We start from the raw sequence: 72,089 nt of genomic DNA, 5'->3' as shown, positions 1-72,089 counted from the left end.
CAAGTTCAATAATTTGAGGCTAAAGAAAGACAAAAACATCACATTAAGTAATTTAAAGTTGATTACTAATTTTTTTAAAATGGTAATGTTTAAGTCAAGTGAAAATATTTATAACTAATAAATAAAATCTATGTGGCTTCATTTATAAAGGTACGTGTGCACAAAAAGGTAATTTATTAATAGAAGGAAAGGAATGCATATGCTATATGTGCATGTGCTGAAAATGTATGATATCCATGCCATTTTAAAAAATATATATGAAATTAATTAATCAATTTATATTTCCAAGATGATTAAAACTAATCATTTAGGTATTAAGCCTTCATGATTTTGAAATCTGAGAGTTTTTAATTTATACATACATGCATTTTAATACTCAATAATCTTAGATTAAGGAGTTAAGAATGAGTTGTTTGGGTAAATTCTTGTAGAGGTATTCATGAACTAGATATAAGTGATTTTGTAATGTGGTATCTTCTAAGAGAATGTTCATAGATAAAACATCATAATATAAATAAAAATGGTTAAAATAAAATAAATAAAGGCATAATCTCTCATCATTATAAATGAAATTGTCAAAAAGGAGTTAATTTACTAGTCATATATATGTTTGATATATGACAATTCAATAGATTACAATAAGTATTAGGGTTGATGCATTGATTCTTAAATTTATCCTTTCTTACATCGCACATATATAAAATAAGGATTAAATATATTATTGTAATATGGAGCAAGGTAAACACTTTGGATTTGTTATAAGCATATTTATTTAATAAATTTTCATGTCACTTTACTATACCAACATTTAAAATTACTAAATCTTGTAAGTGTAAAATCAATGTCTTCCATACTGTAAACTATTAATATAATTATACAACACAAATGGAAGTTAGATAAGTACCTCATGTCTTCCATACTATAAACTATTAATATAATTATACAACATAAATGGAAGTTAGATAAGTACCTCATGAGAATAACTAAATCTTATTAAATACTCATCAATGATAAAATTGGTTAAGACCAAAGTTTAAAATTAAGATATGAATTAGTGAAATTGATTTAGTTGTTGTCTTTAAAATTAAGTTAAATAGAAGGAAATTTTATAATATGTTAAATGAAAAGTTTAAAATCAAATGTTTGGATTAGATTTCATTAATATTTAAGACTGCCTACTTTTGAGTATTAAATTGTTTATATTTTTCATAAGTAGTTTCTATTTCTTGATCAAGCATTAAGTGCTTAGTAAGGTGTGTTTGTTTCAAACATGATTTTTAAGTCTGTGTTGGACTTTTTAGTTTCAAGATAATTATAATGTATTGAATTAATGTTAAAGTTGGACAAGAGTTATCAATTCAATCCAGCAAGGATTTATGGTGTGCATGAAAGTGATCTCACTCTCGTTTGCACTTATCTTAGTACCTTTTCTTTGAGTGTTATGTTTAGGTCGAGACATTTTATGAGAGATCATATGTAGTATATTTAGTGTATTACTACATCTTGTATGGTAGTAACTCAACTATATGATCTAAAAAAATTATTTCTTTTTTTGTCCAAGTGGGTAAACTTTTGGGCATGAAATTTGGTGTTAGAGCTAAAGTTGCAATATTGGGAACTTTGGTCTTGTGTGACCATGTACGTTGGATCTTATGTTGGTAATGTATGGTTAAGGGTGGGTTACTAAAAACTTTCTATGTAGAATCTCTAGATTATCATTAGTTGTACCCTATAAAAATGAGGAGATCCAAATATCATACAAACCTTCTTCTTAAGATACGAGTAATTCTTAAGGTGATATCTTTAAACACATTGGTAATAAAGAAGAGAATTATAGTTGTGGTTTTGAGAAGACCTACCTTAATTCCTAGTTACAACATATATGTAATTTATGATAGGATTCCCTACCAACCTCAATATTGAATCCTTGAAAATAAAGGCATGTAGAGTGACACAAGTTGGTAGAACATAAATTAGCTAAGGTATTTGAATGTATGTTTTTCTATATTACCTAGTGAACTCTACCATAATCTCATATTTTGGTTTGTTGGGTAGGTAATATTATACCATGCAAAAATAAATACACTAAAAAGGTATCACTAGTTGCGTAATAACTTTAATACTAGTCATACTTCTTTTAAACCCAATGAGGTCATGAGTTAATCTTTACAAGTGGTATTAATCATTTTCTAACTTTTAGAGGCTCCCTTCTTGTAATTCCCAAAAATGTGTGAAAGTTCCTTAAGTAATATGTTGTCATAAGTGATATTTTTCTGACTAAGTGAATTGTTTCTTAAGAAAGAGAATTAGAATATGATCCACTTTAGTGAGCATAGTGATCATACAACCCTAGATTAGGAGTTGTGTTAGTGATTGTAATAATAATATAAGCGTTTCATTGAATAATGGTTCTATTATTTTATACAATTTTTTAATTGTGTGAAATATTAATAGGAGTGAGAAGACCCACTTCTTATAATAGATGCTTGATGGTGCACTTTATATGTCACTATTAAGAACCTTCTAATATCTTGTTTAGGACTCGTGGATGAGAAGTTTCAAATTTATCTTAATGTATTGTAATGAATTTCCTTGTATTCAACTATAGTGGGCTAGAGGACCTCTAATAAGAATAAAGGTGTTTGAGACATCACTCAGGAAATAGAAATAGAGAACTTATCTCTTTCATTCTCTAAAATGAAGAATTCCTCTATGGAAACTAAATTAGATTAAAATAATATTATTAACTGGCTAAAGGTTCAAGTTGGGTGTCCTAGTGTTGGGTAAGGATTTTCCTAAGGATCTCATGTGATAGTTGAATTAAGACTTGGTGGGTAACCTAAATGCTTCTCAAACCTAGAGTAGTTGTATTAGAGTAAGTGACTACTTTTAACATATAACAAGTGAATGGAATGATAAGAATATTTTATGTCTATGAGATAAATGAATATCAATAAAATACAAATTTTCATATGTAAAATAGATAGATAAGATATATAAATAAATTGCTTATTAGAAAGTAAATGTTAATACTTAATATAAGAGGTCAAATTGAAAATAAGCTTGATACTTAATATTGACAATTTTTACTTGCATTTTAAAAAATGTCAGAGGATTAATAGAAGGAAAAAAAATAAAAATAAAAATTAATTAATTAATTTAAAAATATAAAATATAAAATATAAAATATAAAAATATAAAAATAAATTAAAAAAAATCAAGGACTTTCCTATAATTGGGCTCAAAATTATTAGAGGTCGTGGCAGTGACTATGGAGCAACTAAAACAAAAAAATATCAAAGCAAGCAAGAGTAAAGACCAACTCACAAAAAACCTCTAATCAACCTATACAAACGAGTGAGGCACATCCTTCCTAGATATGGAGCCATCTTTTAGAAAAATAAAATATTAGGAAATGTTATAGCAAGACTTTTGGATTACTGAAATTAATTTTAACATAGACATAATTGCTTCCCACCTTTCCTTGAACCTCATGCTAAATTATATATTACTTATCTACTTTATATAAGATGTTCATTTGGATATATATCTAAATTGGAAATGATTCAAGGCTGTTGTATAATTCCCTTTTGTAATGGAAGGGATTATAATGAAAACTCGTGATTTCTGTGGGAAGATCTATATAGGTTAAGTATTTATATATCTTAAACATCCTTTTTACTCCCAATGATATATATATAAAGAAAATTAATGACACTCAAAACATAGTTTAACCTCTTAAACCTTAGTTAAAGGTGACATATATGTACTAGTGAATTTAGTTATAGAATTACAATATGAAAACCATGATGATCATTTGTCATCTATTATGTTTGTAATTGAAGATTATTTATAACTTAAAGATGCATAAATAGTGTGAGTCCAAAGATTGTCATCTTTGTTTGGGTACCACCCTAAGTCATGTATGTCGAATGGCTTTTATAATCAAGAGTTAATCCTATATTGTATCCTATTAATGACCATCTATTGTTCTTAGTATTTTTATTGAGCCAAGGTGCATTGGGGAGCAATTTTCTCTTAAATTTGATTTGGTTAGTTATTTGAATTGTGGTTCTTGGTTTAACTTGTTTGTATTTAAAAATTATATATTTTTTAAAATTATACTAGTGATGATAAAATTTTAGTTTGGGCTACTTGGAAAAATAGTTTTCACATGGTCCCTTGCTACAAGGATCATTTTGGCTCCAATATTGAAGTAATATTTAAATTTTGTTTCTTTAGTGGCTAAATTTGCATTTTGGTTACTTTTGCTTTTTTATTTATGATGAAATTTACTTAATAATCCTTTAATCATATGAGATTTACATTTCTAGAGGCTTGGTCTTCTTTCCTCTTATTAGTAAATGTGAAAATTTATCATATTTCAAGATCTTTAAATGCACCAAAGTAGCATGCAGAAGAAAGGAAGAAGGTGGTTGGAGGACTCCCTAGGGAATTGTGATTTACAAAACCATTATCCAAGAGTGAAATTGGGATTCTCTTACCCTCAGCTAATAGGACCTTTTCCCAACTTATCTATGATGTGTGAAAGGGTAGTAACACTCCTTAGGAAGAATAAAATTGTTTGGCACCAACAAGAGCATAAATATTAATTTTATGACTAGAAAACGATAGAATTGTCATGTATGGCCCTAAGTCTTAGAAGGTTACATTTAATATATAGGAAATAAAACCCTTGATAAACCTTGAGTGGAATTATAATTGTGATAATATATTTTTAAGATAATATAATAAGTTTATAAGCCTAAAGAAGTGTAGTCTTGTAAATTGTACACCCTTGCTAGGGTGGTACAATTTCACACTTAGGTTAGCACCCGCCTTAGTGTGTCTTGCATCTTGCATTTCTAATTCCTTCTTAAACATTTAATTAATTAATTTAATTAAATCTAAGGTCTTGTCTCGTCACTTTACACATTACAAAGTTGGGCCCTTTACCCTAAGTGTGCCCCTTTTCATATTGTTTCTCCAATGAATCATTTAATCATAAACCCTAATTATGTCTTATTTTGACCGTTTAGGTGGGCAATTTTGCATATCAAAACATCTTGAAATCATATGTAACTTTGGGATGCACTCTAATATCATCATATCTAACGGCCCTTAAAATTTCATGAAAAGTTGGTTGGACCGTGGCGGGAATGCACATGGTCCATGGATTTTTTCCTGAAATTTTGAGAGCACAATCCTATGATATGATAATTCTTAACCTCAAAATATCAGTGGGAAATTCAAATCCTAGGTCAGCCTAAACATGAAATTAAGATCCAGGGTTTCATACTTAAGAGCTCTCTTTCTTCTTTTGAAGGGGTCTTCTTTGAATAATTTAAGAGAAGGTTTTTGGAGTGTTAGAGCTTTCTTTGCAGCGAAAGAGTAGATCTTTGGAGTCTTCAACAACATTCAACATTCATCAAGCATCATTTTATCAATTGGGGGCTTTTGAAGATGTAGAAGAACAATAGGAGATCACCGACACAATAGGAGATCATCGACTGACAATTGGCTTGTACCTCTCCCTTGGGGTTGGGTATGGTTTCATGTTGTTTTCATATCTTTTCATAAGCTTCATTTTGATTCATATTCATGCTTTAGATTACTTTGCATTATGGATTTAAAGCATTTACTTTGTCAATTATAAGAAATTAGGGTTTACTCTTTAGGGTTGCTCTAGGTTGTTTACTTTCATTCTTAGGATCTTGCATATACACAAGGTTCTTGCACACACATTTTCAGTACATTATCAGCTATTCATGGAGGTGGAAATCATCAACATGGTGGTTTGACTATGGAAAAACCCTATATAGCCACCCCAAACCTTCCTTTTCAATTGTAGGTACAGAAATAGGAATCTAGAAGCTGGTATAGGTCTGGAACAGGCATCTACACCACCCAAAAACCTTAGAAAGTGAATAAATTTGTCAAGGGTAGGGGAGTGGCACCTTGGTCCTACCCTCTCTTAGCAAGACTTGGCAAAATAGTAGCTTATAGATCTCAAAATCCTTCCTCTTAGTTGTAGCTCCAAAATTGCAGAATCAGGACAATGGCGTGGCACCCTGGTCCCAGACATTTCTACTCTGATTTCAAACACAAATGCACCTCTTATTTTTCCTTCTGATCTGTACTTTTCAGCAGTGTATCAGTTATTCTTTGATTTGCATTCTCATATTAGGATTAGCTTGCTTACTTGCTTTCTACGTTAGATTGCATTTTGCATCATTCCTCTCTCTCATTTACAACAAAGGAATAGACAACCTAAGAGGTAATCCATGACTCTCTATTTCTCATAAGAAGTAGCCGATGTGCGTTACCTCCCTGAGAAATTTGGTATTCCATGAGTGTGTATGAGAGTGGGATTAGGGTTTCCATACATAGTCTCACTTTTTCCCCTACACATCTTTGGTGAGCCCGACATGGATCCAACTTTATTTACATTACATTGCATTGTTAGATCTAGATCTAGTTTATTTCATTTTCTTTCAAAACATTAAAAAAAAAGAGAGAAAAAGAGAAAAATAAATAAATATATATATATATATATATATATATATATATATATGTTTCTTTCATTTTCCTTGCTTTGTGTGTTATAGTTTCGTACAATTTCTATTTCAAAATGTCATATTTATATTTGCAAGAAGTTCATGATTTTGATGATGTATGCAATTTTTTTTATTATAATTTTAGTAAGGATGAATTAGATGAATCTCTAGATGAGTTGTTGAACCCTAAGCCTTTTAAACCTCCATTTTGTCAAAAGTTAATCAGCCTTGTTACTATGCCATTTCATGGTGATGAGAAAGATAAGTTGAATGATCCCTCTCATGGGTATATTCCTATCAATTCCTCCACTAGATCTAGCAACATAGTAGATTCCCGTGATTCCCTCTATGATGTTTTGTCTCCTTTTGAATCCAAGGATAATCCTTTCAATCACTATGACTATGCTTTATTAGATGATTCCATTGATTACTTTATGTCTTTGCCTAAACTTTAAAACAAGAACAATGCATCTAAAAAGTTAATCAACATGATCAATGTGAATGAACATAGAGAAACACTTTTTGTTGTTCAAGGTGCCTGTCCTTCTCCAACTTCACCTCTTCCTAATCAACCTCTTTTCATGGTTCAAGGTGGATATGGTCATGATTCCTTTAGCACTCCAAAAAATCCCATCATTACGGTTCAAGGAAGGAATCCCACTAAGAGTCCTTATAGCTATGCTAGACAACTTACTAAGGAGAGTTATAATGCAGTTTCCGATACCTATAACACAAGAAATAATAGGCAACCTAACCCTCCTCTGATTGTTCCAACTCCTCTACCTGATCCACAAGAGCCTCGTATTTCACAAACCCTTGGTAAGGAATATGATCGTGTCGAACAACTTAAAGCTACTCCTGCCAAGATATCTATTTGGGATTTACTTCAAACTTCCTCAACTCATCATGCAATGCTACAAGGTGCCTTGAAAACATTGAATGTCCCACCCATAGTGACATCCAATAATATGGCTTCCTTGATTCACTCTATTACATCACCTAAGGCTCAGATTGTGTTTACACAAGATGAGTTGCCTTCTAGTGAAATTCAACAATATTATGATCCCTTAATGATTGTGGTTATCATAAATGATAGCGTGATAAGATGAACATTAGTGGACAATGGTTCTAGCCTTAATGTTTGTAGCATTAATTTGTTTCAGAAGATTAATGTTGATACATCTCTTATCAAGCCTAACTCTCTCACTATCCATGGCTTTGATAATGTTTCTAAATCTTCACTAGGTATCATCACCTTGCCTGTTAAGGTAGGTCATGTTTCTTTAACTACTCCTATCCATTTATGTCTGGAGAGTTGACATACAACTTGTTACTAGGAACACCTTGGATTCATAGCATGCAAGTTGTTCCCTCTACATTGCATAGGCAAATCAAATTCATTCACAACAATACAACATATACCCTGTTAGGAGACACAAGATTTCAGGCTTGTTTACAAACATCAAGTTCAAAATCCTCTTCAATAAATTATTCCCCAATTGTCTTACACCATCCCTCTAAAGCTTCTACTCTAGTTAATGTGACTAATTCATCAAACCTATCTCCTATATCAGGATCGGTCCCCGATGCTTTCTCAAGTGGACCTAAACTTCTTGAGGAAGAATATTCTCAACTTGACTCTACGATTGAGAACACTTTCTCTCCTGAATGGATTCTTGTAGAAGATGATTGGGGATCCCTTGATTTAAATCCTACTTTCATAGGGGAATATCGAATTCCTCCTAGAGAACATAAGGTCAAAAAGAAGAAAGAAGAAGAAGAACCTAACAAGAAATCTACTTTATCTAGGCCATTGAGTAATAACTTTGTGGCAGCTTCTCAGATTTCATATCCCTTAGTTTCTGGTTTAGAGGATTTTGATTCTTCGCTTTTTGAAAATCCTCCTTCTTCTTCAGAAATGACTAACCTTTATGGTCCTAGTTTTCACATCTTAGCTAGGTGTGGATATAATGGAAATGGATGTGGTGCTCAAGAACAAGGGATTAAAGTTCCCTTAGAAAACAAAATTTCATGATATGACATTTGGGCTTGGTTATGATCCTTTCAAGCGTACTAAATACTCTAAGAGACCATCTATTAGTGTTAATATCATTTATGCTTCTCTCTCATTAAAATATCTAGAATATATTGGCTTTGACCCTTCTTGTGTCTTTGCTTTGGATGTTTTTCTACCGATGATTCCTTAGCTGAATTCTTGGGAGCTTATGACAACCTTCCTTGTTATCACCATAATCGTAGTTTTCCTTATTGTTTAAATGTGAAAGCTTACTTTGGGAAGGAAAGAAATAATGATGAGATAGTTAAAGAATTTCCTCAATTGAGAGATTCCCCTCAACAAACAAATCTCCCAATAAATGACACCATTGATATCAAGATGGATCCTTTTGTTGAAGATAAGATCATCAAAATAGGGAAATGCCTTGACAAAGTAGAGCAAAAGCAATATGCTGAGTTGATACATGAATTTCCTAAGATCTTTTCTTGGATATATTTTAACATTCCTAGTGTAGATCCTAAGATTGTCACTCATAACATTGTCCTAGTTCCTGATGCTAAACCTATGAAGAAAAAGATTCAAAAGATTCACCCCAAAGTGGCATTACTTGTTATAGATGAGATTGAAAAATTGTTGGATGTTGGATTCATTCACCCTATCAATTATTCCCCATGGATTTCAGATATTGTGGCAGTGGCTAAAGCTAGAAACAAGATTAGGATGTGTACTAATTTTTTGTGATTTGAACAAGGCCTCTTTAAAAGATGATTTTCCCCTCTCGAATATTGATATGATAGTGGATTCGGTAGCAGGGCATGCTTTACTATCCTTTATGGATGATTTCTTAGGATATAATCAAATTTTCATCAATCCCCAAGATCAATATAAAATTGCTTTCACAACTCCCTGGGGTACATTTTGTTGGATTATGATGCTTTTTGGATTGAAAAACGCAGGCGCAACCTATCAGCATGCTATGACACTCATTTTCCATGATTATATGCATAAGACCTTAGAAGATTACGTTGATGATATCTTAGCCAAATCTGTCCTTCATACAGATCATTTAAGATCCTTCATCAAATATTTGAGAGAATTCAAAAGTATAACATGCATTTTTGGTGTAGATAGTGGAAAGCTATTAGGATTCATAGTTTCACATCGTGGCGTTGAGGTGGATACAAAAAAGATACATGTTATTGTTAATATGCCACCTCCTAAGAATATTTCTCAAATAAAAATTTTGCAAGGAAAGATCCAAGCTATTCGTAGGTTCATCTCTCAACTTGCGGATCGTACCTTTCCTTTCACACAATTGCTTAAGAAGAATATCACTTTCCAATGGAATGAGGATTGTCATCAAGCATTTCGAGACATAAAAATTTATTTGGCCAATCCTCCCATTCTTCAACATGTTGATCCTACTAGGCCTTTCCTTCTATACACCGCTTCTTCCCCTCAAGCTCTTATAGCCTTATTGGCACAATGTGATAAGTGTTGGTATTGTCAAAACTGGTTAATCTAGAGAACCGGTATATTTGTTGTGATTTGTCATTGATTTCTAACACTAACAGGTGGAGTGGTGTATCTCAGTAGAAAAGGTGATGACTTGTAAATAACATGGAAGCAGCATAAGAGACAAATGATCAAGGTTCAATCAGCTCAAGGGAAGACATACTAAGCTAACCGGTATGTCACTGAATAAGATCGGTGTTGAGGTCAAATCTTCAGGTTGGTCATTTTGATGATAATGAAGTCATCGAAGGTGACTTAGGCAAGAAGGCTTGAGGTTGTATGAAAACTGGAACCTCATTGGCAAATAGGAGAAAAGACTTGATAGAAGCACTACAAATCGGCATCAAAGGATGAACCGACAATGAAGAGAGCAGTGGTATATCGGTAGACCGTTGAAGTAGAAGGAACATAGGTGTTTGCCTAAAATCTCGTAATGATGATCGATTATTCAGTTATGGTGGCAAAAGGTGAGTTGGTGAGTTTGTGTCTACACCAAACTAAAGGTTGGTGAAGTCAACTTTAATTATCATGTAGTTAGGCCATGATTACTTGTGGAAATTTTTGGTTCACATTTAAAAGACTGGACTCAACCAGAAGTCACTATTTTTGGGGGATGCATTGGCAAATTTGGTTGAGTAGCTAGAGGAATTATTGTAGGGCATACAGAGAAAGAGCGGGAGAGTTTGAATTCAAAATCCATCAAAGTCTATGATTGCATTGATTGAGGAAACATCTGAAGATGACGACATAGAGTGTATAAAGTATTTTTTTCATTCAAAAATTCTTGATCATAAAATTTGCAAAGAGAAGATCTTGTGAAAGGAGAACCAAATTGCAGAGTAGAGTGAGAGGAAGTGCTAAAAGATTTAGCAGAGTAGAGAGTGTATGAAGCAAACTGACAGAGTGCAGAGCCAAGGGTCAGAGGACCAGAAAAGTGCAGAGCCAAGGGTCAGAAGACTGATATAGTGCAGAGCTCAAGGTCAGAGGACCGACAGAGTGCAAAGTTAAGGGTCAGAGGACTGACAGAGTGCAGAGATGAAGGTATAAGCAAAAAACCAGTGTTGTGTAGAGCAGACACAACCAGTACAGATAGAGTATGATTTTCATTGTGATCTAATTAATCTATCAGTAGATACTCCAGCAGATCATCTTTATGTTGCTTTATAATCATTGCAACTCAAATCCCTTAACCGGGTGGACTCTTACATGTCCCTTTGTAAAATCCCTTAACCAAGTGGCATCTTAATTGATGTTCCAAAGTCCTTTAACCAGGCTACCTTTTGTAGGGTAAAGGCACTGACAAGCCTTAAATAAAAATCTCTTAACTGGGTGGCACCTAACAATGTCTTTGTAATCTCCTAACAAGGATGGCTCTTCACTAGGCATACTCCAGAAGAGTGCAAATTTTGTGAGTTCCTACTCACACCATGGTTTTCTCCCATTTGGGTTTCCACGAGATAAAACTTGGTGTCACTTTGTATCTTTTCATGCATGCATATTCTTCTGCAATAATTTTTTGTATTGATGATTATTAAGTTAGTTCAGACTTGAGTCAAAAAAAATTACTTGTGTAAACTTGGTAAAGTGATGATTCACCCCTCCCCTCTCAGCACCAGTTGGGACTAACAATTGGTATCAAAGCTTTGGTCCTTAGATTTAGAAGATCTTAACAACTTAAGGAAAGATCCATGATGATGTGAAAGGAGGGTCCTAAGTTCTCTGAGGAGAATTACACCTTATGGTGTGGCAGAATGAACCTCTATCTAAGAACCTTATGAGATCGATACTAGAATCATGTAATCATAGAATACAATGAACCTACAAGGGTTCTCACTACAGATCAGACAAAAGAAAGGCAAGACAACACCGCAACTATGGATCTGATTGCTAGCACTTTGTCTGATAATGAGTATGCAGAGGTTCAAGATCCGAAAATAGCCTATCAGATGTGGAATAAACTGAAGACTATTTATAGAGGATATCCTCATGTTCAAAAGGCTAAGGTGGACATCTTAAGAGGCAAATTTGATTAGATGAGGATGCAGGAATGAGAAAATATAGAGTAGTATAGCAAAAGAATAAAGGATGTAGTAAATTCCATCAAAAGTGTTGGAGGAAAGATTGAAGAGGATGATGTGGTCAGCAAAATCCTGAGAACCTTGCTACAACAATATGCCATAAGGGTTTATGTAATTCAGGAACTCAAATCCTTGGGAACAGTTAGTGTTTCACTTGATTCACTGATTGGAATATTGACTTCCTTTGAACTGAGCAACTATGATAACAATGTACCAAAGATTGATGTTGCCTTCAAATCTTCCATGATACATGCACCAACAAGGAGAAGAAGAGAAACTGTAAATGGTTCTACTACAAGAACCGATCATTCTCATGAATGTGACAACCTGTTATCTGAAGAACGGGAACAAGATGAGATTGAATCTCTGTTAGCAAGAAGGCTGCCAAGAGGAAAAGGAAAGTATAAAGGTAAACTTCCCTTGAAGTGTTCTCTTGCAATAAAATAGGTTAGATTGCATCCAAATGTTTTGAAAATGATAGGAAGGACAATTTTAGAAGCTACAAAGACAAAAGCAAGAAGGAGTGCTATCTTGCAGAAGGAGTTACTGATGAAGAATCAAAAGGATTTGATGGAGATGGAATTGCATTTATGGTGGTAAAGGAAGATAGCATAGAGGAAGGTGATATGGAACTGATTTCTTGTTCACACCAGTGTGGAGATTGGGTAATTGATAGTGGTTTCACTCACCACATGATTGGTGACAGAAAAAATTCCTCGACATGGAGGATTGCAATGGAGGAACGATGAGATTCGGCAATGATGCTCCTTGTGCAGTAAAAGGTAAGGAATCTATAGTCCTAAATGATAAAACAAATTGTGAAGATGTTTATTGGGTAGAAGGGATAAAATATAGTCTGTTAAGTGTTGCACAACTTAACAATAAGGGTTATCGGTTAGAATTCAATGGAGGAATATGCAAAATAAATGACAAATCAAGAAATGTGATTGCTACCGGTAAATAGTCTAGAGGTAATTTGTTTTATCTAGACACCACCATAGGTAGTTGTCTAATGGAAAAGGTAGAGGATAGTTGGTTGTGGCACAAAAGACTATGTCATGTTAACTTTAATAGCATAGAAAAAGTCAGTAAAATGAAGTCTGTTAGAGGTATGCCTAATATTGTGAAACCTGAAAAATACTATGTGTAAAGAATGCCAACTAGGAAAGTTGATCGGGTCTAGTTTCAGCAGCAAATCTTTTTCATCTGAAAATGTGTTGGACTTAGTTCATACAGAATTGTGTGGTCCTATGAGAACCAAGAGTTTCTATGGGGACTGACCTATTTCATGTTGTTTGTAGATGACTTCTCAAGAATGATGTGGGTTGGATTCTTGAAAGAAAAATATGAAGCCTTTCACACATTTAAGGTCTTCAAGGCTCGAGTAGAGAGAGAAACCAGTAAGAATCTGAAATGTCTGAGATCAAATAGAGGAGAGTTCAACTCTCAAGAGTTTATGAATTACTGTGAAGATCAGGGGATTATGAGACAGATGTCTTTACCCAGAACACCTCAGCAAAATAGGGTGGCTAAAAGAAGGAACATAACTCTAATTGATTATGCAAGGACTTTGATGATATAGAAGGATATTCTACATATCTTCTGGAGAGAAGCAGTAAGCACTGTTGTGTACACCTTGAACTGGATATAGGTGAAGAAGGGGACAAATAAAACTCCCTATGAATTATGGTGTGGATACTCACCCAATGTCTGCTATTTCAAAGTATTTGGAAACAGGTGGTATATCAAGAGGGATGAGTACTCTGGAAATTTTGATCCCAAGAGTGATGAAGGAACATTCTTAGGTTACTCTGGAAAGAGTAAAGCATATCGGTTTTTGAACAAAAGGACCGGTAAGATTGTGGAAAGTGCCAATGTCAGAGTAGATGAGTTCTCTAAGAAAAATGAACAGGATAGAAAAAGTGAAACAGGGGATTATCAAGGATTCAAGTATATTGTACCAGTTGAACCTGTTAAAGAAAATCCTATTGTAGCAGCAAATGAAGAAGCATGTGAAGTACAACCTGCACAACCTGTAGAAGAATAATCTCCAAGAAATGAATCAGTACTAGCAAGGTATGTCAGAAATAATCACTTAGCTGGAAATATCATTGGTGACAAAGATGTAGGAGTATTAACTAGAAGAAGATCAAGAGAGAATGTTTGTCTGCTCTCCAAAATTGAGCCCAAAATAGAAAAGGAGGCTCTAAAAGATGAAGATTGGATCAAAACCATGGAGGAGTAACTGGAACAGATTGAAAAAAATGAAACTTGGACTCTAGTACCCAGACCGGAGAACAAAAATGTGATAGGCACCAAATGGGTGTTTAGAAACAAAATGGATGAAACTGATCAATTAGTAAGAAATAAAGCAAGGTTAGTCTACAAAGGGTATTCTGAGGAAGAGGGCTTGGACTATGAAAAAACTTTTGCACCAGTGGCCAGGCTAGAAGGGGTCAGAATCTTGCTTGTTTATGTTGCTTACAAGAAGTTCAAAGTTTATCAAATGGATGTCAAATCAACATCCTTGAATGGTGTTTTAGAGGAAGAAGTGTACATAGAACAACCAAAAGGGTTTGTATCAAAAGATGGAAGAGATATGGTATGCAGACTTAAGAAGGCTCTATATGAGCTAAAACAAGCACCAAGAGCTTGGTATGAGAGGTTACATTCATATCTGTTAAGCATAGGATTCCTGAGAACCAGTGACAACAACAACTTGTATTTGAAGACTGGAGTAGAAGGAAAACATCTGATTGCAAAAAATTTTGTAGATGACATCATCTTTGGAGGAGATGGTGAGATGAGCAGAAGATTTGCAAAACAAATGAAGCAAGAGTTTGAAATGTCCATGATCGGTGAAATAAAATTCTTTATTGGCCTTCAAGTGTCTCAACTAAAGAATGGTATATTCATTAGCCAGAACAAGTACATAAGGGAAATTTTGAAGACATTTGGTATGGAAGATTGCAAACCTGTTGGAACTCCAATGCTTACTGTAGACACCTAAAAATGTCTCATTAATTTTACACTAATTATTCATCTAATTAATTAAGTAATTCTTTAATTATTTGCTTAAACTAACTATTTCTTTTAATCATCACCCTTCAACAATTCTAATTATTCTATTTCTATTCTCAAATAATTTTAATCAGCTAATCATATCTCAATTATTAATTAAATATCAATTATTTAATTAATTACAACCTTTTCTTTAATTAAATAATCTTTATTATTTAATTAATTCTATCTCCTAAGTTTAAATAATTTTATTTAAATTATTTAATTAATTAACTTACTCCTCCAATTCCTGAGATTATAATTCCAATTAATTTCATCTAATTTCATCTCATTTCTTCCAAATTTGAATTTCAATGCATTTCATCTAATTTCATATCACCAAATTCACATTTTCCCCACATTTGAATTTCAGTTAATTTCATGTGCATTTCAACATTCGAATGACCAAATTCAAATCCAAAAATTAAAATCAAATTCAATTTCAAATTCCTACAACACATGTTGAAATCATAATTGAATGATCAAATCAGTTGTCTAATTAGTTAACTCAATTAACTCTTCAATCACCCCTTTCCACTCCAAATCATATTTTTCTAACTAGTCAATCAATTTAATCATCTCCCTAGTCTATTCAGTTCACTTATCAATCAAATGAGTTTACTAATCCATCTATTCAGTTCACTCTCCAATCAATCTAGTTGACTACTCAATCAAATGAGTTAACAAATAAATCAACTCTATTAACTGATCAATAAATTTCAGTTGTCTATCAATCAACACTTGAGTTCTATTTCTCATCCCCTTTGTGTTGAAAATCTATAAATTCAACATCATTGCAGCATCCTAAAATTGTGACACTTGCAATTTCGACTGCATTTGGGTCTTCACGATGGCGATGCAACACTGAACCTGAATGGAGACCCCGAAACTTGTCCACGACATCAAAAACTGCATTTTTCCAGCACCCTGGCCTGATCCTCCTTGCACCCTGCTGTCTCGGGAGGTAGGACCAGAGCGCCCAGCGCCCTGGTCCTTCAGGACCAGGGCACCCAGCACCCTGGTCCCCCAGGACCATGGCGCCCAGCGCCCTTGTCCCTGGCCCTTTTTTGGGCCCGGTCTCCTATGGGACTTCGGGTCTTTTTGTTTGCAAAATGGAAAATAACATTTCCTGGTCGGCCTAAGGTCGGGAAAATCAGTCTATCAACCCTAATTGACAAGTATATAAACTACATTTTCCTCTCTCATTTGGGAGGAGGGAAAAAGGTGGAAACGATATTCAAACATTCAAACATTCAAGCATTCAAGCATTCCTTCAAGCAATTGATCATTCCAAGTCTCCATTCAAGGCTAGGTGTTGCATTCAAGACAAGGATTCAACCATTGAAGAGGAGATCACATACTACAACATACAATATACAACATACAATGACATCTATACCTTCGCATATAAGGATACAAACATCCTTACAACAAGGTATTAGGTCTTGTTTTACATTACATTTACAGCATTTCTCATTTCTTGGTTAATTCCAAAACTGGGGTTTGACCTAAGGGAAAACCCCTAATCCCTAACCCCCCAATCGTCTTCGCTTTTCTGTGTGTAGGTTGCAGGTACGCGGCTGAAATTGAAGATCTGGAATCCTTGTGCAAAGACAAACAGATCCCCCTTCGTTTCGCGGATTTTTCAGAGACCGTGTGCACGTTGGGCGCCATCGTCCCGTCAACTTTTACTCAAATTTGCAGGACAGCGCTGTCTCGACATTTTACTGCTAATTCAAGGTCCGCAGCTTCATCCTGTATCCCTATCTCAGTTTATAAGCGAATCTTTCTCACTTTCTATGCATTCCTAGCTTGATCTTTCTATCCACAATCTTTACAAAAGAGGGTAGCCTTGCTGTCTTAACCCTTGAAACTCATCTAGAATCCAATCTTGCATTGTGTGGGATTGGATCTTGTGGGTTTCAACCCCTCTTTTGAATGTAAAGTCTCCCCTAAGTGAAAACCGTCAACCCTAGTGACCTCCCTTCTCTCTCCTTGGAGTTGGAAGAGGGGAGAGCAACTAGGGTTCGATTATTTTCTGCTTTACATTTTGGTGAACCTGACGTGAACATCCTTTCTGATTATTCATGGTTAGATCTGAAAATTGGCTTCCTTGATTATATTTCCATGTTTGATCTTTTACAAATTTTAGAGGTTGATTGCATGAAAACCCTAAATTTTCTTTTTAGTAATTGAACTTGCGAAATGTCTAAATGTTAATGCTTGTTTCAGATCTACCCTTCTATTACAAATTATCAATTCATATTTGTGCTTTAATTCTGAAAATTAAGTGGTTAAGTGTCAAAACCCTAATTTTTAAAACCCTCTTGATTCAACCTTTGTCCGACAATTTCACTGATCAAAACATCTCCAAATCAGTTGTAACTTTGGATTCTGCAATAAAATCATAATATCTTTCATCCCTAAAAATTTGGAAAAAAGTTGCGAGGACCGTGTGCACTCCGAGCGCCATCGTCCCCGACATTTTTTTTGAAATTTCGGGAGCTAGATCTTACTGTATTTTCCTGCTAAAATCCAGAATTTTGGCTGATTTTATCAATTATAACACTTTCAAAATTAAAATCAAAGTTGGTCTTGTGGTTGCTTGGATTAAGGCTTCTAAACATTCAAAAATTGTTGAAACTGAAATTCATGTCAAAATTGTGTTTGTTACTATCCTAAATCTGAAAAGTGTGTTGGCATTCATTCAAAATTTGAGTGCTTTATTCAAATTCTTGCAATTTGTGACTTTTGAAATTAAGTGCTTAATTACAACAACTTTGATTTCTGCTTTCAAAATTGAATTTTGCGTGAAATTGAGTCAACTTTTAAATTTCAAAACTTGCATTGCTTTTGGTATTCCCTCTAAAATCATAAAATTCAAAATTTTAGTTGCCCTCTCTTTTTCAAAATTCAAATTTTGCATTTTTCGACAATCTTGGTAGGGTTCAATTTTGAGATTGCAACTTTAATTTGGCCTGTCTACAGATCATAAAATCACTCAATTTTTTCAGGTTAGCTTTAAAATCATCATAACTTTCATCCTTGAAAATTTCGAAAAAAGTTGCGAGGACCGTGTGCACTCCGTTTGCCACGGTCCCGGACATTTTTTTCGAAATTTCGGGAGATTGTCCTGATTGCATTTAACAGCTTAAATCTAGGAGATTGGCTGATTTTACTGAAATTTGCTACCTCTAAAATTCAAAATCTTCTCTCCCTCTCTAGTGCATGAGTTTTACAACAATAAGCCCTACTTACACTATTCCCATTAGACGAAGCCTTAGAATTAAGTCTTTCCGAGGTTTAATTACCGAGGAGATGGAACCTAATTTGAAAAGCCTTTTTAACGAGGACATGGGTAATTCCTCTAATCCTCCTAATGATGAAGAAGCTCTCCATGAGGTTTCTGAAGAACAACTTTCGAAATTGGATAACCAATTTGACGATTTTCGACAATGGATGTCTCAAGAATACCCCGATAGTCAAGCTCTTCCTTTAATTGAGGGTCTAAAACGTATGCTTCGAAGTGATAAGAATGGAATTGATATTTTGCGTGGTATTGCACACATTGTGGATTCGAATGTGATGCCTATAAAGAGTTGTGCCGAAACTTTAGGTTATACACAACCTCCCACTCAAGTCAATCATTCTATTCCTTTGACAACTTCTATTGCTAGCATACCTACCTTTACATCAAACATAATGACTACTCCTCCTATGATCACCAGTCACGGGGGCAATCCTTCCTCTTCAATTAACCCTATTCCTTCATTCCTTCATTCAATCCGACTTCTTCATTCATTCCTTCAATGAGTGTTCCTGTTACATCTCCACAAATGAACCTAGCGCAAGGGGGCAATTCGTTTAACCATTCCATTCCTCCTTGTAGTGTTCCTCCTTTCCAATCCTCTCCTATGACTAATTATCATAGTGTCCCGCCACCTTACTCTTTACCTTCTTTCAATAACAATACACCTCCATCTCAATCTAACACATCTAATATGAATTCTTCGACTGAAGCGACCATTAACAATCTTGCACAAACTGTCTCTTCTTTACAGCAACACATTGCCTCTATGAATCAATCTAAGTTTAGTGTGCCCACATTTGATGTTGCGAGCCCACTTTCTCTTGACATTGTTCGAGCTATCCCTCCTAAACATGTTGAAATCCCGCATTTGGAGCTTTATAATGGTAAAGGAGATCCTCTAACACATGTTAAGACTTTTCAAACAATATGTACTGATTTTGCTTATGACCAAAGGTTGCTTGCAAAACTATTTACTAGAACATTAAGAGACAAAGCCTTACAATGGTATTGCTCGTTGCCTTCTTATTCTATTACTTCTTTCGAACAACTTGCAAATGCTTTCATTCAACAATTTCAAAACAATATAAGTCCTAAAGTTACTTTGATTGATTTAATGCATTGTAAACAAGGTGTTAAAGAAAAAGTGACTGATTTCATTGGTAGATATAAGCATTTGTATGCTCAAATTTCTTTTCCAGTGCCTGACAATGATATTCAAAGAATCTTTATTTCTAATTTACAAAAAGATATTCGAGACAAACTTCTATTTTCTGAGTTTACTTCTTTCCAACAGTTGTGTGCAACTCTTCACAATTATCAACTGACTGTGAGTCAAATGGAACAATCACATCCTATGGCTCCGAGTGATAAGGGTGATAGCAGTCAACAACCATTTGGAAAGTTTAAACCGAACAGAGATTCCATCAAATTCAATGAAAACATCATCAACAACAATGTGAATGCAGCATCAGGTGTGCCTCCTATTTCTAAGTTTTTCAAGAAAGAAAGAAAGTATACTCCTTTGAATGAATCATTGCATAGTATTATGAATAAGCTATTGGAACAAAATGTGCTTACTCTTCCTCCTATAAGGCAAATTGATCCTGCAAAGATTAATTCACCTTATTTTGATAACAAATCTTTTTGTCAATTTCATCGTCAACCTGGGCATGATACTGAAAAATGTTTTGCTTTAAAGGGTAAAATTCAAGATTTGATTGATAATAATACTATCTCTGTTTCTGGAGTGAATGATAAAGGCAATACATCTGTAGCTCCTCCTAACCAAAATCTTCAGATTTTCACTGATCCATTACCTTCTCATACCTCTAATGCGATTGAGACTAATGATTCCTCTTTCTCATCTGATGGTCTTCTGTCTATGACTCCGAATGTGATTAACTTTGTAGAGCAGCAAGAAAACCCTAAAGAACCTTCCATCACATTTGATTCTAGTGAAACTATCAGGGCACCTGATGGTCCTTTATACATAGTTGCAAAAGTCAAGAATACACCTTGCCGTGGAGTGCTTATTGATCCTTCGTGCATGGTTAATGTTATTACTGAGGAATTTCTTTTTACTTTGCAATTGAATCAAGTGATCTATGACAATACAAGATGTGGTTGTGAAATTATTTGATGCATTTTCTTCTCCTGCAATTGGTTCTATTACATTACCTATTGAGGTCCATAACAAATCCCTTGATGTGAACTTTGCTATTATTCCTTCATCCGAACAATTTCGTGTGAAGCTTGGCTATCCTTGGCTATCTTCCATGAAAGCTATTGCTTCTCCTATTCACAAGTGTTTGAAATTTCCCCATAATGGTGAACTTGTTACTGTCAATCATAGTCTCTTTAAACCAGCTGAAAGAACTTCTAGCGTTCCTATTGATTATTTTTGGCCTAAACAATTCCAATCTCTTCCTCCGTGAAGTGATCATCTTTTCAAATCTTATCAAAAGTGGAAAACAGATATGATCCTATCTCTAAGTGAACCTAGAACACCCAAACTTGATATTCCTATCATTCTTGAGAAGGAAGTACTTCCTTTGAAAGATAAAACTAATGTCTTTCCTCAAGAAGATTCCCAACCCATCCCTATGGATGTGACTATGTATATGCCTAATAAACTTCCTAAAAGTAGACCTATACCTCCTCGTCATGATGGACTTGGTCTCCTTCCTAAACCAAATATTCCTCCTTTATATGGAGCAATTCCTCCTCCTTCTTTTTATAGAGAGAAGAGACCTTCTTCTTCTCCTATTATCCAACCTAAGAGACCGCAACCTAAACACCCAAGTGATAAGGATGAGAACATTCCTCCTCCTCAATCTTCTCCACTTCCTACTAAGACTAGACGAAATCGTTCTGCACGTGAACGTCGACGGAAGCGTCGTCTTAGGGCTCAGGCAGCTGCTTCTCAAACTTTACAATCTCCAAAAACACCTTCAACAAGCATTATTCCATTTTCTCCAAAATCTCCTAAACATAAGATACATGATGATCTTGATCCTGTGCGAGTTAAAGATCCTATTTTTATAAATCTTGATGATGATATAGATGAAAATGTTATTCATGATGAAAATGTTACTTCTCTTGCTTCTGATAGTGAATATGAACTTGTTGATATTGATAACCATCTATCTAACAAATTTTCTAAAGCACTTATCCTAGCTCCTAGACAAGAACAACATGGCTTGGAACATGAACATAGCCCTTGTTTGGATCTTGTGATAGCTCCATCTGCTGTGTTAGATGTTCCTCCTCTAGCGTGTTCCCTACCTTCTCGAAACATTGATCAGCAAGATCGGGGGGTGGATGACGTGCTAGACTAGTTTCATTAGCATAGCAGATTCTCTCCTCCTCTCTCTCTTTTGTTACTTCTTCTATGTGTTATTCTCATTCTTCTATTTGTTGTCCTTAGTGTGGTCTACTTGAGGATGATGCAAAGCATTGAGATCTCTTTCGGTCTCTCTCATGTTGACTCAAAAGACACATGTGTTCCCTTCTTCTAGGTGACCTTCCTTGATTGGGGAATGAAGAACAATTATGCATACATACATATGATATACATGACTTATCATACAGCATACTGACCCCGAGGAAAGCAAAGTCACCTTGTGCTTTGTGTTTTGTGTCTGTTATCCTTGGGCTTATCTCACACTTGGGGGCTAAATCCTTGTGATAACGTGCTCCTTTCCTTCTCATTTCTTATATGTATCACTACGTTAAAACAATCACCCCCGTTGAGGCGTGTGCGATCGCTTTAACGTAGGGGGGCATACATCCCGTCTATCCCTTTAGGATACTTGAAAATTTCTTGGCGAACTTAGCTTTGCCTTGAAAATTTTCGGTATTTCTCTTGCATGACTCATAGTGAGGGAACCTTACTAATGACAGTCATGGTTCTCCCTCGTGATCTTCCCTTTTACTTTGTCAATCGAAGTCGTAAGATCCTTAGTCCACTGGGGGCTTGGTGTGTCTTGCCTCCTTGACGTAGTGAAAGTTTTTTAATGTTGTTTCCTTGTACTTTACCGGAAGTATGAGCGTACGCTTATACTCCCGCTAAAGTGGGGGCTAAATGTAGCGTCCTAAAATTGTGACACTTGCAATTTCGACTACATTTGGGTCTTCACGATGGTGACGCAACACTGAACCTGAATGGAGACCCCGAAACTTGTCCACGACATCAAAAACTGCATTTTTCCAGCACCCTGGCCTGATCCTCCTTGCACCCTGCTGTCTCGGGAGGTGGGACCAGAGCGCCCAGCGCCTTGGTCCTTCAGGACCAGGGCGCCCAGCGCCCTAGTCCCTGGCCCTATTTTGGGCCCGGTCTCCTATGGGACTTCGAGTCTTTTTGTTTGCAAAATGGAAAATAACATTTCCTGGTCGGCCTAAGGTCAGGAAAATCAGTCTATCAACCCTAATTGACAAGTATATAAACTACATTTTCCTCTCTCATTTGGGAGGAGGGAAAAAGGTGGAAACGATATTCAAACATTCAAACATTCAAGCATTCAAGCATTCAAGCATTCCTTCAAGCAATTGATCATTCCAAGTCTCCATTCAAGGCTAGGTGTTGCATTCAAGACAAGGATTCAACCATTGAAGAGGAGATCACATACTACAACATACAATATACAACATACAACATACAACAACATCTATACCTTCACATATAAGGATACAAACATCCTTACAACAAGGTATTAGTACTTGTTTTACATTACATTTACAGCATTTCTCATTTCTTGGTTAATTCCAAAACCGGGGTTTGACCTAAGGGCAAACCCCTATTCCCTAACCCCCCAATCGTCTTCGCTTTTCTGTGTGTAGGTTGTAGGTACGCGGCTGAAATTGAAGATCTGGAATCCTTGTGCAAAGATGAACAGATCCCCCTTCGTTTCGCGGATTTTTCGGAGGACCGTGTGCACGCCGGGCGCCATCGTCCTGTCAACTTTTGCTCAAATTTGCAGGACAGCGCCGTCTTGACATTTTACTGCTAATTCCAGGTCCGTGGCTTCATCCTGTATCCCTATCTCATTTTATAAGCGAATCTTTCTCACTTTCTATGCATTCCTAGCTTGATCTTTCTATCCACAATCTTTACAAAAGAGGGTAGCCTTGCTGTCATAACCCTTGAAACTCATCTAGAATCCAATCTTGCATTGTGTGGGATTGGATCTTGTGGGTTTCAACCCCTCTTTTGAATGTAAAGTCTCCCCTAAGTGAAAACCGTCAACCCTAGTGACCTCCCTTCTCTCTCCTTGGAGTTGGAAGAGGGGAGAGCAACTAGGGTTCGATTATTTTCCGCTTTACAATCATTTTTGCATTTCAATCTAGATTTTGAGAATCAAAAAGAATCAAAATCTTTAATATTGTTGTCTATCTTATGTAGGAAATCAATGGCAATACCTGAGAGCCACCTACATAAACAACAATGGAGAAGAGCAATGGAAGCCTTGCTATGTCAATTGAGGGAGTCTTAGATAGATTATTCTTTCAATTTAATTGATATTAGCTTTATTTCATTGTAATTTAGGAGTAATATTGATTAGATTAGAGTTGTGATTCTCTCTTTGATATCTGATTATTCAATTTACACTTATTTACTGCCTAAAAACATTTGGTGAACCCAACGTGAAACACTCTAACCTTCATTTTCTATTTTGACAAATTTTGCAAATCCCTACATGCACAGGAAACTAGATCTCACAATTCCATACGCAAAAATTCGCAATTGCCTATAACATGTTGCAATTTATATGATATCATATCGCAATTGCTCAGACATAATATCGCAATTGCTTAAATAGATCACAATTGATTTAAAGGATTACAAATTCAAAAAAAAAATGTGTCGTTTCTGCATTATGTTATCTTGTGCATCTAACCCTGAAATTTCATTAAATTCTGGAAAAATTGATTTCTGCATATAAAATGTATTTAATCCAATCGCAGGAAAGGTGACTTTCAAAATTTCAGGTGCAAGGAAGGAAAAACAACATAGGAGACAACAAAAGGATTATCAAAGGATTTTAAAGGCAGAAAGGGATCTTTGTGAGATCGAAGAAAAAGAGGAGATTGCTCAATATCACACAACCATCCACCATTTTTTAACCAAGTAACAATTCTTTGACAAAATTGATATGATGGATCGTGTGGTGTGGGAAAATATAATTGCAGAATAACCCTTCTATCTTTTGTCTTTTTCTTCTGTTTTTCTTTTAAAAATTCAAAAAAAAAAAAATCGCAATTGCTATCATATCATATCGCAATTGAACAGTCATCGTGTCGCAATTGCTTACATAGTAATTTGCAATTGATGATATATCATATCATAATTGATGTGATATCAGTTCGCATTTTCTTTGTAGGTAAGTCGCATTTGATAGATTCAGTTTTTCATTTTCTGTTCTATTGCAGTTCTAGTTTTTACCAGGATATCTTTCTATCTATAAAAAGATAGAACTCTGTAACTGGAAAATTAGGCTGGATAGCCCACCATATGTTGACTAACGTTATTTTCTTTGCAGAGTTAGAGTAGAAATATTACTTTTTGGTGCTTTTAATAAATAACAATACAACTTTCATCATTGCTATGATGGTTAAAATGAACACCATGTCTGTGTGGAGCAACATCTCCACTTAGAATAGAAAATCATTGCAATGGAAGGGTAAAAAGAATTTTGTTTTTTGTGTCTTCGAAGGGATAGGTATTATGCTCTCCCCATCAATAGGTGATCAAAAAACTAGACTCTCTTCTTTCATGTTTTCCTTTATTTTTTGCAATTAATAGTTGATCAAGACTAATATGGCATAATTCAAGCTATCATAGATGAAGAAGTTCAAAAATCGGTACAGATAGACAAAGACCTCAAAAATCAAATTAAAGAAGGGGCAGAATTTGAATCTTTTCGGCAATACACTAAAAATCTTGTGTTCAAATTTCAGAATCCTAGATAGCAAGTCATCATTCATAGATCACATTGTCTGCACTTTAGGAAGGCATAGAAGCATATTTAGTTGCATTTAACTGAGTCTTACATACACATTTTAGAGAGTCAAGATCACTTCGAAGCAATATTCATGCCATTAACGCATGCTCAAAAGGAAAAAAAAACAAATGGATCCTAACAACGACCCCCTGGTTAACCCAACATGGAATATGGATCCATCCACACAACAACAAACACAAGGTTACACACCCACAAAAATGTCAACAAACATGAACAATATGCCTTCCATTGATGAAATACGACATAATTTGAGAAAGCAAGAGTTGGAAGCAGCCCAACAAGATCCCACAACATTAATGATTCTCAATGCTCTCATTAATAGTGATAGAGATATATCTCTCTCTCTTAGTCCAAAATGGGACCAAGTTGTTGCTAGGGGTATATATTTCAACAATATTACCACAAAGTGTGACATTAAACCAGAATATACCTGAAATGCCAGATACAATGCAGACACAAGCAACAGTTGCTACATCAACACAAGGTATATCTCAAAATGCCAATATGGCTACAACCTTAGCACAATCAATAGTGGCACCAGCAAGTACCAATCTTACAACATTGACAATACCAAATATGGTGTTGCAAGCTCCAACAAATTACACCACTACCTTGGAAAATATAACTCAACCAGCAGTTTCGGTCGGTTCCACCCACAATGGTCAAAATGTGAATCAAGGGACAACTAGATTGCCTTAGCCAAATACCACTCTACAATTTGCATACTTTAGACCACCTACTAGGACTTATGGCACACATTTACCTATTTTGTCTACATTTCAACAAGCTCAAAGGTACTCAAACACTATGCCTTTTATGGGAAACATTCATCGAGTCAGAACACCAATAACCCAAATAGAAATTCTGACTAAATATATGGAGAACCTTCAAAAGAAAATGGCTAGTATGCAAGCGGGGAATGATAAAAAGAGATATACCATGGAAGATCTTTGTCTGTATCCTTTTGACAGAAAATTATACATGCCACCATTTCCCCCACATTTCAAAAATCCAAAGTTTGACAAATATAGAGGGAAAGGAGATCCTTGAGATCATATAAGAGAATTATTCACAGCATGTATTGAAGTAGCTCACAATGATACATACTTGATGAGATTATTTTCCAAGAGCCTAAGAGAGACAGCATTAGAATGGTTTTCACATCTTCTACCAAAAATTACTTCATGGGGAGAATTGGCTGAGTTATTTATATCCAACTTTACCTTCAACATAGATAGTCTGATTACCTTAATGGATTTATGTGCAACAAAGAAAAAAGAAGGTGAGACTTTTGCCACATTCTTACAAAGATGGAGAGGTCTATATCATAGATGTCTTAGTCACATCCCTGAAGCAGAGCAAGTAGACATCTTCAATGAAAATCTTGTGCCTCCGATTAAATAACCATTATAAATGCAATGCCTAAATAATTTTAAATACATAATAGAAAAAAGGTATCAAATGTGAGAAAGGCCTGTTAGAACAAGGGATATTGAAAGACCACAAGGATAGTGGACCAACCGCCAACACAAACAATGAAAGAACAAAATTTTGGTCTAGAAACAAAAATGTCACAAATGATGGAGTTGTTGATGCACGTGTTGTAAACAGAGTGCAACCAGTAGTATCTCTACAAGGACCAACTGATAAGAACCCATCTTAGATAAACAACACCAATGCACTACAGTCAAATAATCCAAGGCTTCCAAGGCCAGGCGCACCTAGAAGGAACTTTACACCCTTCGGAGAACCTATTGAATCAGCACTGAAGAAGTTGATACAAAGCAATGCTATAACTTTACCAAAAGCTAGGCCATATGAAACAGGTCCATTTAAGCCCGCTTGGTGGAATGACAATGACTTCTGTGAATATCACCGTAATAAGGGTCACAAGACAACATGTTGCTATAAATTGAAGAACCTCATCCAAGATCTCATTGATCAAGGTGACATTATAGTGGATAATAATAAAGCACCGAACACAGATCATACCATTTTCAAAGATCCTTTTGTTAAACATGACAAAGGAAAGGCTTCTAGTTCTAATGCACAAAACAATATGACCAATTATACCAATGTAGCATTTGACTATGTCATTAACACACTAAGTGAAGGACATGAAATGGTAGCTACAATCACAGTGAACCCTAAAAGAAAAGATTGTGTCGTTGTCACTAGAAGAACAAAAGTCACATTAAAAGTACCTTCAAACATGCCTTCAATAACTAGAAATTACAATATGGTAGATCAGTTGAAGTGAACTCCAGCCCAAATTTCACTATTTGAGTTATTGCACATATCACCAGCTCATAAAGTAGTCCTAGATAAAACCTTACAAGATTCAGTTGTTGCTACAGATATTGATGAGAACACATCTCAATCTATGGTTGGAAACTTAGCATCTTCAAAGGTTGCATTCACTGAATAGGATATCCCTACAAATAGACCCATGCATAATGATCCCTTGCACTTGGAAGCTTTTTTTATTGAAAAAAAGTTTGAAGAGTACTTATAGATGGTGGCACTAGCCTCAACATATGCACTCTACATTTGATCAAAGCTTTAGGATATTTTGAACATTATATTGATCCTACCAAGAGAATCAATATCAAAGCCTATGATGAAGAGGAACACCCTTCTAAGGGTGTGGTGACTTTACCAGTACAAGTGGGACTAGCTACAACAAATATCACCTTTCAAGTCCTAGACAGAGAATTGGGGTACAATATGTTGTTAGGTCACCCATGGATACATACAATGCAAGCAGTACCATCAACTTTTTACCAATGTGTAAAGTTCCCATACAATGGTATAGAGATCACTGTTCATGGTGACCCAAACCCTTTTCAACATTATAATTATTTAAGGGAAAGCTCATAAAATCAAATACAAAACAATCAGGAAGCTCATATTCACCTACAAATGGAAGCATTATCAATTAAAGAAAAAGAGAACAATACACCAACCAAATATTCTTTGCATATTAAATAAGTTGGTTGTGGAGAATATACCATTTCAAGTACATCAGGTGCAAACAATCATCATTTTCTCCCAGGTCTTTTGGGAAGCCTCAGAATACACAAGTGAAACAAGCTAAAGGAAAAGGAATAGTAAAGTATTCATATTCTTGTTCTTTCATTAGATGGGGAGACTTACAAGAAGAATCTCTAAATGAAGATATCAATCACTGGATATATAGAGAAGAAGATGACATAATAGTACCTAGGATACCTCTGCATAAATATGAAAATGGCTTCAAGATGTTACAAAAACATGGGTATGATGGAACCACAGGGTTAGGACTACAAAGATAAGAAATATTAGAACCTGTTTTACCCTATGAAAACCCAAAGAATCAAGGCTTCGTATATAAATATGTGCCACAAATAACAGAATCCAAACAATGTACATTGGATATATTGAACAGGCCAAGGTTACCCTCAGAATTCATACCTATAAACCAATCATCACCAAATATAGATTTCTCTCCACCTCAAAAAGAAAGAGACTACCAACATCTCCTATCACAGAATCAGATGGTGAATACATGAGGCAACTTCTACAAGAACCTAACACAGAGACATCTAGCAGTATAGTACCTGAATCATCTGCACAAGCAAACATAGCAACAGATACAGGGTTAGTACCAGTAGATGAACCAAATCCTTGGTTATTATTAATACTTTTACCAAGAGAAAAGGCTTCAGCACCTCCATTTGAATCAGATGAAGAAAGGCTACAAAGACTAATACCAGGCTTAAGAAGGGTATCCACAATATAAAGGACATCCACTCAAATTCAATTACCAGAGCAAGAGAAGATAAGTGATACAGAATCAAAAAGAGAAACATACATAGAAAGTGTCATAGATTCTCATGACTATGAATTTCCATCTGACAATGAATACAAACCATCACCAATTTATGATGAAGAAACAACATATCATAATCAAGTATGCATGATATCAAGATCCTCTAAGATGACAAGAGACAAAGACTTTCTCCCCATGCATCCATTTTTTACTGACTGGGGGCAAGAGCAAAAGCCACAATTATATTGGTTTCAAAATGATGAAGCCATAGCAGAATTCTTGGGTGCAAGGGATGGATTCCCTTATGATGATCACAAAGTTGGTTATGCAATAAATTTGGACAGAACTGCATATTTCGAAGAAGAAAGCTCCTCTCTTAATCATGATAGTGATAATATAGATGAACACATAATAGATGCCCTACCTATTGATAAAGAATGGTCAACATTATTGGTAGAATAAACTCAGGAAATCAACATCGGTGATGTTGAAAAAGTTCATAACATTCACCTATTAGAATCCCTTAATCCAGTGAAAAAAAAAAGAAATTTATCAAATTCTTTAAGAAAAGACCCATCAATTTTTCATGGTCTTATGCAGATATGCCTGGATTAGACCTAAAATTGGTCCTACATCACTTGCCTTTACTTCCAAGGGTAAAACCATACAAACAAAAGCTCAGAAAGATGCACCCTTACATAGCCTTGTTAGTCAAAATTGAGCTACAAAAATTATTAGATGTGGGTTTCATCAAACCTATAGACTATGTTGAATGGATTTCAAATCTAGTCCTGGTATCCAAGCATACTGGAGGTATCAGGATCTGCACCAACTTCAGAGAACTTAACAAGGCTTGCCCCAAAGATGACTTTCTACTCCCTAACATAGACATCATAGTAGACTTGACAGTTGGAATTGAAATTCTATCACTCATGGATGGTTATTTTGGTTATAATCAAATAAAAATTACACTAGAAGACCAACCTAAGACAATGTTCACTTGTCCATGGGGAACCTATTGCTAGAATGTGATGCAATTTGGCCTTAAGAATGTAGATGCCTCTTATCAAAGGGCAATGACTACCTTGTTTCATGACATGATACACACAATCACGGAAGATTATGTAGATGACTTGCTAGAAAAGTCCAAAATAAGGGATAGTCACTTAAACATATTGGCTAAGATATTTGATAGACTTGAGCAATACAATGTAAGACTAAATCCAAAAAAATGTGTCTTCGGGGTAACATTTGGTAAACTCTTGGGCTTCATTGTATCCAATCGCGGAATCAAGATAAATATAGAGAAAGTGAAATCTATTTTAAACATGTCATCCCTTTCTACACTCAAACAACTCAGAAGTCTACAAGGGAGATTACTATCCATAAGGTGCTTCATCACCCAATTGGCAGAAAAGTGCCAACCATTTTAACATCTTTTAAAGAAAGGTGTTAAATTTAAATGGACATAAAAATTCCAGGAGGCATTCAAAATAATAAAATAATATCTATTGTCCACTCTGATATTGGTTCAACCCATACATGGGAAACCATTACTCCTATATATAGCTACAACAAATTCCTCTTTAGGTGCTCTCCTAGCACAGCAAGATGAACAAGGAAAAGAGAGAGTTGTCTACTACATCAGTAGAACACTCATTCAGTATGAGCTCAAATACACATAGATAGAAAGAGCATGTCTTGCAGTAGTCTTTGCATCACAAAAACTAAGACATTATATGTTGAGTCATAAAGTACAGCTTGTTGCACAATTCGATCCACTCAAATACCCAATCAATAGAGCAGCACTAACCAGAAGACTTTCAAAATGTGTCATGATACTTAGTGAATTCAACATCGAATACATCAGTAGAAAAGCTATAAAAGGACAAATCATAGCAGACCAACTTGCATAAGCACCTTACAAGATAATCATCCAATGGTGATAGATTTTTGAGGTGAATCAATATTTACACTATCGACATAAACACACTAAAAACTATTCTTTGATGGTTCACATACAAATCATGGAGTACGAGTAGGAATTATGTTCATAACTCCTCAAGGAGATTCAATTCCCAAATCATTCATGATTAGCTTCCCTTGCACCAGTAACATTGCCGAATACGAAGCCCTGATGGTAGGACTGTGCACTGCACTACAATGGAAGATCAAAGACCTACAGGTCTTTGGAGACTCGCAACTCATCATTAATCAAGTCAATGATGATTGTAATACAAAAGATGATAATTTATAACCATACAAACAATTAGTGGAAGAATACAAGCAACACTTCACCAAGGTCACATTTGAACAGATACCGAGAGTGCAAAACAAGGTAGTAGATGCAATGGCAACAGTGGAATATCTCTTGGATATGCCAAATGATGGAACTAACTTTGAATTTCAAGTGGAACAACTTATTGTCCCATCTTATGAAATATCATCCACTGAATATGTTTGTATGATAGTAGGACCTCTGTCTCCATGGTACAGAGATATATACGCATACCTGCCTGATCAATATATACCTCTCGATCTTTCACAGAATCAAAGGAAGGAACTCATCCGACAATCATAAAAACATGCAATTATTTTTGATACTTTATACAGAAAAAGTGTAGACAACACCTCACTTAGATGCCTTGATATTCAAGAAGCACAAATTGCCTTAAAAGAAGTTCATGATGGAATATGTGGCGCACATTCTTCTAGACCTTCTCTAGCAAAAACACTGTTGCGAATAGGTTATTATTGGCCTACAATGGAAAAGGAGGCTTACAAGTATGTCCAAAGATGCAACCAATGACAAATACATGGGAACCTCATTCATGCACCTGCTCAAGATCTTCAGCCAATAACATCACCATGGTCATTTTCATAATGGGAATTAGATCTTGCAGGGAAAATAAATCCTACCTCCTCCAACGAGCATAATTTTATTCTCACAGCTACAAAATATTTCATGAAATGGGTTGAGAAATCTCAATGACTTTCACAACAAGAAAAAAAATAGCTAAATTAATCTTGAATTATATCATTTGAAGGTATGGGGTACCCATGTGCATTGTGACTGATAATGGCCGACCCTTTAAAAATCAAGAATTGAGTGAGCTTTGTGCACAATTTAACATCCAACAACATTTTGCAACACCCTGATATCCCCAAAGCAATGGTCAAGCTGAGGCAACAAACAAAAATATTTTGAAAATTTTAAAGAAATTTGTCAATGACAGTAGATGAGATTGGTATCTCCAACTAAATCCAGCTCTATAGGCTTACCAAACTAGTATACACACGACAACCGGTACAACACCATTCTCTTTGCTTTATGGAATAGAAGCCATTTTACCTATCAAAGTAGAATTTCCATCCCTAAGAGTCTCTCTAAAAAACATCATCTCAGAATAAAACTATAGAGTAGAACATTTGCAAGAATCAAAATTCCTAGATGAAAAATGACAAAGTGCTCTAAACCATTTACAAGGCTACCAAAACAAAATGAGAAGAAGCTACAAAAAATGATTCAACCCACATTTCTTCGAAATAGGAGATATCATTCTTAAATAAAATCAAAGGAACCTTATTGAAAGTGAAAAACTAGGAAAGTTCGAACCTAACTAGTTAGGTGCTTTTGTCATCATGAAAGTAATTGGAAATGGAGATTATCATTTGCAAACAATGGAGTGAGTGTTGGAAATATGGAAGGATTAATTATATGTTGCATTGATGTTTTGTCATTGATGTAAACACTAGCTGTTATGATTGGTTACCGACAGACAAGTTATCGGCAGACAGGTTTTGGTTACCGGCAGAAGATCTAGTGTTACCAGCAAAAGGGACTATCTGTTGGACACTTCTGGCATGTTTGGATCGATGTAATATGTTTGGTTGTATGTGTTACATGCTTCTAGAGCATGTTTTGGTCAGATGGTCTTGACTTGGTGATAGGATGCTATCATACACTCTAGTAAACCCTTACCGGCATAGGTTTCAAGTTTTACCGGCAGGGCTTTTATTGAAAATCATTGATAGTATACATAAGTGGTGTTGGTGCGGTTTCTAGGATGTAGAAGGTGATCTTTGATCGTTCCTTAAACTAGGTGGAGACATCTCTTTGGCATGGTGGACCCTAAATAGGTTTGGTGCCTATCTAAGTTATGGACCAGTATCATGTTAACGTGTTCTCTACATGTTACCAGGATGATTTATGGATTGGTTAATATTGTTTTGATCTAAAGATGACATGTTATATCATTGTAATATGAATGTATGTAATGATCTTATTGTACTATCTTTTAGGTGGTGGACCTAATTGGTTTAGGCCTTAGGGTTTGTATAATTAATGTTGATAACTCAATGATGAACAGTGAGTACCAAACCGGTACTGAGAGGGGGGGTGAATCAGTACAGGCACAAAAACTTTTCCCTAACCGGTTTGATTGCAAATAGTGAACTTGACTGCCAATCACTAACACCAGTTAGAAAAAGATTACTATTGGTTAAAGACAATGCTACTGGGAAAGACATAAACCGGCAACACTTAGCTTTCCATACAACCTACTCCCTCATTTCCACTTTATCCTTATGCATAAACAGATAATCTATCATCAAAGATACAATAATTTACTAGCATAACATTATTCACCGCTTGAAAGAGCATCACACATGACACATAGATTTTTCACATGGAAACTCAACTGGGAAAATCCACGGTGTGGATGACTACCCATAAGTTGTTTTTGAACTCTTTAGAAGTCTGCTTTGTTAGGAGCCTAGTCCGGTTAAAGACTGTTACAACAGGTTCTGTTAGGAACCAATCCTGTTAGGGATCACTCGGTTAAGGAATGGCTAGACTACCTGGTTAAGGGTTAAACCCTATTAGAGGTTACCTTGTTAGAGGATTTTATGAACTCAATTTCTTTGAGTCACCCTATTAAAGGATTTACAGCAAGTTGGTTAAAGCTACCCAGTTAAGGGATTTTCCATCTATTGAAGTAGTTAAAGATCAACAGGTATGCACTCAATACCAATGCAGATCTGCATTAGTTCTTTCCTTCTACACTCACACTATGTAGGCATCAATCCTCTTATCTAGTCTGGCAAGAATCACGTATCTTTGCACTTAGATACACACACAACATTTGCCAACAACCTCAACATGCAACACAACATCGACCTTATATAAAATAGATAGGTCGGCGGCATAAACCCTAAACCCTAAACATTTAGGTTTACCAATACAGTCGGTTCAATCCTGACCATTAATCACATTTCACTGAATACAACGGTCTTGAACATATCTCAAGATGTTCTCCATCATTCATTCTTTGTCGCTTCAGGAAGTTGATAACCCATCACGCACTCTCCACCATTTATAGAGACTTCACACATTCCCAAGGTGGATAGGATCCATCTCCTTCATGCAAGATCCTTCACGTGCTCAAGCTGACGTAGCAACATGATTTGATCTCATTACAATGCTAACTCATCACACAAGCTTGGAACACTACAACCAAAAATCCTGAAGTTGAGACTACCAACCGATAGTCATGCAAAACCTTCATATATCGGTTCTCATACCAAAATACCAATTTACCTTTTCACATATACCGATTCACAATGTTATACCGGTTCTCACATATACTGGTTCTCGGTATCATACCGGTTCTCTTGGCTATTGCAAACTTCAATATACTGGTTCACTCTTCAGCATATTGACATCAATGACAACATACAATATCATCATGTCATCATACTCTACATATATGCCAACAATCTCCTCCTTTGGCATTGATGGCAATATACAAAGATATCTCTTTGCTTCACATCTTCTCCCCCAAATTTGCAGATATCTTCTCCGCTTCACATCTTCTCCCCCTTTGACAACAATGCCAAAGTGGAGGCACAAGCTTATCACGTTCCACTATGTTGCTCCCCCTGAGTAGTGGCATCCTTCAACACATAAATCCTAAAAATATTTGACAATGCAATACCTGACTGATGTGGAGCACATAACTTTAGTTCACCTCTTGAAGGGGTAGCACCCCTAATTCACCTCTCAAATAGGTAAATGTAGCCTTCGGTAGAGGCTTGGTGAATATGTCTACTAACTACTCCTTACTGGAGAAATGTTCCAATATAACATCTTTATTCTGAACCTTTTCCCTCAAGAAATGATACTTGAGTTCAAAGTGCTTGGTTCTAGCATGTAAAACCGGATTCTTGGAAATGTTAATTGCACTTGTATTGTCATAGAATATACTTACCAATTCAGATATAGGAAATTTGAAGCCATTCAATACATGCTTCATCCAAATAGTCTAGGTGCAGTTCATAAAAGCTGCAACATACTTCACTTCTGATGTAGATTGAGAGATACAACTCTGCTTTTTACTCATCCATGAGACTAGTCTACCACAGAGAAAGAATGCACCACCGGTTGTGCTCTTCTAGTCATCTACATTACCAGCCCAATCAGCATCTGTGAACACTTTTAGGTTGAAATCATTATTGTATGGATACCATAACCCATAGTCAATAGTTCCCTTTAGATATCTAAGAATCCGCTTGACTGCTACCAAGCAGGATTCTCTTGGGCTTTGTTGAAACCGAGCGGTAATACCCACTGCATGTGTAATGTTTGGTCTGCTATGCACTACATAATGCAACTTACCAATCATTGATCCATAATCCTTCTCATTTACCAGTGCCAAGTCATCCTCTTTTGATAGCTTACAACCAATCACCATTGGTGTACCAACCGGTTTACTGTCTTCCATGCCAAAGGTCTTCAACACCTCTTTGACATACTTGGACTGAGTAATAAAGATTCCATCTTTCATTTGTTGAATCTGCAGTCCCATGAAGAACTTAATCTCCCCTATGAGTGACATCTCAAATTCCTTCTTCATCTCATTTACAAAATCATGACTCATCTTGTCATCTCCTCCAAAGATGATGTCATCAACAAATACTTCACATATCAGAATATGATCTCCTTCTGATTTCAAGTAGATATTGCTATCTTTGCTTGTTCTTTTAAATCCAATCTTCACAAGATTGGAGTGCAAGTGTTCATACCATGCTCTAGGTGCGTGCTTTAGTCCATACAAGGCTTTATGTAGCCTACACACCATGTCATTGTCTTCAGATAGGGCAAACCCATCCGGTTGCTCTATATACACCTCCTCTTCAAGTATTCCATTTAGAAATGCAGATGTTACATCCATTTGGTATATCTTAAATCCTTTAAAAGTTGCATATGCAAGAAGCATATGAACTCCTTCCAATCTGGCTACTGGGGCAAAGGTTTCTCCATAGTCTTCTCCTTCTTCTTGAGCATACCCCTTACACACCAATCTGGCTTTATTTCTTATCACTATCCCATCTTCATTCAACTTATTTCTGAAAACCCATTTGGTACCAATGACATTTTTATGCTCTGGTCTAGGTACCAAGGACCATGTACCATTCTTTTCTATCTGATCAAGTTCTTCTTCCATTGCCTTGATCTAATCTTCATCTTTATGTGCCTCTTTGAATGATTTAGGCTCAAATTTAGAGATCATACATGAGTTTTCTCTGACCTTTCTTCTTGTAAGGATTCCTGCATCTTTGTCTCCTATGATTTGCTTTGGATCATGATTGAGTTTGACATACCTAGGTATGTTCTTAACAAATTCCTCTTGCTTTTCTTCTTCATCCTCATCTTCATCAACATCAGCATCCACCGGTGTAGGAGCACAATTACTGGTACTAGGCTAATTTGCAACCGGCTCCTAGAAGGTTACTACTGGTTCATCTCTTACATGCTCTCTATCAATTTCCTCTAATGTTTCAGAGTTTTCATCAACCCTAACATTGATGCTTTCAACAATTCTCTGAGTCCTATTGTTGAAACATTTGAGAGCTTTGCTCTTAGTGGAATACCCTAGGAATATTCCCTCATCACATTTACATCGAACTTGCTCTGATGTTCACTCCTCTTGATATAATATTTGCTACCAAATACTCATACCAGTCCAGTACTGATAAGGAGACGTATCCTTACCTTTCTTGATGAGTACCCAGTTCATTGTGTAATGCTCACCGCTTCTCTCCAAAAGGTGTGAGCAACTTTTCCTTGGATCAACATAGTTCTAGCCGCTTCAACCACAGACCGGTTGTTTCTCTCTACTAGGTCATTCTACTGTGGAGTTCAAGGGGAAAATAGTTGCCTCTTGATGCCATTCTCTTCACAATATTTGTTGAGTTCACTGGAAGTGAATTCCCCTCCTTGATTAGTTATAAGGCATTTGATTCTTCTATGACTTTCCTTTTCTACAAGTGCTCTGAAAGCTTTGAACTTTCCAAAGGCTTCAGACTTATCCTTCAAGAATGTGACCCACATCATTCTTGAGAAATCATCTGTAAGAATCATAAAATACCTATCTCCCTACACACTCCTGGTTTTCATATGACCACACAAATCAGTATGCACAATATCAAGTAAGTTGTCTATTGTGAAAGATTTACCTTTGAAAGTTGAGGAAGACATTTTCCCCAGTTGACATTCTCTGCACAAAGGATTTTCTGGTTTGCTCAGCACCGGAAATCCTCTAACTGCCTTGATCTTACTGGCCTTCACAATGTTATCAAAGTTTACATGACAGAGTCTCCTATGCCATATCCAGCTATCATCAAACTTAGCCATAAGACATGTACTTATATTTGCATTTAGCTAAAATAAGTTACCTTTGGTCTGCATACCGGTGGCCATCAATTCACCATTCTTTCCTTTGATTTTGCACACTCCATTTTTGAATTATAGAGTGAGTTTATTGTCATTCAGCTGGGCAACACTCAATAGATTGTGTCTGAGATCTTCCACCCAATACACATTGTCAGCACTGCTCTTTCCATTTAGAGAGATGGACCCTCTGCCTTTGACCATACATGGTGCATCTTTACCAAAGTGAACCACACCACCATCATACTATTCTAGAGATATAAACTTGCTCCGGTCACTAGTCATATGGTGAGAACAACCACTGTCAATAATCCACTCATTTGAATTATCAAAGCGGGAGACAAGAGCCTTTTTGCATGACACATCTTCCTTGACTGCAACAAACACAATATCTTCATTTTCTTCATCTTCTGATTCCTCTTCAGTGACACCTTCATCAACTACTATAAAACAGTTCCTCCAGTTTCCTCCTTTGAACTTCTTGAACCTTTCTAGTTTGTCCTTTCTATCACCATTAGGATAGTTTATAGCAATGTGTCCTATCCAGTTACAAGAAAAACATTTCAAAGGAAGCTTACCTCTGTATTTGTCGGTTCCCTTAGGAAGTCTCTTGGCAAGAAGGGCCTCAAATTCCATCAGAATCTCCTCATCATCCATTTCTCTGCTCTGTCTTGGTTCACCATTGGTGCTTGCTTCTTTTCCTTTTCTGGATGGTGCAGCAGATGCTCTAAAAGTTGATTCAGTCTTCTGAACACTGCCATCAAAACTATTTAGCTCATAGGCTATTAATTTTACAAAGATGGAGTCTAAGGATACCTTAGTCTTGTCTATTGATCTCAACTCCTGAATAGCAGCAACCCTTATTGCATAGACTGGTAATGAGGATCTCAAAACTTTGCTAAGAATAGTGGAATCTTCCATTTTACCACTTGCACTCTTGATATCTCCAACAACAATTTTGATTCTTATTCCATATTGTTGAATGGTCTCACCTTCAACCATCTACATGTCTTCAAACTTCCCTCTAAGGCTTTCTTCCTTATCTTGTTTTACATGCTCATCACCGCCATAGATATTCTCAAGAGTATCCCATACTTCTTTAGGATTTTCTTTATCCTAAACATCAATAAACTCAATGTCAGATAAACTACTGATTAGGGCTTCCATGACTTGCCCATTCTCCTGAATCTCTCTCTTTTGATCATCGGTGAGAATACTGGTAGAGATAACATAAGCATTCTCAAAATAGCTCTAGTGTTGAGCACCCATGCTTCTGATGTATATCTTCATTATGTCCTTCCATATTTTAAAGTTATCTATGTTAAACTTTGGACCTTCCCTCTTCATCATTAGTGTAGGATCTTTGCCTCAAGCGGTTAAGCTTACAACATAGAGGACCTAGAAGAGGATCTGATACCAATTGATAACTCAATGATGAATGGTGAGTACCAAACCAGTACTGAGAGGGGGGGTGAATCAGTATAGGAACAAAAACTTTTCCCTAACCAGTTTGACTGCAAACAGTGAACTTGATTGCCAATCACTAACACCGGTCATAAACAGATTACTACTGGTTAAAGACAATGCTACTAGGAAAGACATAAACTAGCAACACTTATCTTTCCATACAACCCACTCCCTCATTTCCACTTTATCCTTATGCATAAATAGATAATCTATCATCAGAGATACAATAATTTACTAGCATAACATGATTCACCGCTTGACAGAAAGTAACAAAGCATCACATGAAAGAGCATCACACATGACACACAGATTTTTCACGTGGAAACCCAACTAGGAAAAATCATGGTGGGTATGAATACCCACAAGCTATTTTTGAACTCTTTAGAAGTCCATTCTGTTAGGAGCCTAGTCCGATTAAAGACTGTTACAACAGGTTCTGTTAGGAATCAATCTTGTTAGGGATCACACGGTTAAGGAATGGCTAGAATACCTAGTTAAGGGTTAAACACTGTTAGAAGTTACCTTGTTAGAGGATTTTATGAACTTAATGGCTTTGAGTCACCCTGTTAAAGGATTTATAGCAAGTTGGTTAAAGCTACCCGGTTAAGGGATTTTCCATCTGTTGAAGTAGTTAAAGATCAACAGGCATTACAATGATTTGGTAATAGCACTCAATACCAATGTAGATCCACTTTAGTTCCTTCCTTCTACACTCACACTATGCAGGCATCAATCCTCTTATCTGGTCTGGCAATAATCACGTACCTCTGCACTTAGATACACACACAACATTTTCCAACAACCTCAACATGCAACACAACATCGACCTTATAGAAAACAGATAGGTCGGTAGCATAAACCCTAAACCCTAAACATTTAGGTTTCCCAATACAGTCAGTTCAATCCTGACCATTAATCACATTTCATTGAATACAACGGTCTTCAACATATCTCAAGACTTTCTCCATCATTCATTCTTTTCCACTTCAGGAAGTTGATAACCCATCATGCGCTCTCCACTGTTTACAGAGACTTTGCACATTCTCGAGGTGGATAGGATCGATCTCCTTCATGCAAGATCCTTCACATGCTCAAGCTGACGTGGCAACACGATCTGATCTTCATTATAATGCTAACTCATCACACAAGCTTGGAACACTACAACCGGAAATCCTGAAGTTGAGACTACCAACCGGTAGTCATCCAAAACCTTCATATATCGGTTCTCTTAACTGTTGCAAAGTTCAATATATCAGTTCTCTTCAGCATATTGAAATCAATGACAACATACAACATCATCATGTCATCATACTCTGCACATATGCCAATAGATGTAAGATCTCATTCTAGATCATGGACATGGCATGGTAATGGACAAGGCAAGGGAGTGTAATGTGCAAAAATTCTAATATCATTCAGGCAGAGGATTAGGTTGATCATTGAAGATAAAATTGGGTTTATGTAAGAGGTCAAAGGCCTTCGGTAGTGATCTTAAATGGGACTATAATCAGGCATGGTAGATTCTATCTCTAGCAGTTCATTCTATTGGATTATTGTCCAATTATCTTGAGGTGGTTTAAACCTCTCTGTAGTCAGTGGGACTCTTTTGCAATAAGTAGTGTGCTCTAGGCAGTGTATCTTCCTACATGTGCAGGCCCCTCATTGTATCACATACTTTCTACAAAAGTATCATCTGAATGTGGGTAGGCTTCCCACCATGGTTTTTCCCTTTACCAAGTTTTCCACATACAAATCATGGTGCTATGTGGTATGGTTGAATTGTGTTGATTATCTATTTCATTGTTGAGTAGCATTGTTTATCAGTAATTGTTTCTGCTATTCTGGTATTTAATGTTTATGTGCTCTATTTTAAGGTTGTAAAGTGTATTAATTGAAATAATCTGTTAACAACTGATTTAGCGCCCCCCCCCCCCCCCCCCTCTCAGTTGTTCACCGGTTATACTTACAATCGGTATCAAAGCTTTGGTCATCTTTTGCAGAAGCTTAACCGCTTGAGGTAGATCCTATGGCAACTATCTTTAGAAGAGAAATCCCTAAGCTTGATGGAACAAATTATGGGATATGGAAAATCTGAATGGAGACTCATCTTAGATGTCTTGGCAAGGATATTTGGGAGATCACTGAGAAAGGTTACACACCTTATGATCCGTTATCTGGAAATCCTACTCCTGCAAACTTGGATAAAAATATTGAGAATTATTTTAGAGCTAGAGAAGCCCTCTTGTGTGTGCTTACTGATCAAAAAATCATGGGATTGACTGATAAATCATCTGCAAAGGTTATGTGGGATAAATTGCAAACTCTTAATGAAGGTGACCCTACTATCAAAATTGCAAAACTTATGGTTACTGGGTGAGAAATGAGAACCTGAACATGGATGACAATGAAAGAATTGCTACATTTATGGAAAGAGTAAATGAGATTGTCATGGGAATTAAATGTTGTGGAGGATCTCTAGGTGAATATGAAATAGTTTCCAAAGTCTTGAGTGCCCTTCCACTGGCTTACAAGATGAAGGCAGCTGCAATTAATTAATTGAGAACAATGGAAAACACCTCAGTTAATAGAGACATTCTGATTGGAAAGTTATCTTCTTTTGAGCTTGAAGAATTTGGACCTTCTAGAGCTGCAAAATCTGAACCTTCTTTTCATGCATCATCATCATCATCTACCAGAAAGAATGATTGGAAAGTGCTATATGTAAAAGAACTAGAAGATATGTGGAAAGAGGATGAAGAATTTCAGCAACTTGAAGCCTTATTTGCTGGAAGAGTACCTAAAGGACCAACAGGAAGTAAGTATGAAGGAAAAGCACCTTTTAAATGTTTTGCATGTAATAAGATTGGTCATTTTGCATCTAGATGTCCTGAAAGGAATGCAAGATTTGAAAAAATAGTTAAAAAATCATATAAGCCTAATCACAATAGATATAGATTCAAGAGAAATAAACAATGCTACATAGCAGATGGGGAAGGAGTAACTGATGACTGTGAGGATAAACCAGCAGAAGACTCGGCTAGTGGATCCGGTAATGGAAAGGAATGGGTGTTCTATGCCCTAAAGGAAGATGAACCGGAACCGGCTATCAAGAATGAAGAAAAGGCCTTGGCAAAAAAAGTTGAATACAAGGATAAATGGGCAATTGATAGTGGATGCTCACATCATATGACTGGAGATAAAAGAAAAATTTTGTCCCTGCATGAATACAATGGTGGTCAAGTAAGATTTGGAGATAACAAAGCATGTATGATCAGAGGTAGAGGTACTATTTCTCTAGATGGTAAGCATAATAGTGACAATGTCTATTATGTAGAAGGTTTAAAGCATAATCTTTTGAGTGTTGGTCAATTGGTGGACAAAGGATTCCAACTTCATTTTAAGGATAGGAAATGCAAAATCATTAACAAGATTGGTTTGGAGATTGCTACCGGTACTCAGACTGGAGGTAATATCTTTCACCTGAACACCGGTAATAAGACATGTCTGATTGCTCATATTGATGAGAGTTGGTTATGGCATAAAAGGTTGTGTCATGTTAATTTTGATTGCATTGTCAAGATTAGTTCAACAAAGGCAGTTAGAGATATACCTAAGATTATGAAGCCTCATAATCCGGTATGTAAGGAATGTCAATTGGGAAAGCAAGTTAGAACTGATTTTAAGAGCATACAAGATAAATCTAATGATGTTCTTGATTTGATTCATACTGACTTATATGGTCCAGCAAGGACTAGAAGATTTCAAGGTGATAGGTACTTCATGCTAATAATTGATGATTATTCTAGAATAATGTGGGTGACTTTTCTTAGGGATAATTCTAAAGCTTTTAAGAAATTCAAGTTATTTAAAGAAAAAGTAGAAACTGAAACTGGACTGAAAATAAAATGTCTAAGATCAGATCAAGGTGGTGAGTTCACTTCTCATGAATTTAATAGTTATTGTGAGATAAATGGAATTAGGAAATAGTTATCTACACCTAGGACTCCTTAGCAGAATGGAGTAGTGGAAAAAAAGAACCGAACCATTTTGGATGCAACAAGAACCATGATGATGGAAGCCAAATTGCCTCACATCTACTGGAGAGAAGTCGTAAGTACAATAGTTTACACATTCAACAGAGTTCACATCAAAGGTGAAACCGGTAAGACTCCTTATGAATTATGGTTTGGACATACACCTACTGTTAAATATTTCAGAATTTTTGGAAGTAAATGCTATATCAAAAAGGATGATTCATTTGGGAAGTTTGATCCTAGATGTGATGAAGGAATATTTCTTGGTTATTCTAATCAAAGCAAAGCATATAGATGTTATAACAAAAGATTGCAAAAAATTGTGGAAAGCACAAATGTGAAAGTGGATGAGCAATACAAAAATCAACCTATATCATATGACAGGGAACCGGCGGTGAAAATGATCATAACTAAACCGACAATACCTCAACCAATATAGGACACTGAGATGGTTACACTGACAAATTCTAAAAACTTAACTATGACTGATTATCAGATCAGTGAGCTTGAAGTTCAGAAGACTCCAAGGTATGTAAGATTAAATCATTTTGAATATCAAATCATTGGATATGGTAACAAGGGAGTTATGTCAAGAAGATTGGCAAATGAAGAGGTATATTTCATTTCTCAAGTTGAATCAGCATCTATTATTGAAGCTTGTAAAGATAAACATTGGTTAAAGGCTATGGAAGATGAAATAGATCCGATAGAGAAGAATGAGACTTGGACTTTAGTTCCCCGGCCTAAAAATAAAAATGTTATTGGAACTAAATGGGTTTTTAGAAATAAACTAAATGAGGATGGTCAAGTTATAAGAAACAAGGCTAGACTGGTTTGTAAAGGATATTCTCAAAAGGAAGGAATTTGTTATGGTGAGACATTTGCACCTATAGCTAGAATTGAAGTTGTTAGACTATTGCCTATGCAGCTTATAAGAACTATAAGGTTTATCAAATGGATGTTAAATGTGCATTTTTAAATCGTGAACTTGAAGAAGAGGTATACATTGAGCAGCCTGATGGTTTTTCACTAACTGATGATAAGGATATGGTTTGTAGGTTAAAGAAAGCATTATATGGATTGAAACAAGCTCCTAAAGCTTGGTATGCAAGGTTGGATAAATATATTTTGAAGCTTGGTTTTACTAAAGGTAGTGCTGACACTAATTTATATTACAAGATTACTAATGATGATGTTCTGATTATTGAAGTACTTGTTGATGATATCATTTTTGGATGAGAAGATAAATTGTGCATGGAATTTGCTAACAACATGAAGAATGAATTTGAAATGTCCATGATTGGTGAAATGAAATTTTTCTTAGGTTTGTTGATTACCCAAACTGACAAAGGCATCTTTATCTGTCAAACAAAGTATCTAAGGGAATTTTTGAAGAAGTTTGGTATGGATAATTCCAAATCGGTAAGTACTCCTATGGTGACAAGTGAGAAATTATCTATCAAAGATACATCTGCACCAGTAAATTCAATAAGGTATAAGTCTATGATTGGTGGCTTGTCATATCTAACTCAAACTAGACCAGATATTATGAATGCAGTAAGTATTGTTTCAAGATATCAAAGTAATCCTAGAGAAAATCATGAATGCGCAGTAAAGAGGATATTCCAGGATCTACAAGGAACAACTGAATATGGCTTATGGTATGCTAGAGATGATAACTTCACTTTATGTGCATATACAGATTCAGATTGGGTAGAAGATACTGATGACAGGAAGAGAACTTCCGGTGGAGATTTTTTTCTTGGAAAGAAACTAGTTTCATGGATCAGGAAAAAAAAGTCATGCATTTCTTTATCTATTGCAGAAGTTGAATATGTTGCAGCAACAACTAAATGTACACAAGTTCTATGGATGAAGCAAATGTTGAAGGATATCAAGGTAAAGTGTAGTGAAATAGTAGTTATCTACTGTGATAACTCTGTAGCTATTGACATGTCTAAGAATCTGGTATTTCAATCTAAGACTAAGCACATATCAATAAAGTATAACTTTTTGAAGGACAAGGAAATCAAATTGGTTTATGTGAACAATAAAGAGTAGATTGCAGATATATTCACTAAACCGTTGTCTAAAAAATCATTTGAGTATTTGAGAGACACGTTAGGAGTTTCTGCCCCTCTGGTAGAGACTTGATTGATGTAGTTTGGCATCAGTCCAACATGCATTATCAGAGATACTATTCATTTCAGCACTGATGAGTGGTGCTACTACTCAGGGGGAGTAGTCAAATTTGAGATTCACAGAATTTTGATATCTATGTCATATCTCTGGCATTGATGTCAAAGGGGGAGAGATATTGATGTGAAAAAGAAAACTTAAGGAGTTTTTTTTTAAAGCTATACAAAGATATTATTCATAGGGGGATTTTTTTGGTTATCTTCCATTGGGGGAGACTTGTTTGGCATTTCTTGGTACTTAGATATTTTTCACATCTAGTGTTGCCATCAATGCCAAAGGGGGAGATTGTTGGCAATATGGAAGGATTGATTATGTGTTGCATTGATATTTTGTCATTGATGTCAACACTAGTTGTTATGGTTGGTTACCGGTAGACAAGTTTTGGTTACCTGCAGAAGATCTAGTGTTACTAGCAGCAGGGACTATCTGTTGCACACTTTCGACATGTTTGGATCAATGGAATATGTTTTCTTATATGTGTTACATGCTTCTAGAGAATGTCTTGGTCAGATGGTATTGACTTGGTGATTGAATGCTATCATACGCTCTAGTAAACCCTTACCGACATAGGTTTAAGGTTTTACCAGCAAAGCTTTAATTAAGAATCTTTGACAGGATGCATAAGTGGTGTTGGTGTATTTTCTAGGATGCAGAAGGTGATCTTTGATCATGCCTTAAACCAGGTCGAGACATTGCTTTTGTGTGGTGGACCTTGAATAGGTCGTATGCCTATCTAGGTTATACACCGATATCATGTTAATCTCTATACGTCACTGGGATGATTTATGAATTGGTTAATGTTGTTTTGATCTAAAGCTGACATGGAATATCATTGTAATATGAATGTAATGATCTTATTTTAATATCTTTTAGGTGACCGACCTAATTGGTTTAGGCCTTAGGCTTTGTATAAATTGATGTAAGATCTCATTGTAGATCATGGACATGGCATGGTAACGGACAAGTCATGGGAGTGTAATGTGTAAATATTATAATATCATTCAAGCATAGGATTAGGTCGATTGTTTAAGATCAAATTGGGTTTATGTAAGAGGTCAAAGGCCTCCAGTAGTGAGCTTAACCAAGATTGTAATCAGGCATGGTAGATTCTATCTCTGACAAATCATTTTATTGGATTGTTGTCCAATTATCTTGAGGTGGTTTTAACCTCTCTGTAGTCAGTGAGACTCTTTTGTGATGAGCAACACACTCTAGGCAGTGTGCCTTCCTGCATGTGCGGGCCCCTCATTGTATCACATACTTTCTGCAGAAGTATCATCTAGCTGTGGGTAGGCTTCCCACCATGGTTTTTCACTTTATCGAGTTTTCCACATACAAATCATGGTATTATGTGGTATGGTTGCATTGTTTACCGGTATCTGTTTCTACCAGTACCTATTTCTGCTATTCCAATATTTAATGTTTATGTGCTCCGATTTAAGGTTGTAAAGTGGATTAATTGATATAATCTGTTAACAACTGATTCACCACCCCCCCACCTCTCAGTTGTTCACTAGTTATCCTAATAGGGAGATCCACTCCCTAATCCCATCTACAACATGCACCTAAAAATATATTACATCTAAGGGTGGGTTCATTTCAATTTTTAGTACTACATTTGCATATTTCTTTATCGCATTGCATTATCCCTTTCTCATATAGTTGCATCAATAAAACATGGTGATTGTCTGAGTCATTCACCTGCTTGCAATAAAAGGAATGAAGGTTGTCTCATTTCCTAGATATCTATTCATGAAGTCTTTAGGAAGTCTTCAAGTCATTCATCTTCAATGTCATGTTGAGATTATGCTTTATCCTTGGGTGGGTAGAGGTTTCCTTCTCTAGTCTTGTCAACCAAAATTTATCAATTGTTATATCTCACACATTAATCAAAAAACTCTAAGTCATTACTGATACCTAGTTGGTCATGTGGCTAGTGAAAAATCCAATGTTCTACTTTAGTGCCATTGTAATTGTCATACCCAAGTAGGTTTCATTACTGACAAGTCAAGGCAAGAAAATAAAAGAAAAAAGTGTTATGTCAATCTCAAGGCAAAAATAAATAAAAAATGAATGATATATTATTGAAATAGCACGCATATAAGTGCGACAAAAAGAAGCTTGACTATGGGAACATGCAAATAACTCCATCAAGGCTATGGATGCCTACTGGAAATGGAGCAATGTCTGAGAGATTATAGTGCATAACCTCGACGAAGCCCTAAAAGCTTGTTGGTAGGGAGGCTCTATCCAGGTTGCTTTTGCAATCAGAATAACTCATGTAGATAGCAACATAGGATTCCAAGGGTCTTTGATGGTTATAAGAGTTAGAATAAACTAAATTGCACACACATGGGCAAAAGAAAGATCAAAGTTTCAAGAATTGATGGAGTAGTTTTTCGTGCCTCCATTCATAAATCTTGGTTACAAGGTGTGTTAAATTGGATGGCCAAAGTCTTTTTGAGAATGGATTGAACTCCTGTCTCTGAAATGTTTCTCACCTTTTAATCCAATTAGTGCATTTCAGAATGAAAGATACACACTCATACTTGTTCAAATAAGAACTGCATGTTGTTCATACATCCTACAAAATTCATATTGAAAATTCATTGTCCCCACATACATATTGCATATCATTATCATAGGTCTACACTTGGGGGCATAACTAAAAAAATCCTAAAAATAAAAAATGATCTTGATAAAATTCAAAATATTCAGATAAAAGTCCTAAAATAATTCAAAAAATTCAGATAAAAGTCCTGAAAAAATTCAAAACATTCAAACAAAAGTCTTGAAAAAACTCTAAACATTCAGATAAAAGTCCTGAAAAAATTCTAAACATTCAGATAAAAGTCTTGAAAAAATTCAAAACATTCAAATAAAAGTCCTAATAAAGTTCTAAACATTCAAATAAAAATCCAAAAAAAAAAAAACTTCTAAACATTCAAATAAAAAAAGCAAAAACAATTCTAAACATACAAACAAAATCCCAAAAAAAATAGAAATGATTTTGAAATAATACAAAAAAATCAAAAATGATACAGAAAAAATCCAAAACCATCAAAAAGTTGCAATAAACATGTCTCGCAAGAATCAAATATCCTAGAAGTTATCTAGTAAACACTTTGCATGAAGTTAAACAAAGGATACAACTATCTTGTCAAAACATCTACAATCAACCTGATCAACTATCTAATCTATGGAATCACTATCAAACTATCAATGTGATCAAGATCTTGTCTTAAACAGAATCAGTACACTCGAAACCAGATAGGTCGGTCTTAAACGGGGTCCAAAACTTCTGATTTATCAAAACCACATCAAGCAATCACACGAAGACAGAAATTAGTATGGTAGCTGCAATTTGTTCTAGTTGGTTTTATCTTCTATCAAATTGGCAAAGATCATTGCTTTTAGCTACTCAAGGATGTCCAAAAAGTGACTAGAGGATTTGTGATGGGCATGATCCCTTTTATTTGTTTGTTTTTTGTGGTTTGAACCAATGAAGTTTTGAGGCAATTGATCTAGTGGGTGTCTATGATAGGAGAATTCATCTTGTGAATGTCACACATACCTCGACCCCTAGCGTAATTATAAATCTAGTCATTGATGGGGTTTACTAATCCATCTATTCATAGAGTTTACTAATCAATTAATTCAGTCATCTCCCTAATCTATTCAATTCACTAATCAATCAAATGAGTTTACTAATCCATCTATTCAATTCACTCTCCAATCAATCTAGTTGACTACTCAATCAAATGAGTTAACAAATCAATCAACTATGTTAACTGATCAATCAATTTTGGTTGTCTATCAATCAACACTTGAGTTCTATTTCTCATCCCCTTTGTGTTGAAAATATATAAATTCAACATCATTTTCTCATTTCAATCTAGATTTTGAGAATCAAAAAGCATCACAGTCTTCAATATTGTTGTCTATCTTATGCAGGAAATCAAGTGCAACACCTGAGAGCCACCTACATCAACAACAATAGAGAGAAGCAATGGAAGCCTTGCTATGTCAATTGAGGGAGTCTTAGATAGATTATTCTTTCAATTCAATTGATATTAGCTTTATTTCATTGTAATTTAGGAATAATATTGATTAGATTAGAGTTGTGATTCTCTCTTTGATATCTGATTATGCAATTTATGCTTATTTACTGCCTAAGTACAATTACAGGTTGCAAACTCTTCAAAAATGATGAGGCTCATGAAGTAAATGAGACACTTTACCGATCCATGATCGGTAAGTTGCATTATACAGTACACAGCAAATCGGATATAGCACAAGTTGTTGGACTGATGAGTATAGCCTCTGGTGTCCACACAAGGGTGATTTCAACCTAAGTGTCTTCATTGATGATGACTGGGCAGGAAACATTGATGATAGAAAGAGCATCAATGGAGGTAGATTCTTTCTTGGAGACAAAATTATGTCAAGGACAAGCAAGAAAAAGAATTGCATCTCTCAATCCATAGCTGAGGCAGAGTATATGGTTGTTGCAATCAACTGCACACAGGTAATGTGAATCAAGCAATTATTGGAAGTTATCCAAGAAAAGGTGACTGAACTGGTAGTGATTCACTATGACAACACCAGTGCCATCAACATATCCAAGAATCTAGTGATGCATTCCAAGACAAAGCATATAGATGTCTAATATCACTACCTCAGGGAACAGGCTCAAGAAAAGGAAGTAAGGTTGGAGTATATACCAACAAAAGAGAAGGTGGTTGATATCTTCACCAAGCCACTACAGAAGGATCACTTTGAATACCTCATAGGTAAGCTTGGGGTAATGCCCCTACCTACATTAAAATAAGTGAAAAGGGACTCTATATCAATCTAGTACGATTTCTTTAAAAAAAAACTTCTAAGACTAGATTGATAAGTGTGGATTACTTCGGTTATGGGGAGAAGTCTTGTAAGTGTACTGAAATAAATCTTTGGCATTGTTGTCAAAGGGGGAGATATAATTATAGTGTCGAGCTGAAGTTGCTAAAACATAGTATTGCCAGTGTCAGGGGGAGATATTCATTACTCAGAGCAGAAGTATATACAGGAGAAAATGATAAGACAGATTCTCAAGTTTTGCCATCAATGCCAAAGGGGGAGATTGTTGGCATTTTAAAAATTGGTTAATCCAGAGAACTAGTATATATGTTGAGATTTGTCATTGATGTCTAACATTGACTAGTGGAATGGTACCGATGGAGTGACCTGTATCCTAGTAGAAAAGGTGATGACTTGTAAACAATATGGAAGCAGCATAAGAGACAAGTGATCAAGGTTCAATTAGCTCAAGAGAAGATAGACTAAGCTAACTAGTTTGTCACTCAAGAAGATCGATGTTGAGGTCAAATCTTTAGGTTGGTCGTTTTGATGATAATGAAGTCATCGAAGGTGACTTGGGCAAGAAGGCTTGAGGTTGTATGCAAACTAGAACCTCATTGGTAAACAGGAGAAGAGACTTGATAGAAGCACTGCAAACCAACATCAAAGAATAAACTGGCAATGAAGAGCGCATTGGTATAATGGTAGACCGGTGAAGCAGAAGGAAGATAGGTGTTTTCCCAAAATATTGAAGTGATGATCAATTATTTAGTTGTGGTGGAAAAAGGTGAGTTGGTGAGTTTGTATCTATGCCAAACTAAAGGTTGGTGAAGTCAACTTTAGTCATCATGCAATTAGGCCATGATTACCTACGAAATTTTTTGATTCACATTTTAAAGACTGGACTCAACCAGAAGTCACTATTTTTGGGGGATATGATGGCAAATTCAATAGAGTAGTTGGAGGAATTATTGCAGGGTGTGCAAAGAAAGAGCGAGAGATTTTGAATTTGAAATCCATCGAAATATATGATTGCATTGATTAAGGAAACATCTAAAGATGGTAGCAGAGAGTGTATAAAGTATTTTTGAGTTCATTCAAAAATTCTTGATCATAAAATTTGCAAAGAGAAGATCCTATGAAAGGCGATCCAAAGTGTAGAGTAGAGTGAGGGGAAGTGCTAAAAGATTTAGCAGAGAAAAGAGTGTATGAAGCGAACCAGCAGAGTGCAAAGATGAGGGTCAGAGGACCAACAGAGTGCAGAGACAAGGATCAAAGGACTGACAGAGTGTAGAGCCGAAGGTCAAAGGACCGGTAGAGTGCAGAGCCGAGGGTTAGAGGACCGACAGAGTGCAGAGATGAAGGTATAAGCAGAAAACCAGTGTTGTGCAGAGAAAACACAACTAGTGAAGATAGAGTATGATTTTCATTGTGACCTGATTAAGCTATTAGTAGCTACTCCAGTAGATCATCTTTCTATTGCTTTCTAACCATTGCAACTCAAATCCCTTAACCGGGTGGACTTTAACAGGTCCCTTTGTAAAATCCCTTAATCAGGTGATGTCTTAATTTATGTTACAAAGTCCTTTAACTAGGCTACCTTTAACAGGGTAAAGGCACTAAGTGGCCTTCAATAAAAATCCCTTAACCAAGTGGCACCTAACAATGTCTTTGCAATCTGCTAATAGGGATGGCTCTTCACCGGGCATACTCCAGAAGAGTACAAATTTTGTGAGTTCCTACTCACACTGTTTTTTTCTCCCATTTTGGTTTCCACAAGATAAATCTTGGTGTCACTGTGTATCTTTTCATGCATGCATATTCTTCTACAGTATTTGTTTGTATTGATGAATATTAAGTTAGTGCAGACTTGAGTTAAAAAGTTTTATTTGTGTAAAACTGGTAAAGTGTTGATTCACCCCTCCCCTCTCAGCACTAGTTGGGACTAACAATAAGGATAGTAGAGAATGCCTGGTTTATTACATAAGTCGCACTCTACTTGATTACGAAGTCCGATATTCTGCGATAGAAAGACAGTGCCTTGCTTTAGTCTTTGCAACTCAAAAGTTGAGGCATTATCTATTGAATGTTGAGATTCATGTTATCATTAAATTTGATCCTCTTAAACATATTTTCTTCAAAACCGATCTTTTCGGATGCTTAGCTAATTGGGTTATGATGTTGATTGAGTCTAACCTAAAGTTTGTCTCACAAAAGGCAATAAAGGGTCAAGCGTTGACTGGTCATTTAGTTGATGATACTTCACCCTTCTCCCTACCTAATCTAGATTCTTTTTCCCGATGAATACATTATTTCCATTATGGTTGATGAGACTTCAAAAATTTACTTAGATAGCTCTAAGTGTCATACAGGATCAGGGGAAAGGGTGGTCTTAATTTCTCCTAAAAAGAATCCTATTCCTTTATCATATCATCTCAATTTCTTATGTACCAACAAAATTGCTGAATATGAAGCTCTTATACATGGAATTAAAGAAACCTTGGTGTTGAGTGTGAAAAATCTACATATTTATGGATATTCTCAACTAATCATAAGACAAGTGAAAGGAGTTTATCAAGCTAAACAAGTCAAGCTATCACAATATAAAGATCTAGCTTTATCCTTGTTACAAATTTTGATTCTTACACCATGGAGCCCATTCCTCGAAAAGATAATCAACATGCTGATGTGATGGCATGTGTTGCCTCTCTTGTGTCTCTAGTAAACCCCATGGTGGATCTTCAATTCACTATTCACAACCTTACTTCCCCAGCTATTATTGATAACCCTAGTGATGTGGCATATTGTTGCATTATAGATTCTGACGAATGGTACTTGCATGTCATAATATATTTGAGTGATGGTACCTTTCCTGACTCTACAAATAAGAATACTAGGGATAGGGTTCACAAATTGGCTTCTATATACATCATCCTTTCTAATGTTTTCTATAGGAGGGGTTATAATGGCCTTCTTCTTTGATGCTTAAATAAGGCTGAGGTCCCTATTGCTCTCAAAGAAGCGCATTCAGGTGCTTGCGAGGGGCATTTTGGGGGTAGGTCTTTAGTTCAAAGATTGCTCTAAATGGGATATTATTGGCAAACAATGCAAAAGGATTCTTTTGAGTTTGTTAAATGATGTCATCAGTGTTAGAAACATGGAAATTTGATCCACTCCCCTGCCCAAGAGCTTAGATCACAGGTAGCATCTTGGCCCTTTTCTACATGGGTTTTGGATCTTGTTGATAAAATATCTCCTCCTTCATCTCAAGGGCATACTTTTGTTATAACTGCCACTAATTAATTTATGAAGTGGGTGGAAGTCATTCCTCTTAGATCCACTACCACTGAAGTAATTTGTCAATTCATTTTGAAAAACATCATTTCTCAATTTTTGATACCTTCCACCTTAGTTTCAGATAATGGAACATCATTCAAAAATAAGGATGTGAGGAATTTTCTCAAGAAATATCATCTTCAATATAAATTTTCTTCACCTCATTATCCTCGATCAAATGGCCAAGTTGTGTCTTCTAATAGGATAATCAAACAAATTCTTTGAAAGACCGTAAACAAGCATGGTAAGGATTGGCATATACCCAATTAACCTATGCTATGTGGTCTTATCTCATGAGTGTACGTATGGCTACGGGTTGTACCCCTTATAATCTTGTTTATGGTGATGACGCCATTATGCCTTTGGAGTTGGAAATTCATTCTTTGAGATTTTCTCTTAAGGGTAGTGGATGATGACTCCTATAGAGAGAAAAGACTTCAACAATTTGAGATGCTCGATGAATAGCGTATCAATACCCTCAAACATGTTCAAGTGTATCATAAAACTTTTCAAGGAAGCTACAATGATAAGGTCATTCAACGTTCCTTCTTGATAGGGAACTTAGTCCTTTATGAGAATCAGCGCAATGTGAATGCCTTACCTAAGGAGAAAAGAAAGTTAAGTCCCAATTGGCTTCGACCATACATTGTTGTGGAGGTCTATGGATTAGGTGCTTACAGGATAGTGGATGTGGAAGGTATGCCTTTCAAGGAACCCATAAATGCTATGTACCTTTGTTGATACTATGCCTAGTACAATCTCTCTCTCTCTCTCTCTCTCTCTCTCTCTCTCTCTCTCTCTCTCTCTCTCTCTCTCTCTCTCTCTCTCTCTCTCTTCTAGTCTTCTTTATATTCTCTCTTTATGTACTTTTCTTAAAAATTGGGTAATATGTTAGCATGTCTTCATTAAAGTATGTAAGATTAAAAGGATGTTATATTTGTTTGGTCTACATTACTTCATTCTTGACAAGCATGTTTCATTATTGTATTGTTTGTCTTGGATTATTTTTATGTAAATTGTAATGGAATTACATTTCATATTTGCTAGCATGTTATACAATTTCTTATCTGTTAAGTAGAATTATACCATGTTGTGTTTAATTAGAGTTAATTAAATCACATTAGTCATATACTTCTCATGCTTAATACATTCTTCTTTTACATCATCATAGTAGCATTTGATTAAATACTTAGTTATTTAATTAAATCACACATGTATTAATTTAATCATGAAGTATTGAGAAATCAATCACATGGAAATTAAATCAGATATACATGTTCATTAATCAATATGTTACTTCTAATGTAATAAATGTGTAGATTGCTTAAGCATTACAAATAACATAATCATGAGTGTCATCATATATACATTAGTACATCAAAATCATCTCCTATCCCTAGGACTAGTAGCAGGAGGGTGGTGGTTAGATGCCCCCTCTTGATCTGGTCATGCAGGTGGCCCCATGGGGGTGTATCCTAATACGGACTATCAGTGACTCCACAAGGACCTCTTGTGGTCTCTCTCCATCATGATCCCTCGATATGTGGCTATCTCTATCTGCATCGCTGCTAGGTCATGCTATGTCTATTGTAATTTGTCCCATAGGACCTCCACCTTCGTCCGAATAGGAGAGAAAAGGTCCTTGTGTCATCCTGCACTCCTCCGAGATCTGTGTGGTCTCTGTGTGGAACTCGGAACGTGTACAGTCACAATAAGGTCTACCACTGCATTCTAAATCAGAGAACACCATTCCTAGACATTGGCTGCAAGATAGAGAAATTTTTCATTAGTAACATTTAATATCATAAAATTTGAAATAGGTAGAATGCATATGTTAATCAATAACAAGGCACATTAACTAGATCTCCTTGTCACCAGTGTGGATCATGGATAGCAACTTCCTGAGATTGGGACACACTAAGCTCTCCCTACTCATATTGTCTTTGTATAGTCAATGTGGGCTGATGAGGATCAGGATTATTACCCCTTGTGGGACCCCTCTCTACCCATCATGGGAGACTCAGTGGATCTAGGGCTCTGGTATCCTCTCTAGAGTGATGAACTACACCTGACTCATCCTCCTCCTCCTATTCCTCTTCATCCTCATCCTCATCATCATCTCCATCCTAATCTCCCCCTCTGGTATCAGGATCATCTCAGCCTGCCTCCTACTTCTCTGTGTCATCACCCTGATCATCTGAATCCTCCTCAGATGCATCAGATCCCTCTTCGTCGCCTGACTGTCTCCATGGTCTAGGGTTCCCTCTAGGGAAGTCTACTGGGAAAATGGCTCTAGGGTGTGTCCTCTACCATGTGATGTTTTGTCGATGCACTCCTGAATCATCCCTATAATCTATCGCTATGTCCTGATTTGACCCATCTGAATCTCTGATGTCGATCTCATGGGCCTAGGAATGGCTCCTAGCCGTGGCATCACCCATGAGTGTCATATGTATACAGGAATGTCAGTAGGAACACACTACTTGAACCCAAACTACCACCGAACTCAGTCAAAGTAGAAAGGAATGACTATGTGGCTATATCGTCCCTCTAGTAAATGGTTCCTCTACATGTTGAACATATGTCTGCGTAGCCCTGCCCACAGGGACATCCTAAGTTGGGGTCTCCATATAATCTCACCCGCTATCAATCTATCCATGCTTAGTCTCCAACATAGGAGATTGTCAAATCACCACTCATGGGTAAGAGGATAGGCATATACCCTAGGCTGCTCTGGGATTAGCTCTATAGGGGCTCCACTAGGTCTAGTGCATGTGATATGCTCAAACATCCACACATTTAGTAGTGTGCATGTCATAAGGATGCATCCCTGTCTGAATACATACTCTCCCAGGTCATGATAGAGATGCACAAGCATGCTCCAACCACGAGAGTATACTCTCCTATGTCTCCATGGCTTGTATGGCATAGATGACTCCTTCATGCATGTGTGTGTTGCGCCCATTGGGGCACACAAATAATGCAAGGGTCGCAATCATGAGTCACCTCACCAATGGAACCTCGCCTGTACGATGTAGGATCCAATTGACCATAATGTGACCCCTCATCCCACTGTGTATCACTCTCCCCACAATATATACTTTCTCTCTCTTGTAATCCTCCTCTGTTCGGTCGGATTGATATCTAACAGTCTCTCCTCTAATGGGTAGTCACAGAATGCAGTATACATCCTCTAGAGTGATCATCATCTCCCCCACTAGTAGTGAGAATGTCATGGTATCTGCATCCCACCTCTCCATCGACACCATCAGCATAGCAGAATGGAATCAGATGGTCGGCATGGTCATCGCATCCCATAAACCCACTGCATGTAGCAAATCCCTCTCCCCTGTTGTCAGTCTCAGGATCTACTCCCAAAGGCTCCAAAAGGTGAGACATCCAATATGCTCATGGATGTACGCTAGTTTCTGCAAAACACAAAGCAATCTATCATCAATAATCTATCAATCATCTATCATCATCTAATCAAAGCAATTATTCTATCATTTGTAGCATTTGTCGCCTGATCTAGTGTCGTTGTTGGTTGCCCCGAATAGGGACCAGGGTGCCTTGTATGGACCAGGGTACCCTACTGGGACCATGGTGCCCAGAGGGGACCATGGAGCCCCCTTGGGACCATGGTGCCTTAGGACCCCTAGGTGTCCAAAGGGTGGGCCTTGGCCTAGACTAGGCAATGACATCATCACTTCTCAAAAATACAAAAACATGACAAAGTCAAATGCAGTCAACGGAAATTCAACTCATCTGGTCGAGCAGACACCCAACAAGTATGAATTGGTGTAGGATCTCCATCTATGTAGGTCGCTCAGGTTGGTGTCGAGGCATAATAGCTTGTGTGTGGGATCCTTTGTAGTGAATAGTGACAAAATGTTAGAAAGTGACAAATGAAGGTGTCACTTTCATATTTATGTATTATGCACTTTTTGACTTTATGATTTTAAAGTTAAAACCATAGTTTTTGTACTTTTTCTTCAATCTATCATATCTTGAGCTAGGAAGCTTTGATTCTTGCACCATCAATGGCATTGGAATCGTGAGTTCTCCCTCTCACTCCGCATTAGTTTCATAATGTGCTTGGATGAGTAATCAAGCCTTGTTGTGAACTTGCATCATCGCGATCTTTATCACAATTCGCTGTGAAAAATATGATACCCTGTTTCACCTCACAAATAAGCAAGTTGAAACAGGGGGGCATATAGCTACCCGCAAATTTCATCACCTTCCTTAGTAAGAATTAGGTGATTTTGTGATCTGACATGTGGTTGTGTAGGGTGTAGTTCCTAACTGTGTACTGGAGATACCATTGTGGGATTCGTTCGACAACTTATGGATATATCCCTTTTCAAATGATGTTTACTTTTATGTACTTTATCTTACATATTCACGTAGTGTCATGTGACTGCTAAACTGGGGGATAATGTAGTGTTGTAAATTTTACACCCTTGCTAGGGTAGTATAATTTCACACTTAGGTTACCACCCACCTTAGTGTGTCCTGCATCTTGCATTTGTAATTCCCCCTTAAGAATTTAATTAAATCTAAGGTCATGTCTCATCACTTTACACATTAAAAAGTTGGGCCCTTTACCCTAAGTGTGCCCCTTTTCATATTGTTTCTCCAATGAATCATTTAATCATAAACCCTAATTATGCTATATTTTGACCGTTTAGGCCCGATTTCGCATATCAAAACATTTTGAAATCAATTGTAACTTTGGGATGCGCTCTAATACAATCATATCTAACGGCCCTAAAAAATTGGTGAAAAGATGGTTGGACCATGGTGAGAATGCACATGGTCTGCGGCTTTTTTCCCAAAAATTTGGGAGCACAATCCTATGATATGATAATGCTTAACCCTAAAATATCGGCGGGAAATGCAAATCCTAGGTCGGCCTAAACATGAAATTAAGATATAGGGTTTCATACTTAAGAGATTTCTTTCTTCATTTGAAGGGATCTTTTTCGAAGAATCTAAGAGGAAGTTTTTGGAGTGTTAGAGCCTTCTTTGCAGTGAAAGAGTAGATCTTTAGAGTCTTCAACAACATTCAACATTCATTCATCAAACATTCATCAAGCATCATTTTATCAATTGGGGGCTTTTGAAGATGTAGAAGAATAATAGGAGATCATTGACTAATGATTGGCTTGTACATCTCCCTTGGGGTTGGGTATGGTTTCATGTTGTTTTCAAATCTTTGCATAAGCTTGATTTTGATTCATATTCATGTTTTAGATCACTTTGCATTATGGATTTAGAGCATTTACTTTTTCAATTATAAGCAATTAGGGTTTACTCTTTAGGGTTGCTCTAGGTTGTTCACTTTCATTCTTAGGATCTTTCATATACACAAGGTTCTTGCACACACATTTTTAGTACATTATCGGCTATTCATGGAGGTGGAAATCACCAACACAGGGGTTTGACTACGGAAAAACTCTATATAGCCACCCCAAACCTTCCTTTTCAGTTGTAGGTATAGAAAAAAGAATCTGGAAGCAGGTACAAGTCTGGAACAAGCATTTACACCACCTAGAAACCTCAAAAAGTGCAGAATTTTGTCAAGGAAAGGGGCGTAGAACCCTGGTCCTGCCTAGGACAAGGGTGTCGCACCCTGGTCCTACCCTCTATTAGTAGGACTTAGAAAAATAGCAACTCACAAATCTCATAATCCTTCCTCTCAATTGCAACTCTAGAATTGCAGAATCGGGACAGTGGCGTGGCAGCCTAGTCCTAGACATTTCTGCTCAGATTTTAGACACAGGTGCACCTCTGATTTTTCCTTCTGATCTATACTTTTCAGCAGTGTATCAATTGTTCTTTGATCTACATTCTCAAATTAGGATTAGCTTACTTACTTGCTTTCTAGGTTAGATTGCATTTTGCGTCATTCCTCTCTCTCATTTACAGCAAAGGAATAGAAAACCTAAGAGGCAATCCACGGCTCTCTCTTTCCCATTAGAAGTAGCCGATGTGTGTTACCTCCCTAAGCTCTTTCATATTCCATGAGTTCGTATGAGAGTGGGATTAGGGTTTCCATACTTAGTCTCACTTTTTCCCCTACACAAGAAGTGGGAAGGAATCAAGTATTTGAGCTTGAGATTTGTCACAATTAACAAAAGAAAATTGTGATTGTAGTCTATTACTTAAAAGAGATATTGTTGTGCTACATGAGTCTTCAATGCCTATTTTCTTGATAACCAATGAATAATTCTAAAATATCATTAGGCTACACATGATACGCTCATATTCGAAAGGGTTTTTGGATATGTGTTGACAAGAAACATTTACTCAAGTGACCCGGGTATAGCTCACTATACTAGATAAAAGTGCTAAAAACATTTTTCTATTCAAAGAGAGAAAAATAAAGTGATAATTATATGTGGAGGACTATGATTACCTAGGAGAATGCTTCACACTTAATGGCACCATACCCTCACCTCTTGATGAATTCTATGAGGAATTTCATCCTAGAGGGGGAGGATGTGAGGCCCACACTTAAATCAACATAAACATTATATTGTTTGTTTCATTCATGTTGGTACCTTATGTTATTCACATGAGTAGTATTTACAAAATTTATCTTTTAACTTTTAGATTTGGTTTTGATTACATAATATGTGAGGAGTAACCTAATTATTGTTTTTATAACTTCTCGCTAGTGCCTCTGCCCATGGAGTACAAGCCACTCAACTAAAGAATTATTATCACTTTTAATGGTTGGGAATTTAAAACCTCAAGGACCTACACGTCAGAACACCTGAAACACATTTTCATGGGATTGGTCAAAGACTCGACGAGTGATTATCACTATCATCGGTGAAGAGGTAATGTATCCTAAGGCCCCCTGAAATTTATATCCTTCACAAGTGGTGTCTATTCTTTTTTCAAGTGCTTTCGATATTCTATAGAAGTATGGTTGCCTACTCCATCTTTTCTCTCAATATGTCAAGCAAGAGTTTATATTTGTTGAAGAGCTAGAAAGGGCTATCAAGAAATAACTTATTTATTGTCAAGGGTTGCATTTGGGGACTCTTTCCAAGCAAGTATCTAAACAAAAAAACCCTATATATAAATTTATAGAATGCCGTGAAGATTAGTGTGGAACGAAACAACTGCAAGTTTTTCTAGGGGGAATTAGGGATTTTCTCTTAGATTATCTCCCCATCTGAGGCTACCCAATTCTCAGATTTCCTTTATGCCCTCCACCAGCTAGCACTACACCAATCTCATCACCAAAAGGTTGAGAAGGTGCACCCTAAGGACAATCTTAGAACATACACTAATGGATACTTGTGGATTTGAGGTTTGGTGATTGAAATTCCCCGATGTAAAATGCAGGTGATGAAGAGATGGGGGGAAATAACCCCAAGGACTAGCGTATGGACCATTTGCTTGTCACTCTAGCTAGGATTTATCCTTTCTTTTGTTCTAGTCTATTTTTTGTTGTTGATGTATAGTATTTCCATCAATATAAGTGTCTTCATATTCACTAAAACTATGTTAAATATCCTTATTTTCTATTTTATTAGGGCCTTTGTCTCATGGACTATATTCTTGAGGTTTATGTTTTGATGTTTATTATAGTCCATATGTAAGAGTATGTAACAAATGGATCCTTTCTCTGCAAAACTATCAAAGGTCTTCAACCTTCCTCTGCTAATGTTTTTTGCACACACCAATAGTTTGTTGATGACACTATCCTCATGGGATATTCTTCAGTCAAGGAGGCTGATGCCTTCAAAATAGCTCTTAACTCCTATGCTTTGGCAACTAGTCAGCAAGTTAATTGGGACAAATCGGCTATGTACTTTCTCAATACTCTGGTCACAAGACAACAGAAAATTACTAACATTATTGGGTGCAAAGTGGAAATGCTCCCTTCCACCTATCTGGGCCTTCCTTTAGGGTTAGCTCCCCCAAATTCCTTTTGGAATATGCTCATTGATAAAATTAATAAGAGACTTGCTGGATGGAAAGGCTCAATGTTATCTCAGGTTGGGAAAATGCAGCTCCTTAAAGCTACTCTTCAAAATCTCCCTGTTTATGCCCTCAGCCTGTTTGGTATTTCAGCTAAATTTGTTGAAGCTATGGAAAGAATCTAGAAGAGATTTTTATGGTCAGGAGTGGAAGAAAAAAAGAGAATACCTTTGATTGCATGGGACAAAGTGTGTAGACCAAAGAACAAAGGAGGGTTGGGGATTAAAGTTATAAAAACCTTTAACAAAGCTCTTCTTGCCAAGCAGTTATGGAGAGCCAATGACACTAAGAAAGATTGGAATCAAATTTGGTTTGACAAATACATTCAGAATCAGACTATCCAAGGGATCCTTAACTCTAAAGATATCCCTGTTGGATCCTTCATCTAGAATAGTATTACCAAATCCATAAAAATGGTAAAAGTTGGGGCTGGATGAGTCCTTGGAAAAGGTGATAGAATAAGGTTTTGGGAAGACCCCTGGATGAAGAATGAAGCCCTTTATGATCAAAACAATAGTCAAATTATTGAAGAGTGTAAAAGGAGATTTGGGCTTATGGTATGTGACTAATTGAAGGAGAATAAGTGGGTTAGACTTGATGACCTCCATTCTAGATTTTCCTCTCTCTAGAAGGAGTTGTTGTCCTTTTACCCTAACAAAAGCCATGATGATGTTTTCCTCTGGAAAATTGATCCTAAAGGTGAATTTACGGTTGCTTCTGTCTATAAAAACACTTTCTCTCAAACCAGCAATCCCATTTGGAGCAAAGTTTGGAACAGCATCTTGATCCCTAAAGTCAACATTTTCTTTTGGCTTGCTTCTCATAATAGCACCCTTACTCTTGACAATTTAATTCGAAGGGGTTTCAAATTCCCTAATAGATGTGAGCTTTGTCAGAAGGAGGGGGAATTAGTTGATCACCTATTTTTCCACTGCTCCTTCACCTGGGATATTTGGTGCAAAATGTGGGAAAAATGGAAAATTAACTGGGTCATGAACAAGAGCATCAAGGATATCATCTGGCAATGAAATTTTCCAACCAAATGCCAAATCATCAAGAACCTGTGGTCTTCGACCCTCCCCATGATATGTTGGGGCATTTGGAAAGAAAGGAATAACAGGATATTTAGGGAAGTTAAGTGTAATACTCAGGTGGTCTTTGAAAAAATATACAGGGCTATAAAGGAGAACATCAACATTCCTCACAAGAATAATTAGCAATGGTCTACTACAGATATGAATGATATGGAAAAAGAAATCCATACTAAATGGAACCTAATACATAAGGTCCACAGATCGGACAACAAGAAGAAGAGAGATAACATTGTATGGAGGTTTCCTGATTATGACTGGATAAAGGTTAATTTTGATGGGGCAGCTAAAGGGAACCCTAGGAAGGTTGGTGGAGGGGGAGTTATTAGAAGTGCTCAAGGAATTTGCATTGCAGCTTTTGCTTCCCCTTTTGGAACCCAAAATAACCATGTGGTTGATGCTCTGGCAATGCTAAAGAGCCTCCAGCTAGCTCAGGAATTCAAATTCAAAAAAATTTGGCTCGAAGGGGACTCTTTAAACATCATACAAGCCCTTAAAGGTACTAGTTCTGTTTCCTGGAATATTGCCAATGTAATTAAAAATGCTAAAGATATTCTAAATAACTATGTTAGCATTATTATAACTCATACCTTTAGAGAGGGCAATAAGGTTGCGAATATCCTTGCCAATGAAGGGGTCAATTTGGAGAAGGATGTCAAATACATAGGAGAAAATCACATCAAACGGGAGATTAAGGAGCAAATATACTTTGATCGCCTCAATGGATCAAGCTAATCTCATGATTTATTTCTAGGGAACGAGTACCAATGATAGATTTTGGGGGCGGATTAACTGTCAGATGATGAGTGTTTCTCGGCATCATAACCAAGATCATATGTGTGCAAAAGATAATAGTAATAATAGCTGGGTTTGTTTGGACATGAGTAGCAATCTCAAAACTAAGAAAGAGTCTTTACACGAGGAAACCAGAAATAACAAGTTTTCAGAGCTTTATCTGTGAATTGAGAATTGCAGCAAAGGGTATCTTTACCTGGAAATCAGAATGGGTGGTAACCTAAACAGGAATGAGCCTTCAGGTTGCGAGAATTGGAAGAGCGAAAGAAAGGTTTGGAGAAGGCTCCACAGACACGGCTTCACTAATTATATGGAGAAGCTCCATGGAAGTAGAAACTCTGTGTCTTACGGTTTCACTAAAAGCTGGAGCAACAACAGGGCTACCCTGTTTGGGGAGATTTGGCAAATCGATGAAAATTTGATTGCGGAGGTCACGGGACTCAAGATGGAGGGGACTAAATTCTACAGGGATAGGAAGTATGCCACTGAGGCTTTCAAAAATTTCCCAAAGACGAAGGACAAGAAGGGCAACCTGGCGAAGAAGGACAACATATCATACTACACCCCCCAATAGGTAAAGCCTTTCTAGAAAAAAGTTCTTAGGGCTTTAATGGAATATTTGACTATGGATGGCAGATTTACAAATATTTATAACTATCATTTCGCTATCCTGAACCACTTCCGCCATGGGGCTAAAATATCCTTGCCCTTCTATTTAGCCTCCTCTCTAAATGAAAGACTTGCTGACCATGCCAAAAAGCTCAGCTCCTATCCTTTAGCGCACTAGGGACTCATTCTGCTTATTTATGAACATATTAAGGATAAGGCTAGGGCAACCAAGGATGATCCTTTGATCATCAATGCTCAGATATCTGAGAAATACAAAGATTCTGATTCAAATGGGGAGCCCAGCACCCCTACCCATAAAAAAAGGAAGGTTGAAACAGAGCATGAAGAAAAGGATGTGCATTGTGATGAAGAAGAGGGAAAGGATAAGGACACTGATACTGAAATGGAGCCTAACAAGGAGGAGAAGTATGGTGAAGGGGAGGAAGGGGGAAATTCTGAGAACCTTCAATCCAACCCTAAGGGCTCAGAAAGTGAGAATGAGGCTCTGAATCCTAAGGAGGGTGATAACCCTAATGTTGAGGAGACTGAACAGAGCAAGGACTTTGCGGATACCATCCTGGAGACCGCTCGCAACTGCACCCTTGAATTCTTCAATTTTCAAAAGTGGGTTGTTGAAAACATCACCAGCATGTAGGGTAAGCAAAGGGAGCTGGAAGATAAGATCATAAGCTGATTAAGATGTCTGACTCTGGGAAACAGAACGAGGAGATGGAAAACAGTGAAGCGGAGGAGGAAATAGAAATGGAGGACTAGCTGGAGAAAGATCTGATAAAAGGTGACCTAAAATATTTGGAGGATGTTATTAATACCATGAAAGAACAGGTGGAGGAGGACAAAGACAACGTCAATGCCCGGATGGCCCGTAATGAGAAAGCATTGAAAAGCCTTATGAACCACAGCCTCCAAGTCCTTAAAGTTTCTTCCCAGAATATGAATGCGCTGGTGAATCATCTGGAAAAGAAAAACCAAGAGAAGAACCTGGTAATTATAGAAGATGCTCCAACTTCCAGCCTAACCCACCAAACCCCTAGGCATAGAACCAGGCAGACTACTGCTGAGAAGGACACGAAAATGAAAGAGAGTCAGATTGTTCAAGAAAACACCGACTTGAGGGAAGCGGCCAAGGCAATGATGCTCTTGGTGCAGAATGCAGAGGAAACCATGAAGAGTTTTTAACTTTCTTGTAATGCTGGGCTTGGGGTCAATTTCTTGTTGGCCTCTTACTGTCCCTTTCTCTGCTGCTAGTTTTTTTGCTAGTCTTTTGAGCTGTTTTGTTTTGTTTCTTTCCTAAATATCTTTCAATTGTAATTGGGTTTCGGGCCCCTTAAAACCTATTTTTACTTAATCAAAAACAAATGGATCCTTTCTCTTTGTTTCCACTATAGTTCCTTTTGTTAATCCCCTTTTTTCATACGTAGACAGAAAATTTTGGTCCTTAGATTTAGCATGGCTCTCTGAGGTTGTCTTTGTCTTAAGAGTCTAGTTTATCTACAAACAAATTGAGCTCTGCTCTCTGTTAGGATTATTTTTTGTTATTTAAGTTACAATGTAGTGGTTTATTTTTTAATTAATATAAAATTGTGCACTTGCGCTTTGCCTTAAACAAAACAAAAATATGTTTTTTGTAACTTAATGTGCATAAAGGTAAAATTGATAATACTATTATAGAATAATTATAATGAGATGATAACTAGAATAGTTATTCATTTAACCTAATTAAAAAGATGTGTTGTTTATTACTTTCTTGTGAATGTTAAATTTAAATTCAATTTCAATGATGAAATGGTAACAATTATTGAGATTAAGATTTTGATTATTGTAAAACCAGGTTTTGAAAGGACCCGAAACCGTTTAACAAAAGGTCTTAACTAGATATAGCATTAGGTTTTATTGTTTAAAGTTGTTTTTGATAAAGATCAATGGGTTTTACATGGACCCGAAACCAAAAGTTTTACAACAGTTGGCCATCAGCCAAACCGACATGAAACAACATCAAAACAGGGGAGCAAACCCAAGTAGTCATGAAAACAAAGGAAGCGTAGACAAACAAGACAAAACAAAAAAAAAACCTCTCAGTTAAGAGAGATCACTAGATCCTTGTTCTTTTGGATGGAAATCTTGTTGATTTCCTCCAGCTCCTCCATGATGAATCTGGAGGTACCCTTATTGTTGCTTCTGCCCCTGGTTCTAGAACTGGGTCCAGTGGTTTTGTTGTTTCCAGCAGCCATATCATCTCCTCGAAGATCTTTCATCGGTTTATTGTGATAGGATCTATAATCAGCAACCATGGCATTAATCTTTTCAAGCCCCTCAATACTGTTGTTCATGGCTTCTTTACTAATATCGACCAGGTTCTTGAGATTTTTCTTAATCTCTACCATGGATTGCTCCACCTTATCAATCCTTTGTTCGTGGTTGCATTTCATCACCTCAACGTTTTGGGGGATTTTTTGTGTCATAATCATGAGTTTCTCCGATTTGTTGGGCTCAAGGGAAGCAGTGAATATATCAATTATTTCTTTAACCCCCATTTTGAGGGTATTAATTTCGCGCTCAACCCACTTCCAGCAACTCTCCTAGCTTCTGGTAGCTTCCAAAACCAGATTCATCAGATTACCAGTCTTCTGATTCCCACAATTCTCTTCATTGGCTATGGTCCCCTGTTTTTCTTCCAGGACATTGATAGGAATGTCTAGTTTAATCCCTTGGTCCGTAATCTTCAGGCTGTGGTCCTTAGCCGCCAGCTTTTTCTTTTTGGTGAGAGGCTCGGCCTTGGAGATCAGTTTGCTAGTGGTTTTGTATTTGCTAGCCATCCATCTAGGAGGATTCTTGTTGCCAAACATCCTAGGGGTGACCATCATCTCCCCTTCATCCGCAAGTTCATATTCAAGGTCATCAACAAGAACCCCACTTTCTTCCAGGTCCATTTCCGAGTTAGAGACATCATGGATATCCATTTGTAGGCCAGTCTTAGCTAGAGGGGGGTCAATTTCAAGGGATTTAGCATGCTCCATGATAAGCAAAATAAGTCCCTCATGGAGAATAGGGTTGTTAGGGTTCTCCAAGTGTTTTTCCAGGCCATTTTGTGACTTTAAAGTTGTTATTGCTATGATGAGTACCAATAATTGAATGAAATATATCATTTGTTGTGAAAAGCAACCAATCATGTGATGCCACATCAGTTGCACATGTATTGGAGGCCCTTTTGCATGCCTATTGGTCTCACATTTGTTTTGGGCTGTTTTGGACATTGGCAAAAAGCATGCTGATGTGGCATCATATTTGATGATGCGGCCCTAAAACCTTAGTTATAATCAAGGGACTTGCCAAGTAAGCTACTGTAAAAAATAGGTAGTGATTTGAAATTTTCATGTAGGATTTTTTGAGAAGCACGAAATTAGGATGCACAACTACTGGGTCCTCTCTCCTAAGATCCATCCCAATATTAAAGAAAATTGAGGCCACCAATTCTCTTCATACATTTATGATTTTTTTTGCACCTATATTTCTTATCATTTTATCTAAATAAAGAAACCTATTTTAACACCTGTAAACTGCTTATAAACCTGAAATAAGTGGCCCTGGTAAAATGTAAAGCAAAATATTTAAAACGCATATAATTGTTGAGCAATATCATTTTGACATTTGGAGGTAGTGTTCGTGGTAATCTTTTCAACAGAACATAGAACCGTGAAAATATTTGTAACAGCTACACAGTTTTGACATTTAAAATTTAAAACCATACATGCTTCTCCTTAATACATGTCTATTGCATTAATTATTTCCAACTTAATATACAACTGAAAAATATTTGTAAAGGATACACAATTTTGATCTTTAAAGATCTAAAGCCACACAAATTTTCCCTTAATACATGCCAATGGTATTAATCAATTCTACTCAATATCTAAATAGCAAATGTTTGTACGTATCTAGACTGTCGAACACTGATCAAATACTTAGAAATCCAAATCCAGAAGAATTTCCCTTAATGTAAATTAAGGCGACGAATCTATTGCATGTATCTGTTCAACAGAATGCTTATTCTACCTGCAACTTTCATTTCACTAATAATTAGGAGTTAACAAATCCTATATGCACGTAAGCTACACGAGTAGAAGGGAAATGAGTCATCCTATCTTGCAGCCGACTAGAGAGTGAAACAAATAAAATTTGTTTCCTCGAACCACCTGCTTGTACGATGTGGATTTTCATTCTTGTGTGCAAATAAGCTGATCTTGTGAGTATCCAAAGCATTTGTAGAAGTGTTTGCTGTTTTCCTTGAACGGCGGCTATTTACGTAGTCCTCCGGAATGAAAACGTCGGCAGCAAGGTCCATGAGTACACTGAGTAAGGTACCTTGCATTTAATATCTGTAATGCATGCAACAGAAAGACAAGATTTACAGACTAAAATGAAGCATGGAATTAGCACAAGTAATTTGCTGCTGGGAAGTGTAGTGATACGTCTATTTATAGGAAAAGAAAGATTGAAAAGAGGTGGATGCATAGGGCATCTATCTCAATCTGAAAATTAGGTTTGCGCCGAAGTTTTCGCAACCCCAGGTTAAAGCGTTAGCGGTTTCAAAATTGGAGGGCCGATAGTCAATGAATGGGTGGGCCTTAGTATTATTGTAGTACCTTACCCTATTTCTTTGTAAACCCCATTGCTATTTCTGTTTACCAACCACAGTCTTTCACTGTTTACAATTTCCATTGCCATTTCCAATCGAAATAAGATGACACGTGTTGTTCCATCTCAACGAAGGCGGTGCTGAAGTCTTCCATATGACAGAGCCTCTTTTATGAATAGGAAAGGTCGCGTGAGGTGCTTTTTGAGATTCACACGAGTGATTTATTTAGAAATATAAAGTTTGAAATGAAGATTAATATGTATACTTAGTAGGTGTATTTATTAAGATATAAGCAATATTAAAAAAAATTATTAGTATGTTATTTTGTTAAGTTAATTTTAAGAATTCATTTTTTGTTTATGATTGGACGACTTATTTTTTTAATTTGAGTTAAGTGAGTTCAATCATTGGCGTTTTTTAAGGTGGTAGAGTTGGTTTTTGTCAATTTGATATATGTACGAAATATATTTAGAGGTTGTTGAAACTTATTTTCAATCATGAACTAAGTTATATTCATTATTTCCTTACAACAATGAATTAACGTTATATGTATCTTTCATTTCTATTAAAAAGTTATGTAAAGTCTTACATATGATTGCACGTATCTTTTATGAAAAAGACAAGTAATGTGAGATTACTTTAAAGTCCATATCCGTTTAGCAAGTACTTTATTTACTCTTATGAAAATGAAAAACAAAAAGAAAGAAGAAAAACATGGCTCAAGTTATAGGCTTTAAATAAATAAAGATGTTTTAAAAATAATTTATGGCTAATTCAAATTTAAAATTAAAGTTATCTATGAATCTTTTATGTTTAGTTAGTATGTATGCAGATAGAAATACAAATTAAAAAATTTATTACTATGTTGTTTTTGATAAAGATAAACAAGTTTTATAGGGACCTGAAACCCCGAGTATTATAGACCAAGGCTAGCAGCCAACCAGAAAATAAAACTAAGCAAAACAAGGAACAAACCCCACACAGACCGAAAGCCAAAAAAACCAAAACAACAGAGCCAAAAAATAAGGCAAAGCACTCAACTAACAAAGTGCACCAATTTGGTATTTTTCTGAATAATCCTCTTATTAATTTTCTCCAAATCCTCCATGATGAATCTGGAGGTTCCCTGGTCCTTGCTCCGGCCCCTGGTTCTAGTGCAAGGACCCAAGCTAGTCTTCCCACCAGCAGCACTTTGTCCACCCTTTGAAGCATTCTTTTTCTTCTTTTCCCCCAACGGAGGGTCACTGGAAATGGTCATGGTTCTATAGTCGGTCATCATGGAATTAATTTTCTCCAAACCATTAGCACTATTGTTCGTCACCTCCCTACTTATTTCCACCAGATTGTTTAGGTTTTCCTTGATCTCACTCACATACTCTTCCATCTTCTCAATTTTGTACTCATGGACGACCTTCATAGTTTCAACATCTTGAGAAATCTTCTGGATCATTCTCGTGATCTTCTCAGTTTTACTAGGTCCAGGTTATTCTGTGAAAGTCTCAATAATTCCCTTGATCCCGTCTTTCAGGGATCCAATTTCCTGATCCACCCACTTCCAGCAGTTCTCCTGATTTTTAGTAGCCTCTAAAAGCAGATTTCCCAGCACCCTCTCCTCCTTTTTCTTGCCTTTGTTTTCCTTATTCACAAACCCCTATTTCTCATCATCCACATTGATGGGGATATCCAACCTAATCTCATGGTCCAGGACTTTGGAGCCACTAGATTTGGTTAATTTTGTTTTCTTTTTGGTGCGGGGCTCTAGGTCTTGCATTTTTCTGCTGGTAGATTTGAACTTACATGTCGGCCACCTTGGAGGATTGATTTTCCTGCTACTGTTAGTTCCCAAGGTCACCATAAGCTCCCCTTCTTTCTTTGGTCTATACTCGGGGTCCTCTGTATCCTTGATGTCATGTCAATCCATGGCAATACCACTGTCATCCCCATCCATCTCCATGTCAAAAACAAACTGCACATCAGGGTTAGAGGAGGAAATGTGGGTTTTATCCTCGGGGGAGGGTTTCACTTCATGAGTTTGGGCGTATTCCATAATCAACAAGATAAGCCCTTCATGAATCACAGGGTTATCCTGGTTTTCAAAATGTATAACTAAACTATTCTCCAAGGATGAAACCAAGTAGAAGGGGATGGAAATAATTCTACCAATGCCTAAATTGATTTAACATAGTAAAATGATGTGAGAAAATTCTATCATGTCTACCATCTAGGGTGATGTACCTCATGATGAATTATGCCATATCATCCCAGAGGAAAATCATCTCTTTCCTGTTATAGCCACCGTTCACCATTTTCGTTACCCTTTGTCGTTCCTTTTGTTGGAAACCAATAACACTGAGAGGGGGGCCTGAATCAGTGTTATATCAGAATAGTAGATTTTAACTTTAACAAAACATTCATACACCAACCGATATACCAGTATAAACATAATTGAAAGAAGTAATCTAGCCAATAAGCCAAACACATAAATGAGAATCATAACACACAGATTTATACGTGGAAAACCACAAAGAGGAAAAACCATGGTGGGATTTGTAACCCACAATATCAATCCACTGGCCATATGAAAAGATACTACAATAAATGATGTGTTGCACTTGCAGGAAGGCTTATAGCCTAAATCACATTACTCAATCACAATAGGAGCCTCATCGACTACATAAAATTCTAGACAACAATTCGAAGAAGTGTGAACTACTAAGATAGCATCTTTTATGCCAGAATACAGTTCTGGTTTAAGCTTTGTTTGTTCCGGTTAAAACCCTTAACCCCTTTACCAGAATAACCCTTACAATAAATTGAACACATACATAATCTCTCTGAGTAATTTTGCATCATATTACATTTACATATTCATCCTAAATCATATCCATCTCTATTCAAAAAGATCTATCAAACTAACTTATATACCCTATACAACTTTCATGCCTTATGTCATCTTACAA

Source organism: Cryptomeria japonica, chromosome 2, assembly GCF_030272615.1.
Source record: "Cryptomeria japonica chromosome 2, Sugi_1.0, whole genome shotgun sequence".
In the NCBI taxonomy this organism is placed as follows: Eukaryota; Viridiplantae; Streptophyta; class Pinopsida; order Cupressales; family Cupressaceae; genus Cryptomeria; species Cryptomeria japonica.
This window is presented reverse-complemented; position numbering follows the sequence as displayed.